The 60,948-nt window shown below is 35.4% G+C and overlaps 1 protein-coding gene and 3 pseudogenes across 1 annotated transcript; 3 read left to right on the top strand and 1 right to left on the bottom strand.

The window, feature by feature from the left end:
* The first annotated feature begins 832 nt into the window (after nucleotides 1-832).
* On the top strand, nucleotides 833-3,441 carry LOC142624207 (G-type lectin S-receptor-like serine/threonine-protein kinase SD2-5; annotated as a pseudogene).
* Nucleotides 3,442-7,729: 4,288 nt separating this feature from the next.
* Nucleotides 7,730-10,339, bottom strand: LOC142628035 (G-type lectin S-receptor-like serine/threonine-protein kinase SD2-5; annotated as a pseudogene).
* A 10,109-nt stretch (nucleotides 10,340-20,448) lies between these two features.
* LOC142633134 (G-type lectin S-receptor-like serine/threonine-protein kinase SD2-5) lies at nucleotides 20,449-30,820 on the top strand (annotated as a pseudogene).
* A 5,044-nt stretch (nucleotides 30,821-35,864) lies between these two features.
* On the top strand, nucleotides 35,865-39,426 carry LOC142639759 (G-type lectin S-receptor-like serine/threonine-protein kinase SD2-5). Its single transcript, XM_075813900.1, has 2 exons — nucleotides 35,865-38,502; nucleotides 39,029-39,426. Exon 1 carries the CDS (start codon nucleotides 36,014-36,016, stop codon nucleotides 38,459-38,461), a length of 2,448 nt encoding a protein of 815 aa, XP_075670015.1. The 5' UTR covers nucleotides 35,865-36,013; the 3' UTR covers nucleotides 38,462-38,502; nucleotides 39,029-39,426.
* The last annotated feature ends 21,522 nt before the right edge of the window (nucleotides 39,427-60,948 follow it).

Genomic DNA, 60,948 nt, shown 5'->3' with positions numbered 1-60,948 from the left:
ATCTCATCTCAGACTAAGACTATCACCACTCCAACACCAACATGATTACCTTTTTAATTCAAAAAATATTTTAAAAAAATCCTCAGTGCCTTGCGGATTCACAAGTCATTAAAAAATTTAAACTAAAACTAAATCAAACCTAAAGGCTAAAAGGAAATAAGAAACTCACTTACTCTCCCCAGCTATCGCCGTCTATCCCTGTTCAGCAACACTAACAACAACCATAATTGAACTTCACAAGCTTTATGCTATAAAACTTTATGTATTTGTATGTTTTTTTTATTGTTGTTGTTGTTTTTGTCAATATATAAAATTTGTTTAATTAAATTGTGTAATTTAGTTTGTTGAGGAACACCCTAAAAAAATTCCTAAAACAACCACAGATAAGGATTAGGTAATACGTGAAGTTTCACGTTTAAGACCCAATAGATACCGTATATATAGTATGGCACAGTACTCGTACACGAGACGACTATATCCCGCACAAGATACAGAAGCATATAGCTCGTCTAGGATTTAGAGTTTTGCCCAAGATAAGTCTTTTTATGAAGTAAGAAAAAAGAAAAAGAAAAAGTAATGAGAGTTTATTAAAAAAAAATACTATGCCAAAAATAGACTCGGCGTCTAAGAAATATGAACGTATCAAAATTCAAATTAAAAAAGTGAAAAGAAAAAAGAAAAAGGTAACAGCGAGGATCACGTTTCAACTTTCCTGTAGCAATTCAGAATTACATACAAAAATGTCTCTTTAGTTATGCTTTTCATTCATTCCGCCTTTCTTTGCCCTCTTTGCCTTTCTTTCTTCTAGCACTGTATACGTGTAACAGACAGTATGGGTATAAGCGGTATCTGGGCTTGCTATGGTTTTCTTCTTTACCTGCTTGCTCTTTTCTTTACACCTTTTCTCACCATAGGGACGGCCTTACCTTGCTGTTCTTTGAGTCTAAATTCTTCTACTTCATGGACATGGAACACCAGTTTTTCTGCTCCCAATAATACTGTGAAGTTCGATGATGGATCAATTGTGAGAAGCATAATTTTTAGTGAAAATGCAACATTATCCAAGTACAATATTGGATATGCTTGTGGTTGTGGCTTCTTCTATAATCTACCGTGCAACAATTTTCTCTTTGCCACTTTCTTTCTTTATTATGACTATGACGGAGACGACAGCGGGATTGTTGCCACATATTGGGGTCCACATGTAGTATGGTCTGCTAACCCAAATAATCCGGTCAGCGCTAATGCGAAGTTGCAGTTCACGTCCAAAGGAGGTTTGGTGTTACAAGATGCTAATGGAACTGAGGTGTGGTCCGCAAACATCAACAACAGCAAAAATGTGGCTAGCCGCCTAATCTTAACTGACACGTGCAACCTCATGCTCTTGGGTAAAAATAATTACAGAATTTGGCAGTCTTACGATCACCCAACCGACACGCTGGTTGTTGGGCAAACCTTGGAGGCAGGGAAGAACCTCACTAGTAGTAAAGGAGGCTTGTTTACGCTCTTTCTCACAAGTGAAGGGTTTTTTGCTTATATCAATTCTAATCCTCCTCAACTCTATTTTTCTTATAATATGTCAGATTATATCGATTTCAATATCACATATGTTAAATTTCAAAATGGAAGCTTAGTTTTGTATTCAAAAAAGAACCGAGGTGGAGTATTAGACTCATCATCTGCTCGTTTAGCATCAGTAGCTCAGTACACGAGATTTGATGCTGACGAACACTTGAGAATGTATGCTTTCTTTCCGAAACCCTTGGATGACATTCTTCTTGCAAGACGACTTTATAGCTGTGACTTCCTACAGCTTGCGGCAATTATGGGGTTTGTGAAAACAAAGGCGAGAGCTGTAACCAGTGTACTTGTCTTCCAGGCAACAATAAAAATGGAACAAACTATTTTAAAGCAGTCAATGAAACGGAGCCTGACCAAGGATGCACCCCGGTTACTAACTTGTCCTGTGAAGGTGAAGCTCTGGATCGTCATACTTTTTTGGAGGTGAAGAACATCGCATACTTCCGCTTTAGCGCACAAGATCCACATTATATAAAACCAGACAATCGAAGTATAAAATTAGAGAAATGTAAAGAGGAATGCCTAAAAAGAAATTGTTCGTGCAAAGCTGCCATTTATTATTATAATAATAAATTAAACTCATCAACCGGGGATTGCTATTTGGAATCCCAAATCTTTTCAATGATGACCCCCATTCCAGAAGAACTCCAATATGCTAGCTGGAGCTTTAAAATATTCATTAAGGTGCAAGATGTTAAGGAGAAAAGTGTTCAACGGCAAAAACGTGGGCTTAAAATAATTGTGGTATTCACATTTGGTTTGTTTCTTTTGATTGGAAGCTTTGTTTTCCTAATTTGGAAGAAGAGAAGTGTTGATGAAGGCGATGAGTATTATTTGGATCATATACCAAGAATGTCCACAAGATATTCTTACGATGATTTGCAATCCAATACAGCAAATTTCAATAAGGAGCTTGGTGCCGATGGATTTGGCACGATTTTTGAAGGGACTCTAATTGATGGCACTAAAATTGCAGTGAAGCATCTAGATGGTTTAAATCAAATCAAGAGATCATTTTTAGCTGAAGTTGAGACAATTGGCAGCATTCATCATTTTAACTTGGTGAGATTGATAGGATTTTGTGCTGAAAAATCTCATAGGATTCTTTTCTATGAGTACATGTCTAATAGGTCTTTAGACAAATGGATTTTTGACAAAAATCCTGAGATTTTTCTTGATTGACAACATAGAAAGAAGATCATCCTTGACATAGCAAGGGGTCTAACTTATTTACATGAGGATTGTAGGCAGAAGATTGTTCACTTGGACATAAAACCCCAACATATTCTTTTAGATGAGAATTTCAATGCAAAAGTCTCAGATTTTGGGTTGTCTAAACTAGTTGAGCGTGACCAGAGTCAAGTTGTAACAGTCATGAGAGGGACTCCTGGCTATATGGCTCCAGAATGGTTGAGCTCAGTAATTACAGAAAAATTAGATGTGTATAGCTTTGGAGTAGTGCTCTTAGAGATATTATGTGGAAGAAGAAATCTTGATCGATCTTAGCCAGAGGAAACAATGCATCTACTTCATCTATTCAAAATTTTTTTTTTTGAGGAGGATCAATTGTTGGATTTGGTTGATAAGTACAATGAAGATATGCAATTACATGGAATAGAAGTTGTGAATATAATGAGAGTTGCAGCATGGTGTTTGCAAATTGATTTCAAGAAAATGCTTTCTATGTCCACCGAGGTTAAGGTTTTGGAGGGTGTTGCGAATGTTGAATATGACCTAGGTTATTTCTTCTCGAATCCACTTTTACCAAGCACGAGTGCTGGAGTTGATAACCAACTACTGCATGTAGGTGATAGTGATACGACTCAACTATTGCCTTCAATTCTCTCAGGACCACAGTGACTTTTCACTGTACCATCTTCGTTGCTTGACTGTTGAGGTAATTTTCTTTGTTTTAATGAAATTTCTATTCCAATGACTATTATTAATTAGCAATTTGAAATTTGATGGGAGGTTTCAATTGGAGTCATTCATGTTGTAATTTATTGGTAATGCCAGTGTAGTTGATACCGTATCGGTACATATATCGGTATCGAAATGCCAATGTTTTGTACCGGTTTAAATATCGGTCGTACTGGCCATACCGGCCAATTTCGGGCAATACAGGACGTACCGGCCAGTACAAAAAAAAAGATTTTTTTTTTTATTTTTTTAGTTTTGTAATTTTTGAATTTTTGTAAGGATAAAATGGTAACTTATTTGCATTAACTTATTAGTATTATTTGTTTTCTTAGTATGCAATGAACAATTAAGCTTTATACTTTTTATATTATGTGTTTTTTTTTAATTGATGCTAAAGTCTAAAATCATGAATAATTTGTTCTGAATTGAGGTAATATTTTATGGTAAAATTTTATATTTATTATAATACACACACACACACACACACACATATATATATATATATATATATATTTATAAATATAAAAAATAACGGTAAACCTGAAACGGTACACTGGTATTGATCGGTACTGAAATATATTGTTCCACTGGTCAAACCGGTACAGCCTCCGGTACAAGATTGACTCACTTGGGCAATACCAAGACTTCTCTATTAGTAATACTAGCATTTAACCCGCACAATACACGAGATCATGTTATGTATTAATGAACTTTACATTCAACGCAAACTTAGTTCTCATATTTCCACTGCAGGCATTCAAACCTAAATAATGTAGTAAATTTAAACATATAGTATCCAGTTTTTTAACATTAGTCTCTTCAAATCACTTCATTTTTGTACTTCTCTTCTCTAAGAGGCCACTTGCAGGAATATATGAAATGAGCAACCACCATTTTTTTTTTTTTACTTTCATTGAGTTGAAAAGAGATTAAACGAAGGGAATTCTTTTGCTCCTATATTTTGCATATAACAATGTAATATCTACAAAACCATCCAATATTTCCTGTCAAAGAATATTTACGCTTTTATGAGCTACCACACCTAAGAGAAAACAGTGTAATCTTTAAAAAAAGAATGTGACTATAAGCAAATAAAAATTTACTTACTTTGAGCATCATGTCAAGCTTCTGTGGTGCAAGAAGATATACATAAAAATCTGAACTAGGCGTAATTGTCATCACCTAACAGACATCATAACTTAGTCAAAGATAGGGGAAAAACAACTTAAACTTCAATGAAGCATCAAAGCTGCATCTAAAATGTTTTACCTCAACAATTTTTCCATTCATCTGAATCTTGCAAAATTTGTTATATTTTCCATAAAGCCTTCTTCTCAGGATCAAGAGATTCTTACCTCAAATTTTTCCTGTATGCAATTGCTGTGGAAGAAGACAAACATACGTAAATGGATTGAAATATTAAAGCATAGTTACTCGCTCTCCATTAGGCTTTTAAATATCTTATTAAAGGATTACCATAGAGGATCATTATGGAATTTGAAATAGTAACTATATAATACATACACATTTGCTTACTCTAGTCATGTGTTCCCCCAATATAAGCTTCACAAAACTTTCCCTAATCATTTGAAGCTCCGCTACCCTTTTCTCATAGACTTAGCAAACTTGAACTACTACTTTGGGAAGAATAAGAATTAAAATTGCCCAAAAAAAAAAAAAATCTAAAAAGGTTTTAGATAATTAAATACTTGTTGATAAAATTTTTGAACTAAAACTCTACATTATAGAACTCGGGTTTGTTGATGTTCAAACCATCACACATGTTTTTGTTTGAAAAAGAAAAAAAAAAAGTGGTTCACTTGTCACCAAGTATATATATCAAACAGAGAGAGGAAATTCTGAAAATATGCAAGAGAATCAAATGTTGCATGCTAAGAGCTAGGAAAAAGATCTAAAATATACAATTTTAAGTTAGTAGACGGTCAATCGTACCACTTCCCTCATTCCAAATGCACCATATTAAACACAATGGGACTGTACGTAACCCATTGTGAATATAATGGGAGTTGCAGCATGGTGTTTGCAAAATAATTTCACAAAAAGACCTTCTATGTCCACCATAAATAAGGTTTTGGAGGGTGTTACGAATGTTGAATATGACCTAGGTTATTTCTTCTTGTAGCCACTTTTACCAAGCACGAGTGCTAGAATTGCTAACCAAGAACTGCATGTAGGTGATAGTGATACTGCTCAACTATTGCCTTTAATTCTCTCAGGACCACGATGAATTTTTACTATATTATCTTCATTGCTTGACTACTGAGGTAATTTTATTTGTTTTAATAAAATTTCTCTTCCAATGACTATTAGTAATTAGTAGTTTGAAATTTGATGGGATGTTTCAACTGGAGCCATTCATGTTGTCATTTATTGGCAATACCATGGCTTCTCTATTAGTTTTATATGTTTCTTTATTTAACATATACGTCGCTATCCTATAGAAGTGTTTATTCGGTAGGTGACACTCAATTCAAGTTTGAGTGGTTGACTATTTGTTGTTTTGTGTTTCTTCATAAGAATTCACACATAATATATGCATAAGTTGCAGTCTTGCGCATATTTTACAGTTCTAAACTCTTTTGGTTTAAACCTATCATATGAGAATGGTTGGAACTAAGTAATGGTCAAGTCTGTATATTGAAGTTCTTATTATTAAACTATTATATTTAAACGATTATAATTATCATTTTCCTATCCGTTTAAACTATACTTTTGAATAAGTGATAGTAATTTATAATGATGTTTTAACGGTGATCCTAAGTTTTATTGGGGATAAAAATCAGGAGGTTTTTGTCTCTAGTGATAGGCCAAAAATGGATTGACCCCTTTGGCAAATTAATTAATTGATTATCCAAGTTAATTGATTAAGTCAATTTAATATGCAATAGCGTGATAGCACAAACAAATCACCAAATAACTAAATGCAATAGAAAATAAATTTGACACGAGTGATTTGTATTATAGCGGCAATCTCTCCGTTCAATACACGAATCCCAGTATGTGACTAACACACCAACTTGAGGAAGATTGTTGGTTGCAAAGTTCTTCAGTTCATCAACAATGAAGATCAGGAAACTCCTTGGTCACAAAACCCTTGGCGTAAAGATGCAGTAGCCTCTACAAAGAAAATGATGAACTAGAACAAATTTTGTCTCCGGTCACAATATGCATTTATTCAACACCTTGCATCACCTCGTGACGGCTCTTAAAATAATATTTATGTATGTCTAGGGTTGTGAGAAAAGAAACTTTACACAAATACTCAAGGATATGCGTGTAATCAGATCTGCAAAACTTGATTTCGTAATTCTCGACATATACAACTTGTGTCGAGCATCTGTCGAGCTTCAGCAGTAATTCTCGATCGATAGAAAGTATTATGTTGAGACTTCTGTCAAGCTTTAATAAGCAACACATTTTTCACTTGTTTCTTGGAAAAATTTGCATGGCTTCAATACTAAACTTGAACAAATGTTTCTTGAAGTACCAAACCCATCCTAGATCTATCTAATTACAAGTAAAATGCATTTTGTCAAAGAATTAGCCAATTACATAAATATGTCCTTAACATCCAGAAGTAGTTGGCAGCCAAATATATATATATATATGTGTGTGTGTGTGTGTGTGTGTGTGTGTGTGTGTGTGTGTGTGTGTGTGTGTACGTGTGTGTGTGTATTATAATAAATATAAAAGTTTACCATAAAATATTACCTCAATTCAGAACAAATTTATTCATGATTTTAGACTTTAGCATCAATTAAAAAAAAACACACACACACAATATAAAAAGTATAAAGCTTAATTGTTCATTGCATACTAAGAAAACAAATAATACTAATAAGTTAATGCAAATAAGTTACCATTTTATCCTTACAAAAATTCAAAAATTACAAAATTAAAAAAAAAAAAAAAAGAAGCTTTTTTCTGTACCGGCCTGTACGTCCTGTATTGCCCGAAATTGGCCGGTATGGCCGGTACGACCGATATTTAAACCGGTACAAAACATTGGCATTTCGATACTGATATATGTACCGGTACGGTATCAACTACACTGGCATTGCCAATAAATTACAACATGAATGACTCCAATTGAAACCTCCCATCAAATTTCAAATTGCTAATTAATAATAGTCATTGGAATAGAAATTTCATTAAAACAAAGAAAATTACCTCAATAGTCAAGCAACGAAGATGGTACAGTGAAAAGTCACTGTGGTCCTGAGAGAATTGAAGGCAATAGTTGAGTAGTATCACTATCACCTACATGCAGTTGTTGGTTATCAACTCCAGCACTCGTGCTTGGTAAAAGTGGATTCGAGAAGAAATAACCTAGGTCATATTCAACATTCGCAACACCCTCCAAAACCTTAACCACGGTGGACATAGAAGGCATTTTCTTGAAATCAATTTGCAAACACCATGCTGCAACTCTCATTATATTCACAACTTCTATTCCATGTAATTGCATATCTTCATTGTACTTATCAACCAAATCCAACAATTGATCCTCCTCAAAAATTTTTTTTGAATAGATGAAGTAGATGCATTGTTTCCTCTGGCTGAGATTGATCAAGATTTCTTCTTCCACATAATATCTCTAAGAGCACTACTCCAAAACTATACACATCTACTTTTTCTGTAATTATTGAGCTCAACCATTCTGGAGCCATATAGCCAAGAGTCCCTCTCATGACTGTCACAACTTGACTCTAGTCACGGTCAACTAGTTTAGACAACCCAAAATTTGAGACTTTTGCATTGAAATTCTCATCTAAAAGAATGTTTTGGGGTTTTATATCCAAGTGAACAATCTTTTGCCTGCAATCCTCATGTAAATAAGTTAGACCCCTTGCTATGTCAAGAATGATCTTCTTTCTATGTTGCCAATCAAGCAAAATCTCAGGATTTTTGTCAAAAATCCATTTGTCTAAAGACCCATTAGACATGTACTCATAGACAAGAAGCCTATGAGATTTTTCAACACAAAATCCTATCAATCTCACCAAGTTAAAATGATGAATGCTGCCAATTGTCTCAACTTCAGCTAAAAATGATTTCTTGATTTGTTTTAAACCATCTAGACGCTTCACTGCAATTTTAGTGCCATCAATTAGAGTCCCTTCAAAAACCGTGCCAAATCCATCGGCACCAAGCTCCTTATTGAAATTTGCTGTATTGGATTGCAAATCATCGTAAGAACATCTTGTGGACATTCCTGGTATATGATCCAAATAATACTCATCGCCTTCATCAACACTTCTCTTCTTCCAAATTAGGAAAACAAAGCTTCCAATCAAAAGAAACAGACCAAATGTGAATACCACACTTATTTTTAGCCCATGTTTTTGCCGTTGAACACTTTGCTCCTTAACATCCTGCACCTTAATGAATATTTTAAAGCGCTAGCTAGAATATTGGAGTTCTTCTAGAATGGGGGTCATCATTGAAAAGATTTGGGATTCCAAATAGCAACCCCCAGTTAATGAATTTAATTTATTATTATAATAATAATAAATAGTAGCTTTGCATGAACAATTTCTCTTTAGGCATTCCTCTTTACATTTCTCTAATTTTATACTTCGATTGTCTGGTTTTATATAATGTGGATCTTGTGCGCTAAAGCGGAAGTATGCGATGTTCTTCACCTCCAAAAAAGTATGACGATCCAGAGCTTCACCTTCACAGGACAAGTTAGTAACCGGGGTGCATCCTTGGTCAGGCTCCGTTTCATTGACTGCTTTAAAATAGTTTGTTCCATTTTTATTGTTGCCTGGAAGACAAGTACACTGGTTACAGCTCTCGCCTTTGTTTTCACAAACCCCATAATTGCCGCAAGCTGTAGGAAGTCACAGCTATAAAGTCGTCTTGCGAGAAGAATGTCATCCAAGGGTTCCGGAAAGAAAGAATACACTCTCAAGTGTCTGTCAGTATCAAATCTCGTGTACTGCGCTACTGATGGTGAACGAACAGATGAGGAGTCTAATACTCCACCTTCGTGCTTTTTTGAATATAAAACTAAGCTTCCATTCTGAAATTTAACATATGTGATATTGAAATCGGCATAATCTGACATATTATAAGAAAAATAGAGTTGAGGAGGATTAGAATTGATATAAGCAAAAAACCCTTCACTTGTGAGAAAGAGCGTAAACAAGCCTCCTTTACTACTAGTGAGGTTCTTCCCTGCCTCCAAGGTTTGCCCAACAACCAGCGTGTCGGTTGGGTGATCGTAAGACTGCCAAATTCTGTAATTATTTTTACCCAAGAGCATGAGGTTGCACGTGTCGGTTAAGATTAGGCGGCTAGCCACATTTTTGCTGTTGTTGATGTTTGCGGACCACACCTCAGTTCCATTAGCATCTTGTAACACCAAACCTCCTTTGGACGTGAACTGCAACTTCGCATTAGCACTGACCGAATTATTTGGGTTAACAGACCATACTACATGTGGACCCCAATATGTGGCAACTGTCCCGCTGTCGTCTTCGTCATAGTCATAATAAAGAAAGAAAGTGGCAAAGAGAAAACTGTTGCACGGTGGATTATAGAAGAAGCCACAACCACAAGCATATCCAATATTGTACTTGGATAATGTTGCATTTTCACTGACAATTATGCTTCTCGCAATTGATCCATCATTGAACTTCACAGTATTATTGGGAGCAGAAAAACTGGTGTTCCATGTCCATGAAGTAGAAGAATTTAGACTCAAAGAACCGCGAGGTAAGGCCGTCCCTATGGTGAGAAAAGGTGTAAAGAAAAGAGCAAGCAGGTAAAGAAGAAAACCACAGCAAGCCCAACTGCTGCTTATACCCATACTGTCCGTTACACGTATATAGTGCTATAAGAAAGAAAGACAAAGAGGGCAAAGAAAGGCGGATAGAATGACAAGCATAACTAAAGAGACATTTTTGTATGTAATTCTGAATTGCTACAGGAAAGTTGAAACGTGATCCTCGCTGTTACCTTTTTCTTTTTTCTTTTCACTTTTTTAATTGAATTTTGATACGTTCTTATTTCTTAGACGCCGAGTCCATTTTTGGCCTAGTATTTTTTTTTATAATAAACTCTCATTACTTTTTTTTTTCCTTGCCTCATAGAAAGACTTATCTTGGGCAAAACTTTGAATCCTAGAGGAGCTATACGCTTCTGTATCTTGTGCGGGATATAGTCGTCTCGTGTATGAGTACTGTGCCATACTATATATACGGTATCTATTGGGTCTTAAATGTGAAACTTCACGCATTACCTAATCCTTATCTGTGGTTGTTTCAAGAATTTTTTTTAGGGTGTTCCTCAACAAACTAAATTACACAATTTAATTAAAAATTTTTTATATATTGACAAAAACAACAACAACAATAAAAAAAAAAAACACACACACACACACAAATACATAAAGTTTTACAACATAAAGCTTGTGAAGTTCAATTGTGGTTGTTGTTAGTGTTGCTGAACAGGGATAGATGGCGATAGCTGGGGAGAGTAAGTGAGTTTCTTATTTCCTTTTAGCCTTTAGGTTTGATTTAGTTTTAGTTTAAATTGCTTAATGACTTGTGAATCCGCAAGGCACTGAGGATTTTTTTAAATATTTTTTGAATTAAAAAGGTAATCATGTTGGTGTTGGAGTAGTGATAGTCTTAGTCTGAGATGAGATTGATCTTGTACTGAGTTTTTCTATTGACATTTGGTTTGGGCCTTGTTAGTCGTTTTATCATAATTTCTTTTCCAGATTTTCGTTCAATTTTTTTTTTTTTTGGTTTTTTCCATGGTTTTATAAACCTGTACGGCGAAAGAACCAAAAAAATGACTGGTTACTAGTTTTTTGGTCGGATCAGGATCCGATTGATGGTCGAACCGGTAATGTTATAAATAATATAATTAATAAAATTTTAAATTATATAAATAAAAATTCAAGGTGTTCTCAAAATTTTTTTTCAAGGTAGATAAATATAAAATTTTGAATTATTATGTATAATGTTTTTTTTTTCCAGGTAAGTCCACCCTGCCCATTAGGTGGTGTCACCCCTGTGCTCTCTCTCTCTCTCTCTCTCTGCTAGAAAGTGTAAAGGCGAAGAAAGTTATCGTTACTAGTTTTCCTTTTCGAATTTTCTAAGAAATTGACTGTTATCATGCACAACTTTATGAATTTTCTTGGAATGTTACCGTGATCATGCACAGAAAAATGAGGAGGCACCATGTGACTGCTGATTGTTGAGGCCTTTAGCTCCAAAAGAAAGAAAACCGTGTGGACCCGATGGTACTATTCCCTTTCAGCATCTTCGAAGCTAATGAAAATTTTCTTAGAGCGATCGTATTCTCAAATGCATGAAAGTCTATGACCCAGTCTTTTTGCCTTTTGAACTCCCTTCCCGGAAATTTCACAATACCAATATCATTCATTGTGTCAATTCTGTCAAAAAGGTAGGTTTGACAGTTCAGAACTTTTAAATGGAATCTGAATGAGTGTGCCATTTCTTCAGTGGGAACACGTTTTGTTGAAAGTTGAATGAGAGAGAGAGAGAGAGAGAGAGAGAGAGAGATATATATATATATATATATATATATATATATATAGAATGAGATATTTTAGAGGAAAAAGCTCTTCGATTGATTTGGGTATTAAGCTTAAGTTAGTTATAATTACAACTTCTCTGTTCTGTTTTGTTCTTATATACTCTGCATATTTGAGAAACAGAGCATGGTTGGAAAAAACAGAGCTTACAACGGCTATTACAAATGTGCGAGGCATATACTTAATATCAAAGGCCCCCAGAATCGTACTCTATTTAGCAATCCTCCCTGTGTAGTTAGTTCTTCGAAGTAGGGACTTAAGAGAAAGTTGAGTTAACACCACCACCGTGTGAGCTTGGAAATAATGGAGAAGTTTACATGTTGCATGCACTATTACTAATATGGCATTTTCCAATGGTAGGTACATGATTTCTGCTTCATGTAAGTATTTGCTCACATAATCGACTGGCCTTTGAATCCCATTATCAACCCGTATCAGTACCAAGCTAACAGCATGAGGAGCTACAGCAATGTAAGCAAACAGGACTTCATCTTTCTCAAGCTTGGATATGATGGGCGGCCAAGAGAGGTATTCCTTCAACTGCTGAAAGGTTAAGGCGCACTCCTCGGTCCACTCAAACCCTTTCCATTTATTCAGCAATTGGGAGAAAGGTCTGCACTATCTACTGACCGAGAGATAAATCGGTTCAAGACAGCAGTCATCCCCGTCAATCTCTAGACTTCCTTAGGATTCCGAGGAGGTTGCAAACTGTTAATTGCTCTAATCTGATCAGGATTAACCTCAATTTCGCAATGAGTGGCCATGTATCCCAAGAACTTTTCTGAACCAATACCGAAAGAGCATTTAGAAACATTAAGGCATAGCTTGTGTTTCCTCAATATATAGCCATGTTCTATTTTTCTTTTCACTTTTTTTATTTGAATTTTGATACGTTCTTATTTCTTAGACACCGAGTCTATTTTTGACCTAGTATTTTTTTTTAATAAACTCTCATTACTTTTTTTTTTTCTTTCTAAAGAGTTTTTTTTTTTTTTTTTTTCATAGAAAGACTTATCTTGTGCAAAACTTTGAATCCTAGAGGAGCTATACGCTTCTGTATCTTGTGCGGGATATAGTCGTCTTGTGTATGGGTACTATGCCATACTATATATACTGTATCTATTGGGTCTTAAACGTGAAACTTCACGCATTACCTAATCCTTATGCGCGGTTGCTTCAGGAATTTTTTCTAGGGTATTCCTCAACAAGCACAAATTACACAATTTAATAAAAAGAAAGTTTTATATATTGACAACAACAACAACAATAATAATAAAAAAACACGCAAATACATAAAGTTTTGCAACATAAAGCTTGTGTAGTTCAATTATGGTTGTTGTTAGTGATGCTAAACAAGGATGGACGACGATGGTTGGGGAGAGTAAGTGATTTCTTATTTCCTTTTAGCCTTTAGGTTTGATTTAGTTTTAGTTTAAATTGTTTAATTACTTGTGAATCCGTGAGGCACTGAGGCTGTGAGGATTTTTTTTTTGGTAATATTTGTTGAATTAAAAACGTAATTGTGTTGGTGTTGGAGTAGTGATAGTCTTATTCTAAGATGAGATTGATCTTGTACTGAGCTTTTCTATTGGCATTTGGTTTGGGCCTTGTTTGTGGTTTTATTATAATTTTTTTTTTCCATATTTTCGTTCAAGTTTTTTTTTTTTTTCCATGGTTTTATAAACCTGTACGGTGAAAGAACTGAAAAAGGGACTTGTTACTAGTTTTTTGGTCGGACCAAGATCCGACCGATGGTCAAACCGATGACGTCATAAATAATATAATTAATAAAATTTTAAATTATATAAATAAAAAAAAATAATTTTATTACTAATAATATGATAGAAAAATGTAAAAACATAATATTTAGTGACACTTCTCGTGTAAATTTAATCAAATTTCCATAGAATGGACAATCACATGTTTAATTATAATCATAAAAATAAAAAATTTTATTTTATATATATATATATATATATATATATAATGAATTAATTGATGTTATATAAAATTTAAGTAACTTTTTAAGTTTATTCACTTAATTAACTAAAACTGCTATTTTTTTTCTAATCAAAATTATCGAAAAAAGAAAGAAGAAAAGTAGTTGTACAATGAAAAAAGTTAAATTTACGTGACTTTGTCCAATTAGTTATATAATATATATTATAATGTTTTTGAAGAAAAGTAATCGTACAATGACAGTGTGTTAGGTAAGGCAAAAAGCACATGTAAAGCGGTAGTATAGGCTTACAAGAATATAAAAGCATATGATTCTTTTTTCTTGAAAGACCCTAATATGTTGTTAAGTTGCTCAAATTATGAACCAAAATTTAATTTTATATGCATAAAAAAAATTTAGAGTGTTCCCAAAATTTTATTTTCAAGGTAGATAAATATAAAATTTTGAATTATTATGTATAATTTTTTTTTTTTTAGGTAAGACCACCCTGCCCATAAGGTGGCGTCGCCCCTGTCCTTATGAGGGGGAGGGAGGTGTCAGATTGCATCATGAGCTAGTGAAACCTACTGCAGTATTGGAATGAATAATTGGACTCCACTAACATTTTGTCTTGTTTGCCATGATTAATGTTTGCTTATAATAAAATTGACTCTACCAATTTGATGAATTCTTACGGTTCTTAATTAGTTGACCCTCTAGCCTGAAATACTAATGTTAGTATGTTACACTGAGATGCTCAATCTCCATCATGCCATTTGCAATATCATATATGAAATTGAGAGAGAGAAGTAAGCTCATGGGGGTTTCTGGCATGCTAGGATAGTAAATACACAATATGGTATATTAAAACATTAAAATTTCCATTGACATTTTTGTAAGTAGAAATTAAAAATGTCTCTTATGATTTTATGTAATTAATTTATAATAAGAACATGCAATCATTGGACAAGTAACAATCTATAGTATATACTTCAGTACAACAACTTGACCACAACTTTGCAACCATCTATTACGAGAAATGATTCTAGCTTATTTTATATAATAAAACTTTACCCTAAAACTTTACCCTCCATCTCCCTAGACAAACTAGCATTACAATGGATAAAATCATGACTGATTACAAATCATGGCCAGAGCTATGTAGCTAAGAGAAAGTAAATAATGATTGATTTAGCAAGTTGACACAATAAAGTAAAAGTGACCCACCAAGGCGAACACTCAAAGGTAAATTTTCAGAGCCTTCAGAGCTAACTGCCAAGCCAACAAGACTTGCTTTCAAACTGTAGAATACCTCAGAACTTGGGACCTAGCATTGAAAAGTTGAAACAGTTTTAAGAACTCGAATTATTTAACAAATAAATGTATACATTTCTGTGGCATGGATAAAAAATAAATAAAAAAAAGTTAATAGCAATATTTTAGGAAATTCTAATGACATGAACTATTTTTCTTCAAATTTCGCCTTAATATATCCTAGATGCTCCTACACTGAATAAGAAGGTAATATTACAATCAAAGTGGTATGTGCTGAAAAATAAATTTTAAAAACAACACTACATCAATGCAATCTACATCTTGAACTAACCTCACAATGAAGATGCTTGATACTGGAACTTCATAAGAATGGTGCGAAGCTAGTGCATGCACAAGTTCTTTAATTGTGGTAATATTCAGGATACTAGGAAAGCACTGCCTGAAATATGCCATTATATGAAACTCCCGCAAAGAACATGCATCCTTTTGCACAAGCACCTTGCAAAACAAAGTGAAGATAAAATGTAAAGAAGAAGAGCCACAACTCTAACAAAAATCCATGTCTTCTAGCAATAAATATTCCACTCATCAGGACAACAGATTGTATAGTATCCTACCGCAATTGCTTTAAGGATTGACTACCCAAGAATTCTTTGTATAAAAGATCCAAAATAAACCCAGGACATTAGGACATTCAAACAGCCAAATAAACTGTAAATTCCTTTTAAAACATAGTAAGCTAATTCGGCAGTTAGCACTTTCACACTAACTAATGTTATCAGTAGAACACACTTTTTATTATGGATATGTTACATTGAAAGACTCTAGAAAAAAATTGCATCAACATAAAGACTTTTCACCTTATCCATGGTTAGTCAAATGGTAGAATGACTTTAAGCATAACCATAGCAAAACAAAACAACACATTTGCACAACAACAAAAATAACCAAGCCAAAATTTAAGAGTAACAATAGCAAAACCCAATCCAAAATCCAAACTTTAAGCATAACCACAGGAAAATAACACATTAGCTTTGTTTTAAAAAAATATGAAATTGAAATTATAAAACATAAAAATAAAAAATAAAAAAACAAACAAACAAACAAACAAACTTAGCTAGAGAAAGAGAGAAATACCTTGAAGAGTAAGGCGGGGGCTGGAGGACAGGCTTTGTTGGCAGCACATTGAAGAGGATTGGCGGTGGCAGAGTGAGGAGGATTGGCTAGTGAGAGAGAGAGAGTGAGAGAAGAACTTATAGAGGCGATAGAACACTGAGGCGGCAGGCAGTGGCTGGACACCAGTTAGCTCGGCAACTGGAGGCCAGTTAGCTTGGTGGTGGCACACTGAGGCTATAAGTAGTGGCACATTGAAGATGGATGTGTGAGCTAGCGCGCGCGAGAGAGAGAGAGAGAGAGAGAGAGATGGGTTTGGGAGAGTGATATGATTGAACAGCTTAGAGAGAGATCTGATTTGGGTTTAAAATTTTTACCGTAATTAAAAAAAAATTAAGGGCCTTATTGTAGCGCTTTCAAGCGCTGTAATAGGTAGCATCACTTTTTTTTTTTTTTTTTATTCAGGAATTACCTACTGTGGCGCTTTTTAAGCGGCATAATAGGTGAGGTCTATAGCCGTGTTTGTTAAAAACACAGCTTTAGGTTGGTTATGGCCACGTTTTTTAAATGCGGGTATAGGTCCTCTTTTTTTAAAAATAAAAAATTATTTAGTTGGACCTATAGCCACGCTTCTTGAACGCAAGAATAGGCCTTATCCAAAAAAACGCAACTAAAAACACTTAAAAACATGGCTATAGACTTAACCTATAGCCACGTTTTAAAAACGCAGCTATAGGTCAGTAGTTTAAGTTGTGTTTCTTAAAAACACGGCTATAGATTACCTGTAGCCACCTTTTTTTGAAAACGCAGCTAAAACAAAACGTGACTATAGCTCGCATTTTTAGTAGTATATACTAATTATTTGTAAGTCATTTTAAATAGATAAATAAAATGTTACTTAATGTAAATTAACTATCTTAATGAGTAAGATTACAAAACAAAAATAAGAGAAGATATTTTAGTGTCGTTCTTTAGTAACTTCATTATCATCTCCACATATTTTCATTGGTAAAAATAAATAATTTGAAATTTTAGTAAATTAATTAAGTCCAAATAATAATAATAATAATAATAGTTTCACCAAAATTATTTATATCACCCTGTTCTTGTTTAATATTTTATTTTTTATGTTGAATTTGATTATGATTTTTTACATGAGTTACATCTAGTTGATGTACTCAAAATTTTATATATATCATTCATCCTCACAAATCTTGCATAAGCTAGAGAAGGAATCTATTATTTTCCACCAAATTATTGTCACTATATAAGAAAAACGTAAAATTTTATAAATAGTGATATTACACTATTAAGAAAAAAAAATTTTAATTCCTTTCTCGCCCAACTTTTTTTTTTTTTTGAGAAAAAGATAGAAAATTATATTAAAAAATAAAGAATACATATACAAGAGGTCTGGCTATCCTGTAGATCAGACAAAGAAACAAGACACTTTTAAGCCATGCCAAAACAAAATAAAGCAAACCTAGACAAAGGAAAACTATGGGACTAAACAACAATCAACTACGACGTTGAGCTTCAGTCAAGCACTGGTACTCAGTCAATAGATTCAAGGCATTGTCTGAGATAAACTTTGGCTGAAGTTGCACTCTTTTAAAATAAAATTTATTTCTCAAATTCCAAATGGCCCAAGAGAGTGTCGCCCATACCTCCAGGTCTTCAATCTCCAGCTTTGACGTTAGCATTCGAAATAGTAAGAAAATATCCTGACCGGTATTGGAACACTTCTGAATTTTGCCACGAACCATTGCCCAAATGTTCCTAGCAAAGGGATATTCCCACAATATATGGCCGGCTGTCTCAGAATGGTGATCACACAGCTCACACCTCGCCTCAATATTCACTTTCCTTCACTAGAGATTTGTTCTTGTTGGTAAAATATTCGAGCATGCTTGCTAAACAAAATTCCTAACCTTCGGAGGTACATTGAGTAACCATATTTTCTTCCACATAGATCCGTCCAATCTTGCTAGAGTGGTCCCCAGTTGATGCTTGCTGTAGTAGAATAGCAACTTGATACGCTGACTTAACAGAGAAAGTTTTCTGCTTATTTTCCTGCCACATGAGAGAGTCATTAGAGCCAAAATTGTTCAAGGGAATAGCTAATATTTCCAGCCAAGTTGGTGGTTCAAAAAGTGTATAGATTTTTCCCAAATCCCACTGCCTTGTTCAAAAAGTGGATAATTATCGAAGCTCCAAGGGCTATTGTTTAGTACCCATTTCAGTTGGCTTTCCAAGGTAAACTTAAATTGGAACAAACCATCCCAAACGTCCACAACTCTCAAGTCTGTACCAAACTTCCACACAGACCGAAGAAGCTCTTTGGCGGCTCTCTGATTATATGGCCTTGTTGTAAGGAAACGCCTAAGGAAACTAAGGCCCTGTTTGGATGGTGAGTAAGTGATATCCCATCACTCATCACCCAAAACTCATCACTCAAAACTCATTACCCATAACTCATTTTTTATCACTTGAAAATCCCCAACTTATACACCAGCTCTGTTTGGCCCTTAAACCCGGTTGTGTTTTCATTCTAAAAACTCAAAATTGTCAACTTTTTGTGGGACCCACGGACTGACTTGGTACAGTGAGCACAAAATGGCTACCCGCCATTAATGGAACCCCTTATTCTCTCTCATATCCCACTGCATTTTCAACTCAAACATGAAGCACAATTCCCACAAAAATTGCAAAGCAACAACTCTTTACGCCACAAAGACCAAAAAAAAAAAAAAAGCTTACAACGGAAATTTTTTTTTTTTGCACAGATTATATTTTTGTCTTCCACACTCCAAATCTCAAATTGTTTTTCCTTACCCACAGCCTAGATTTGCTCTCTTCCCCACTCCAAATCTTTTTTTTTTTTTTTTTTTCTCTTGCCCATAGCCCATATTTTCTCTCTTTCCCACTCCAAATTTCAGATTTTTTTCCCCTCTTACCCACAACCCAAAAACAACATATACAAACTCTCTTAAACATACAAACATAAACCCATAGATACCCAACCCGGAAAATGGAATCAATGAACGGAGCTTCGTTGGAGCTGGGCGTGGAGTTGATCGGCGGAATTGGAGTGATGAAGTGATCAGCGGAACTGGAACTTCGGTTGTGCTTGTGCTGTGGGTTTGGGAGAAGGAAAGGGAAAGTGATGAAGTGCAAGTGTGTGGGTGGTTGGGAAAGTAATACCTATTGGAGCTTCAGCCTGCACTGATGGGACTACACATTGCTGTGGGACCTGTTTCTTGGGAAAATTTACGAAAATTGCCACTGAGTATTATAACTCATAACTTGAAAACATGTTGGGTGTGTTTCTGAATTAGCTCACTGATATCTCAAAAAAGTGAGATTTGTTAACTGAGTGAACTGCTTGAGTAATCATCCAAACAATGTCACTACCCGTGGGCCCTACCGATTTTGGGTTATGAGTTAACAAAAGGTGTAAATGCACTTTTAGTCCTTACATTTTTGCACTTTTTTTTCCATTTTGGTCCCTACATTTTATTTTTACCACTTTTAGTTTTTAAACCAATTAACGCGTGACATTTAAGCCCTTACCATCAACCAACTAACGGGAAAAGCTGAGGTGGCAGACGAAACAACCCATTAGCTGATGTGGCGATTAAAAATATTATTTGACATTTTTATATGCCACGTCAGCATTTTAATTTATTTTTTTATAAAAAACCATGTCAGACAATTTAAACCAAAAAAGAAAATAAATTAAAAAACAAAATTAAACTCAATCCCAAGACCTAGAAAAGTTAAACTCAATCTTAGGATTTCTCAAACCCAGAAAAATTAAACTCAAATCAACCACTCCACAAATCTCAATCCCAAGACCTACGGCGAGCTGCTACCCACTGCCCTATGAACCCAGGTCCACCCACAACACCATGACCCCACACTGATGTCCACTGTGACAACCCAAAATCTCAGATCGACCACCACCAAAACCCAAATCGCAACCTACACGTCATGCACCTCAAAACCCAGACCCAAATCAGTCATGCTCCTCCTTCACAAATCAAAACCCAAACCCATAGATTGGCTTCACCGGCAACAAATCGGAGATGTTGGAGGTGGGTATGGCTTCACCGGCGTGAGGGAGATTTTTGCCTTGGTGGATTGGGTTCATGCAGAGCTCAAAGTGGGCAGAGGTGAGAGAAGAGAAGAAAAGGGAGAAAACTCACTGAACTGGAGTCGGAGTGTGGGGTGGAGCTGTGTCGGAGCTTACTTGTCCCCTCAGCCTCCATGGCTGGAGCTTCAAGCTCTGTAGATCGAAACCCCACAATGAATCTTCGATCTCACCTTCCTATCTCTGAACCTAGCCTATTCTCTCTTTTTCTCTAATCTCGATCTTACTTGCCCTCTCAGCCTCCATGGCTGGAGCTTCAAGCTCTGTAGATCAAAACCCCACAGTGAATCTTTGATCTCACCTTCTCTTGATACAGGCCAAAGGGGACTTGTGGGATTGTTTTGGTGAATAGATTGAATGCTTTGCTACTGTGGTTTTTATTTGCGGAGGGAATGGTAAATTTGCATGAGTGGCTTTGAATTTTGTTGTGTTTGGTGTTTGTAGTGAAAATCTGGTGTTCACTTTAAAACTAAAAAAAGTAAAAAATTTGTTTGTTTTTTATTTGGATTTCAAATAAAGGAAAATATCGTTGTTGGGTTTGCTCTTTGATTCTGGATTTGATGTTGTTGCTGGGTTTAAACAAGTTCTTGTGTTCTTATGTTCTTAGATCTCAATTCATGAAATTTTTTGTTTTTAATTTTTTGTATTTAATTAAAATTAATTTAGATGCTGATGTGGCATTTTTTAATGCCAAAATAGATTTTTTAATTATTATTTTAATGTACCGTCAGCCACGTCAGCTTTTTCTGTTAGTTGGGTGATGGTAAGGACTTAAATGTCATGTGTTAATTGGTTTAGAGACTAAAAGTGGTAAAATGAAAATGTAGAGACCAAAATGAAAAAAAGCCAAAATATAGGGACTAAAAGTGTATTTATGCCTTAACAAAACTCAAATTTGTTAACTCAGTTCACCAAAATCCAAACAAGGCCTAAGCGAGCATTCTTCAAGAATTTTCTCCGTATGGGCAGCCCCCACTGTGATGACCTCACCTTCTTCCTCAGTCAATGTGATGCTCTGTAAATTTTCTATGAACTCCGAGTCCATAGGGTTAAGTGAAAAGAAAATAATTCGGAGCAAGACTACGAGTGTTGGATTGCATAAGAAAAGAAAGGAAATCGAAAGCAAAGAATTGACAAGAACACTAGAACTCACCTTGCATGAGAGGAAGCACTCACCCTAAATGAGAAGAAAAACTCACCCTAGGTGAGAAGAAAAATCGTTTTTTATTTATTTATTATTTTTATTTTATCCAAAGCAAACTTTCATTAAGCAGAAAGAGAAAATACATCAAGGGAAGTAGCATTCTCAACAAAGAGAGGTACATCCTCAAGCCAGTACATCGAATCGTTTAAGGATTTGGCATGTTGTGCTAGAAAATGAGCCGGAACATTGCCTTTTCTTTTAACATGGAATGTTTCAAAGCTCCTAAAGCCTGGTACCCTGCGTTGGATTCCAGAAATCACCCCGGAGATTGAGGAGGGAGGGAGAGATTCCCCTCGTACTGCTTTGACGACATTCTGGGAATCACTCTCTAAAATTACTTCCGCCATTCTTAGGTCTGATGCGAACAGGATGCCAGATTACCGCTAGAGCTTTTGTTTCTATGGCCCCAAGGGGGAAAGGGATCTTTTTGCTTTGGGCCGCCACAATGTATCCCTGCAAGCCTCTGATGATCACGCCAACTCCATCTTCCCCAGCATTTTTGAAGATAGCTCCGTCCACATTAATCTTGAGTTTATTCCTCGGCGGTGCTGACCACTTAAACTCCTTAGTGCTAGTTTCGTTCTGAGCTGGGAGGTTTGCTACAAAGACCTCATCCACAAGGTATAGGGCTCTCCTGACAATCTCTCTACCTGATTTTACAAGTTCCCCATTTCTAACTTCATTCCTGTTTAGCCAGATCCCCTAGCAGATGGTGATGAAGAGTTCTAGGTTTATAGGAGAGCTAGTCTCATTTTCAATGAACTTCCATAGAATATCAGTGAAGTCATCACAACCATTTCCCAGGCCTTCGAGATTTAAACTTACCCCATTCCATATTTCCTTTGCCTTGTTGCAATCCCAAAGGAGATGACCAGTTGTTTCTGTAGCTAGGCTGCAGGCCTCGCAGACCGGGTCAGATATAAGGTGTCTGTGGCAGAGGGTGGCCTTGGTAGGGAGGATTCTTTTACATATTCTGCAGGCAAAGCATTTGATTTTACTGGGGACATTCATGCTCCAAATTCTTTTCCAAAGTGGCTTTAAGCCTTTATTAGAGCTGCCACCATTGTGGGGGCCTAGCAATGATTCCATAGCCAGTTTGTAGGCGCTCTGAACTATAAACATCCCATTCTGCGTACCAACCCAAACTAGCTTGTCCTCAGGGAATCATGGCTTAAGGGTATGCTTAAAATGGCTTCTGCTTCATGTTGTAGGAAGACATGCTTTATCACCTCTGATTTCCACGTAGCCGATCTATTATTGATTAGGGAACTGACTAGTGCTTCCCTGGGGAGGTGGTTTGATGGGGAAATAATCCTGAAAGTGGATGGGGTAGGGATCCATTTGTCTTATTCCCAGATTCGGATTCTCCTACCATTTCCTACCTGCCATCACAAGCCGGGTTTGACTATCTCTTGGCTGGACATGATACTTCTCCATGCACAATAGGGCCTATGCCCCATTGTGATCTAGATAAAGTCACACTTTAGGAAGTACTTTGCCTTGAAGACCTTGTGGAAAAGAGAATCACAGTTTGTCTGGAGTCTCCAGCCCTGCTTTGCTAGGAGAGCTAGGTTCCCAGGTGGCGAAAACCCAAGCCCCCCTCACTTTTAGGGACGCAAAGCTTCTCCCAGCTTATCCAAGCCAACTTCATTTCCTCATGAGAAGTAAAATCGTTGAATTTATCTATTGTTATGGCAATATCTTAGTCAAATTCAAATGTGTCATATCATTTAAAAAGTACGCTTAAGTAAATATAATTTAAAAAGCACACGAAATCAAATGTTTAGACACAAAACCTGAAATTTCCTATCCCTTGCCTCATTTTTTGAGCAACCAAACAAAGACTATAGAAAATTAATACTATCCAGAAAAAGAAAAATATGAGAGAGAGGTTTTAGTCAAATATTTATCAAGCTCCCAACACAAATTCAATGAAAATTTTCCAGCTTTTTTTTCAAAGAAATTTTTTTTTTTAATGATTTCCTTATCCTATTTCCAGTCTAACTAAAGAGGAGGAAAAAAAAAAAAAAAACTTGATAAAGTGGTACCTTGTGCTTAACCTAGTTTATCTTGATTTTTATTTTTTATTTTAACTTCTGTAGTGGTTCGAATATTTTACCACTTGAGATAAATATGAGGGTGTTGGGGTGCATGGCTGGAAAATTAGTAAATAAATGAATAACATGATTTAAAAATCAAAGCTAAGAATAAAAGGGAAAAAAAAAGTAACAAATTCTTGAGGAAGCTTACTTATGTTATCAAGGTCAAGGGTGTGAAGGAAGCTTACTTATGTTATCAAGGTCACCTTACTTCATAGCTACTTAACCACAAAATTTTTTAATAAATATTTACACTCTTGTTATCTATATATACATCTCATATCTTAAAAATCTTTCATTTATAATAAATATATTTCCTTGGTGGAGCTTAATATATAAATATATTTAGTACCATTTAAACACATTTCATAATATATTTAGTTTTCTTTGCCTTATAAGAAAGATTAAATTCTTTATATATGTCATTAGATATTTATTTTTTAAAAGAAAAAAAGTATATAAAGTTATAAAGAATTTTGCCAACAAAAAAAATCTGTATAATTTTAGGATTTTATCTATATAATTTCATCTATACATTCGGCCTTATAAGATAAGATTACAATGTAATTTTAGGATTTTGTCACTTAACCTGTTCTCTTTGTGAAGCACTTTGGTTTACTAATATTTTAAGATTATATTTTCTTTTAATTCAAAGTATTGTTTTGTCTTTAGCTTTTTTCAATTCAAAAGTATTAGCTCTATTAAGAAGCTTGGCTATTCTTGGTTCTATTCAGATTATTGGCTCTATAGCTTTGTATTATAGATATCATTATTTTGGTTATTTGTTGTGCTTGCTTTTTAGATAAAATAGAAAAAGTTATTTAGTATGCACTAAATCTAGATTATGGGACTATATTATTATTTAAATTTTTTTTTAATCCATAACTCTTTTGATTGATATAAAGTATTAATACACAATGAATCACTGGATGCTATTAAAAGAGAATTGGATGTCAAATTATAGAATAGAAGGGATTGGTTCTGTCTTCTGATTCACTGGATTGACTATCTAATTCAATGATATATAAGTAATTGAAGAAGGTTAATGATTAGGTATTTTATAATATCAATTTGTTTGTTGATTTTTTGCTATGTGTTGTGGGATTAATGGCAGATAAAGCATAATTGGTGTAGTTTTGCTAAAGGACTTTAAGGTTGAACTAGAAGCATTTCATATATATATAAAATCTGCATGCATATTTTGGAGGTGGATTTTTGTGTCTTAGATCCTAACTTGATATTGCTAAGATATCTCCAATCAAAGGGGAAAGTATATGGTTCAAATGGAAGCACCAAAACCCTAGGGGAGAATCCAAAGAGAAATTTCCTCAACAAGTTGCAATGTACCACACACGATAATTAAGATGTGAGAAAGTTTCAAGTTATCTACTTAGATAAAGATTCAAATATGTGATTCTCTTTTGAAAATCATTTTATTTTTTCTAATTATTTGTTTTGTGTTTTTTTACAAGGTGAAAATGTACCAACAACTTATGTTCAAAATGAAATACCAGCTTTCTAATTATTTGTTCATGAGAGTAAATTACAAACACAGATGTTCTAACTTTGTATTAGTTTGAACTACATTACATGTTTTAGTGTTTCAGCTATATAATATTTCTTGCAATTTATGGATGCTATTATACCATGAAAAAGAAATTATGGACACCAAATCATTCTATAAGCTTGAACTCACATGTTCATAGCAAAACTACTCAAATAAGAGATAATTTATAAATCCGTGCATCGCACGGGTTAGCGACTAGTTTGGATATAAAACCTCAAATCATTCTTTTAGATGAGAATTTCAATGCAAAAGTCTCTGATTTTGGGTTGTCTAAACTAGTTGATTGTGAACAGAGCCAAGTTGTGACAACTATGAAAGGAATTCCTGGCCATATGGCTCCAGAATGGTTGAGTTCAATGATTACAAAAAAAGTAGATGTCATAGCTTCGGTATAGTGCTCTTAGAGATATTGTGTGGAAGGAAAAAAGTTTGATTACTCTCAACCAGAGAAAGCAATGCATCTACCTAATCTTTTCAAGAAAAAAAAATTGAAGATGACCAATTATTGGATCTTGTTGATAAGTACAATGAAGATATGCAATTGCATGGAGAAGAAGTGGTGAATATGATGAGGGTTGTAGTATGGTGTTTGCAAAATGATTTCACAAAGAGACCTTCTATGTCCATGGTGGTTAAGGTCTTCGAGGGTGTTCTAAATGTTGAATTAGACCTAGACTATTTCTTCTCAAATCCACATTTACTAAACACTAGAACTGGAATTGATAACCAGGAAGTGCATGTTGTTGTTGCTACTCCATTATTGCCTTCAATTCTATCAAGACCACGATGATCGTTCACTATACAATCCTTTGTTGCTTGACAAATGAGGTAATTTTCATACTTCTAATAATGTCTCACATAATGACTAATATTAGTGGTTCAAATTTTGACGGAAGCTTTCAACACATTATTTCATGTGGTCTATTGCCAATAACATGGCTTCTCTGGTAACATTTATTTGACATTATTGCAGCGATGTATAAGTGTTTAATTATTCTGTCATTGACACTAAAATTTAAGTTTGAGTTGTAGACTTTTTTTAAGAGAGGAAGAGTTGTAGACTTTGTTGTAATGTTGTGTTTTGATCCTATGTGTAATATATTATTATATATAGTAGTATTGTTTATGTAAGTTTGAACCGTAGTAGCAAAACTGAGATTTTGCTGTGGCTGTTTGCTGGATAGTGTCCCAGTCAGAGAGGTCCTTTGCCAAGAGAGGCATTAATTGTACCACTGCTTGTTCTGTTTGCAACTTAGGTAATGAATCCATTATTTACATTCTCAGAGGCTGTAGATTTGCTAAATCCTTTTGGAATAGAATGGGTATTCATGGAATTTGTGCTCAAAATCAAACAAACCTTGAAGGTTAAGTACAGTGAAGATTTGTGGATTCTCTAGATCTATTGGGACTTCTTCCAGAGTGGTTGCTGAGTTCTTGGCTGATCTAGCTTCTAAGTATGCTAAATCTGTTGTGGACTTAGCCAACTCCCAGTCATCTTCTGATAGAGTTGTATGCTATGTGTGTGTTTGGCAAAAATTATTTTTGCCAACTTATTTTACTATTCAGCTTATTTTTGCTATTACTCCTAGGCCCCACTGCACTTTTTTGTATTATTTATGGGTTTCACTGTACTATTTCAGCTAACTTTTACTTTTATCTACAGTATTTTCAGCAAAAAAATTTCAAATTCAGTAAAATAAACGGATCTCAAACAAACTCTAAATCTGTTGTGGACTTGGTCAACTCCAACTCTTCTTCTAATCCTCTCTTTTATCTGATTGCAGGTGTTTGCTGAACGGGCTTGAACAATACATTACAGTTTGGTATGTCTTACATGAAGCCATACAGTCTGGTATGTCTTACATGAAGCCAACCACTATGCTGTTGCGTTAGCTAATTTTGGATGTAACCAAGAAGAGGGCATAGACTTTTTAGTTTATTGTGTTGTTCCTTGTAAAATCGTTTTGTACCTTAATCAGGATGCCATTGATTCGTTTTTGAACCAAGTGATCTCAGTTAACATCTTTGTTGTTAGTCCTACCCAAAAAAAAAAAATGTTGTTCATAATTTTATATATGTATTTAATCTAGTTCAAACTTTCCTGGTTTAAATCACATGAGAATGGTTGCATATTGAAGTTCGTACACCTGAAGAAAGGATCAGATCATGAGGTTTCTAATCTACTTTTTGGAATTCCTCATATTCATTCTAGTATCCTGAAGCAGCTAACAAACTTTTTTCAGGCAACTTAATTTATGGCAAACATTAATGTTAATGGTGTATTGTAGTTACGTCCATTTCTAGGATGCTACTCTGTCTTAGAGCTTTGTTGAGCACAAGGACATTTGGCACGGTTCCCCCTCTTCATTTTGACTTGAATAATGCATAGATGTCCAATTGCAAAAATCCTTATTTGAAAATTCTTTTAATGCAATGTTGCTGAAAAATCTTATGTAGTTATGTAGTGGAATAACGATTTAATTGATTGATTTTCAATTACGTCTAAAGTCTTTACTTAAAAAAAAAAAAAAAAACTAAGTTCAAAGTTAACAATTTGATATATTAAATTGAGCAAATACAAAAATTATCACCAATATTGCGGCATTGCCACCACAACTATCGAATTATCAATTGATAAAAACAAGTATCACCAAAATCCAAGAGCAATAAAGGCAATAAATAACAATAAAAATCATACATATTCGTAACAAAATGGCAATTTTGTAGAACTTTTCAAAAATACTAGTTTTGCCGCAATTTTGGTTGAGCAAGTATATAGCGAGGATCGAGCAAAAACTCAAGCACAAGAAAGCTGTGTTAACTTCAAATAGTCATATTTTGGATTATATGCTTTCTTTGCATGTGTTTATAGTTTTATACCTCATTGACGTTGTAGTTTTGGGCTTTGTCATCATTCACATAATCAATTGTGGTGAATTTTCTTTTTCTCGACAACAAGGAGCTACATTCTCATTAATTATGAAATTAGTATATTTTATTAATTATCGTTACAATTCAATAATTGAGAGTCCTTATAAATGAGAACAAACAATACCACCAAAGCATCTTATTCTTAATTATTAGGATAATTTAATTGAACTAAAACTCTTTTACCTAGATTTAAAAAAATTAAAGATTCTAATCCAACTTATAAATTCTATTTATTTCCTAAATTTTTAGGACAGTTTAATTTTGGCAAAACTCTATTATCTTAGTTTCACAAAATTTAAAATCCTACTCCAATTAGAATTCTATGATAAAATTTTAAAATAAAATTTAATATGATCTTATCAATTGTTATAATTTTTAAATAAAAAATAAATAAATCATGATTTTCTAGATAATTTTAAAGATCTCATCGAAAATTTATTTTAATTAACAAATGCAACCTCATGCTATTGGATGAAAAGAATGCAACAATTTGGCAGTCTCTTGATCACCCAACTGACACGCTGGTTCTTGGGCAAAAGTGGGTGGCAGGGCAGCAACTCACTAGTAAAGGAGGAGTGTTTTCACTCTTCCTCACTAGTCAAGGGTTGTTTTCTTATTTCAATTCTAATCCTCCACAAGGCTACTTTTTTTATAATCCAGGTATTGACAACATCAGTTATGTTCAATTTCTTAATCGAAGCTTAGCTTTCTTCAATCAATCATTTAAGCTATTTAGCGAATTAGAAATGGTTTCAACATCATCAGCACAATACATGAGATTTGAGCCTGACGGACACTTGAGAGTGTATTATGAGGATCGGACACAAAATGATGTCCTTACACAATATGTTAATGATGGTGATTGTGGTTACCCTACGTTTTGTGGCAATTATAGTATTTGTTCAAACGGCCAGTGTATTTGTCCTCCACCCATTAATGGAACAAACTATTTTCGGCAAATTAATGAAATGCTGCCGAATCTTGGATGCTCCCTGGTTACTCCCTTGTCTTGTGAAGCTTCCAAAAATCACGTTCTTTTAGAGCTCCAGAACATCACATACTTTCCCTTTTCAAAACGCCCCCCATATATAAATCCAGATTACCAAGATATAACTTTAAAGACTTGTACACAGGCATGCTTAAAAAATTGTTCGTGCAAAGCTGCTATTTATGATTCGAGCTTCAATGTTAGGAATTGCTATTTGCTATCCCGAATTTTTTCATTGAAGTCCATGGATGAAGAAACAAAGACTTACTTTAATGTCAAAGTATACATCAAGGTGCAGAATATTCCTCCACGACAACTCCAGCTTGAAATTATACTGGGATCTAGCCTCGGATCTTTGCTTGTTCTGTTTCTTTTAATTGGCATCTTTGCTTTTCTTTTTTGGAAGAAGACGAATGCTGATGAAGTTGAGGAGCACTGTTTGGATCATGTATTAGGAATGCCTAAAAGATATTCTTATCATGATGTGCAGGCCATGACAAGAAATTTCATTAAGGAGCTTGGTGGGGGAGAATTTGGCACAGTTTTTGAAGGGACTCTAATTGACGGCACTAAGGTTGCAGTGAAGCGTCTTGATGGTTTGACTCAAATCAAAAAATCATTTTTAGCTGAGGTTGAGACAATTGGCTGCACTCACCATCTCAACTTGGTAAGACTAATTGGATTTTGTGCTGAAAAATTTCATAGGCTTCTTATTTATGAATACATGTCTAATGGGTCTTTTAGATAAATGGATATTTCACAAAAATCTTGAGATGTCACTTGATTGGCAACATAAAAAGAAGATCACTGTTGACGTAGCAAGGGGAATAACTTATTTACATGAGGAATGTAGGCAGAAGATCGTTCACATGGATATAAAACCCCATAACATCCTCTTGGATGAGAACTTTAGTGCAAAAGTCTCTGATTTTGGATTGTCTAAACTAGTTGATCATGACCAAAGCCAAGTTGTGACAACTATGATAGGGACTCCTAGTTATATGGCTCCAGAATGGTTAAGTTCAGTAATTACAGAAAAAGTAGATGTTTATAGCTTTGGAATAGTGCTATTGGAGATATTGTGTGGAAGGAGAAACTTTGATTGCTCTCAACCAGAGGAAGCAATGCATCTAGTTGATTTATTTAAGAAAAAGTTTGAGGAGGACAGATTGTTGGATTTGGTTGATAAGAACAATGAAGATATGCAATTGCATGGAGAAGAAGTTGTGAATATGATGCAGGCTGCAGCATGGTGTTTGCAAAATGATTTCACAAAGAGGCCTTCTATGTCCATGGTGGTTAAGGTCTTCGAAGGTGTTATGAATGTTGAATCAGACCTAGATTATTTCTTCTCAAATGCACCTTTACTAAACACAAGAGCTGGAGTTGATAACCAAGAAGTGCATATTGTTGCAGCTACTCCATTATTGCCTTCAATTCCATCAGGACCATGATGATTGTTCACTATACAATCTGTTGTTGCGTGAAAAATGAGGTAATTTCCATACTTCTATAAAATCTCATATCCAATGACTAATATTAGTTGTTTAAATTTCGATGGAAGGTTTCAATATGTTATTTCATGTGGTCATTTATTGACACTAGAATGGCCTCTCTGGTAACAATTATTAGACATTGTCGCAGTAATGTAAAGTGTTTATTCTGTCACACTGTCACTAACACTTAAAAATTTAAGTTTGAGCTGTAGACCTTTTTTTTTAAGAGAGGAAGAGTTGTAGACTTTGTTGTTTAGTTGTGTTATGATCATATGCATAACATATAGTAGTAATTTTTATCTAAGTTTAAACTGAAGTAGCAGAACTGAGATTTTTCTGTGGCTGTGTGTGCTGGATAGCATCCCAGTAAGAAAGGTCCTTGCCAAGAGAGGCATTAATTGTATTACTACTTGTTCTGTTTGCAACTTGTGTAGTGAACCCTTATTCGTATTCAAAAAGACTGTAGATTTGCTAAATCCTTTTGAAATAGGATGGGTATTCCCGAAATTTGAGCTGAAAATTTCACAGAGACCTAGAGTTGTATGCTAAATCGATCTGTTGTGGACTTGGTCAATTCCAATTCTTCTTCTAATAGATCTCTCTCCTCTCTTTATTGCAGGTGGTTGCTGATCAGCGAGCTTGAGCACTACAGACTGAAGCCTGTCTTCCTTGAAGCCAACCGCTGTGCTGATGTGTAACCAAGAAGAGGACATGGACTTTTTAGTTTATTCTGTTCCTTCTGAAATCGTTTTGTACCTTAAGCAAGATGCTATTGATTCGTTTTTGAACCGAGTGATCTCGGTTAACAGCTCTACTTCGTTCTACCCAAAAAAAAAAAAAAAAAATTGTTCATATATATATAATCTAGTTCAAACTTTCCTGGTTTAAATCACTTGAGAATGGTTGCATATTGAAGTTCGTATTACTTGGAAAAAGGATCAAGAGGTTTCTAATCTACTATATGGAATTCCTCATATAGATTCTAGTCTCCTGAAGCAGCTAACAAACCTTTTTTTAGGCAAGTTAATTTGTAGAATTGTAGCAAACAAATCTTGGTGTGTTGTTATTACATCCATTTCCTGGATGCTACTCGTTCTTATAGCATTCTTGAGCACAAGGACATTCGTTTAGTTGTTGTCTTTTTTGATATGTGTAATGCATAGATGTCCAATTACAAAAAATCCTTGTTTAAAAAGTCTATTCATGCAATGTTGCCGAAAAATCTTATTTATCATGTAGAAAAATAATGAAATAACTAATGTGTAATTCTATGTACGCAACAGTTTATGTAGATATACCATTTATTGTGTAATTCTACGTATACAATAGTTTTTACACTTACTGAATTCGCAACTTATTAATTTTCATATAAGTCTATCACAGACACTACTTTATGTAAAAATTTAGTACCACAATTTATCTCATAACTTTTTTACCATACTAGAAGGTTGCCCGCGCATTGCGCGGATAATGCTATAAGCTTTTATGTAAAATAGTTTTTGAAATTTTTTTTACATATATTATAGCATAAATGGTGAATAGTTTCATTGCTAAAATCACCTACAATTATAGTAGAAACTTCGGAGCATGTAGGCATATTTTGTTGCATACCATTAGTTGATTGTAAACCAATTAATTGCAAGCATACATTATGCATATCAAACTCCTTCAACCTATCCCTTGTCATACGAAATGACTAACTAAGGTGTTGATCTTATGAAGCATCTTCAATAATATTTTAACTATAGCAGTACTAAGGTTGCATAGTGATTCATGTCTAGGCAAAGCAACAAACACACTTTGATATTGTCAAGGCTCTTGCAGACAGCCATACATGATACTTGACCAACAAATAAATAAATAAAGCAAGTAGTTTCAATGATGGTTGAGGTAGACATGATTCAACATATTTAACAATTTTTTAACAAAGGTGTACCGGTATAATATATGTAACGATTTTTTAATACCCTTTTGAGTTTATATAGATTTTAGGCTAACCTTCAAATAATGGAGACACCACATAATTTTTTCTGCCCACTTAGTTCTTAATTTATACATTTGCAATTCTATTGTTTCTTTCTTTGTTCTTATTTTTAACAATTGAGTTTCTATCATTTAGTAGGACATAGAATATGTGTAGATTGTGGCGATTATTTTAAAACTTTGCTACCAAATAATACTTAACCCCTCAATAAGTAAAAGAAAATTATTCACCTAAAAATAATAACAACTTTCTTACCCGTAGCTAATTTAATTTGTTTCACTCATGCCAACTATATAGGTTGCTACATCATACAACCAAATAAAAATTATAAATTTTCTGTCAAGCATTTTATCAAACACTATGGATTCAAAATAAAATATGTAATTACTCTTGGGCTCTTTGCACTTCAAATCCCACAAAAGTTTTGCCTCCATTGGTGCTTTAAATGTGACCAATCCAAATAGATACATAAGTTTGTGCTCCGACTACATGTGGCATGGAGGAGCTTGATTTATTGATTAAGCTTCTTCCTCCTTGATCTTTCTACCTGCCCAACAAAACCAGATTATTTACTCAACCTGTCTTTGCCTTAGGGTATAAATAGTACCCAATTTTCTTAATCACATCCTCATGTAACATATTTAAATCACTCACCAAAAGACAAATCATAAATTACAAAAAGGGGGTGGCTCAGTAAAAATCTTAACCACTAAACAGTTCAAATGAAAAGAAACAAACCACCATCTAGTTTGATTGTCAAAAACCCATTACCAAACAACAACAAAGAATGAACAAATTGAGTATTAGTATTTTGTACCTCTTAGGACTTAGATACTAAAGAAGGGTTTGATAAATTAGGAGCCAATGGCTTTTTCTCCTTGGGTTTAGTGACTTTAGCCCTTGGCCAAAATAGGTAAAGTTGAAGCTTCAATCTCCCTGAGTCTGTTTTCCCTCAAACATTGCAAACTGCAAACTCAATATCCCAAATAAAATTTTGAAAAAAAAAATTGAAAGAAAGAAATAAAGAGAGAGAGAGAGTTGGCAATATTTATTTACAGACACTAAGAAAGGAGCTTTTGTCCATGAACTCATAGAGGAATTGTTGATCCATTATCAATATATAATTTTCAAAAGAAACAGGTACGTAGTGTGCATTTAATTGAAAGGGGAAGTGAAAGAGTTTCTTGTTTTTGCTTTTGCTAGAAGAAGTGAAGAGTTAAGAGATAGAGAAAGAACTAAAGAGTTAAGATAGAGAATGAGTGAAATTTAAAAAATTTAAAGATGGGTTTGATCTCATCAGAAATTACTTGGAAAGTATAATATTATTGTAAAGGTGTAATAGTGCAAAGCTTGGTCTCACTTTGCCAGGTGCTTATCCATAGTGTGCATTTAAATTTGAATGGGGAAGTGAATTTTTTTTTTTTGTCCGGAAGAAGTGAAGAGTCATTTTTTTTTTTTGGTAATGGAAAGAAGTGAAGAGTTAGGAGAGAGGAAGAAGTGAATTGATTTTTGATGAAGCAATAAGTGCTAAACACAAAAGCTGCATTGTTTTAATTTTTGAGGTTGGAAAAAATCGTTTCATAATAAAGAGAATTGCAAAAAACTCATATAGAGCGCCACATGGCAGAACTTCATGCACTCTCGCATGAGGTCTCTACTTTTATATATATATTGATTGATTTGATACCAGAAGCCTTTCCGCCTTCTTCCCTTCGGTGTGAAGCCTATATTAACAAATGATGAAATGACTACGTTAAAATGACTTGGTTGACCCTTGCCAAGCCATTTTGCATTAGGTGAGTGCGGTTTTGATACACAACTGTTACAAACTGATTAATATTTAAAACATTAAACAGACTTTGCTACACATCACTTTTCATAATTTCACTCTTGCTATCAAATTTCCTTACACATGCACTTGCTTCATTTTCTTTTCCTTAAACTTTCATGTTGTTGTGCAAATAGCACACCATGACTCAAAACAATAACAATAAATAAGCGAGAAATAAATAACAAGCACACACAATGAACACAAGGATTTAAGTGGATCAGCAAACTGCCTACCTTCACAGACGACAACAGATAAATTTCACTTTAAAAATAGAGAGATACAATAGTGCACAAAAACACTCTCAAGAAACCCAAATTCCAATTATACCCTAACACTCTCTCACAAGAAAACACAAAACTAAAAGCAGCTGCCTCTCTTTTCTATTTTCTTTGATGCTGCTGCATTGCTAGGTTATTAGGATTCTAATTGGGACAAATGATCTATATTGCCGCATGTAGAATTTGGTTTCATTGTTGACCAACTTGGGCTTGTGGCAATTTAAGCCGTACATGCGGGTCCATATCAACACATAAAATACTGTAGAAAGCTATATATATCAACTTTCTTCATATTAATCACCTAACTATAGTTGAAAATATTGAAAACCATGGCAAAAGAAAAGTCAAGAAAGAAAAAATCTTCATCTTGAACTCCTCTTTATCTAACTATCGTCCCTAACACGCAAAGTGGCTAACACATAACACGTGTACAATGGTCTAAACAAATCACCATCCCAACATAATCAAATTCGATCTACTAGAGTATATAGGAAAGACTGCTCCAATTTCCCTTAACCTTTTAATTTTATTAAGGCAAAAATAACTATTGCCAGTTGCTTAAAACCTTACATGATAAAAGCAAGTTTATTAACATGAATCAAGAATACAAAAATATTTGAGTGCTCAAATTAGTCAATATAATTAAGTATTTTCAATTATATTAATCTTAACTATTTATGTTTTCTAACTCAGCTTAAAAAAAAAAAAAAGTGATAATAGTTGATATCTTTGTTGTTCCTTACAATAATTTCTCCCTACAATTAGGCCAAACCACCACTGTGTTACTCAAAATGATTTCGAGTAGGCAAAATTGAAATTGAAGTTTGAACTTATTAATCACGGAGGTGCTCATGTACTTGTATATATGTCACGTGTATGGACGAGAGAGAACCCCCAAAATCGGTGCGGATAAGCTTTTGCTGCTTTTGGACAAGTTGATTTTATAGGTCAAGAAGTGAGCCAAGTTCAAAATGATGGTCATATTTCCATCCCCCTATTTCCTTGCCCAGTGCTACTTTGCCTTTATTTCTTCGATCACCGTATAAGTGTTACAGACAATGGCTAGTATAAGCTGGGTTTGCTGCGCTGTTCTTCTCTATTTTGCTCTTTTTATAGCACCTATTTCCATCTTAGTGCCAGCTGATGGTTATCTGACTGTAAACTCTTCTACTTCTTCATGGACCAACAGAGAGCCTGTTGGTGATTTATTGAAAGCCGATGCGGTAATTATATTTGCCAGTAGATCCTCCGTTGATCCAGACTATGGACATGCTTGTTTTTGTGGCTTCTTCTGTAATCAAACGTGCAACAGTTCTCGCTTCGCCACTTTCTTTCTTAATGATGATCCACGAGTACTATGGTCTGCCAACCCAAAGAATCCTATTAGCATTAATGCGACTTTGAAGCTCAATTCAGAAAGAGGTTTGGTGTTACAAGATGCTGACGGAACTATTGCTTGGTCCACAAACATCAGCACCAAATCTGTGGCTGCCCTAAAATTAACTGACAACTGCAACCTCATGCTATTGGATGAAAATAATGCTACAATTTGGCAGTCTTTTGATCACCCATCTTGGCCAACTGACACGTTGTTTTATGGGCAAAAGTTGGTGCCGGGACAGCAACTCACAAGTGAAGGAGGACTGTTTTCGCTCTCTCTTACCACTCAAGGGTTGTTTGCTTATATCAATTCCAATCCTCCCCTATGCTATTGGTATTATCAACAAGATTTTGGTTACATTATCAGTTATGTTCAATTTATTGAGAAAGGCTTGACTTTCTTTAGTGCTCGGCAAACCTCACTTTATGTATTATCCTTATTCATTCCTTCAACATCCTTATTGACGCAGTACACAAGATTGGATCCTGACGGACACATGAGAGTTTATGATCAGGATGGGCAAGAAGTAGGTGATCTTTTCAAAAATATTGATCTATGTGCTTTCCCTACGGTTTGCGGCAATTACGGTATTTGTACAAATAACCAGTGTAGTTGTCTTGGATCCATAAAGGGGACAAACTACTTTCAGCAAATCAAAGACAGGCAGCCTGACCGTGGATGCTCCCCCGTTGTTCCCTTGTCTTGTGAAGCTTCCAAAACTCACATTCTTTTAGAGCTCCAGAACATCACATACTTTCCCCTATTAGATATAACCATCCCAGGTATAAATCCTAACTACCAAAATATAAGTTTAAGTACTTGTACACAGGCATGCTTAGAAAATTGTTCGTGCAAAGCTGCTATATATTTTTCGAATGGGTATTGCTATTTACAATCTGAAATTTTTTCACTTAATTCCAATGAAAGTACCAACCATAAAGTATACATTAAGGTGCAACAGCAGACAAACCATGGAAAGAAGAAACATCCTCTTGGAATAATAGTGGGATCCATCCTTGGATCTTTGCTTGTTTTGTTCCTTATCATTGGAATCTTTGTTTTTCGAATCTGGAACAAGGAAAATGCTGATGAAGATGAGGAGTGTTATTTGGATCATGTACCAGGAATGCCCACGAGATATTCTTATGATGATTTGCGAGCCATAACAGATAATTTCAATAAGGAACTTGGCGGGGGAGGATTTGGCACTGTTTTTGAAGGGACTCTAGTTGATGGCACTAAGGTTGCAGTAAAGCGCCTTGATGGTTTAAGTCAAATCAAAAAATCATTTTTAGCTGAAGTTGAGACAATTGGCAGCATTCATCATATCAACTTGGTAAGACTGATTGGATTTTGTGCTGAAAAATTTCATAGGCTTCTTGTTTATGAATATATGTCTAATGGGTCTTTAGACAGATGGATATTTCACAAGAATTATGAGATGCTGCTTGATTGGCAACAAAGAAAGAAGATCATCATTGACATAGCAAGGGGACTAACTTATTTACATGAAGATTGTAGGCAAAAGATAATTCACTTGGATATAAAACCTCATAACATCCTCTTAGATGAGAACTTTAATGCAAAAGTCTCTGATTTTGGATTGTCTAAACTAGTTGATCGTGACCAGAGCCAAGTTGCTACAACCATGAGAGGGACCCCTGGCTATATGGCTCCAGAATGGTCAAGTTCAATAATTACAGAAAAAGTAGATGTGTATAGTTTTGGAGTAGTGCTCTTGGAGATATTGTGTGGAAGGAGAAACTTTGATCACTCTCAACCAGAAGAAGCAATGAATCTACTTGCTTTATTCAAAAAAAATATTGAGGAGGATCAATTGTTGGATATGGTTGATAAGTACAGTGAAGATATGCAATTACATGGAGTAGAAGTTGTGAATACAATGAAAACTGCAACATGGTGTTTGCAAAATGATTTCACAAAGAGACCATCTATGTCCATGGTGGTTAAGGTCTTGGAGGGTGTTGTTAAAGTTGAATCTGGCCTAGATTATTTCTTCTTGAATCCACCTTTACCAAACACAAGAGCTGGAGTTGATAACCAGGAAGTTCATGTTGTTTCTGCTACTCCATTGTTGCCTTTAGATTTATCAGGACCACGGTGACTGTTCACTATACCATCTCTTGTTTCTTCTTGACAATTGAGGTAATTTCCATACTTCTAATAAATTCTCACGCCCATTGACAAATATTGGTAGTTCAAATTTTGATGGAAGCTTTCAAAATGAGTCATGCCTATGGTCATTTATTGGAAATAGCATGGCTTCTTAATTTGTTAACTTCTATTTGAGGTTGTTCAGTGATGCAAATGAGTTTATTCTGTCATTGACACTGAAATTTAAATTTGAGTTGTAGGCCTTTTAAAGAGAGGAAGAGTTGCAGACCTTGTTCAGTTGTTGTATTGTTGTGTTTCGAATCATATGCGTGATATATAGTAGTATTGTTTATGTAAGTTTGAACTGAAGTAGCAGAACTTAGATTATACTGTAGTTGTGTGCGCTGGATAGTGTCCCAGTCACAGAGGTCCTTGCCGAGGAGGCATTAATTGTACCACTACTTGTTCTGTTTGCAACTTAGGTAATGAATCCATTATTTACATTCTCAGAGACTGTAGATTTGCTAACTCCTTTTGGTTCCCAGAATTTGTGCTCTAAATTAAACAAACCTTGTAGGTAGGTGGCAGAGACCAAGAGATTGGGACTTCTTCCAGCGTTGTTGCTGAGTGCTGGGCTGATCCTAGCTTCCAAGTTGAGGTTCAAGAGTCTTGAAATAGAGTAAAATGCTAAATCCGTTGTGGACTATAGTGAACTCCGATCCGATTCTTCTTCTAATAGATCTCTCTCCCCTCTTTTATATGATTTAGCAATACAGTCTGAAGCATGTCCTCTGTGAAGCCAATCACCACGCTGATGTGTTGGCTAATTTTGGATGTAACCAAGAAGAGAAGATAGACTTTTTAGTTAATTCAGTTGTTCCTTTTGAAATCGTTTTGTACCTTAATCAGGATGCTATTGATTTTTTTTTTTTTCCTTTTCTAATCTACTATATGGAATTCCTCAAATACATTCTAGTATCCTGAAGCAGCTAATGAACTTTTTTCAGGCAAGTTTATTTATGGCAATCAAATCTTTGGTTTATTGTAGTTACGTCCATTTCTTGGATGCTACTCGGTCTTAGAAGTAGAGGTTTCTCGAGCACAAGGACTGAAGGACATCTGATATGGTTTTTTATTTTTTATTTTTGACACGTATAATGCATAGATGTCCAATTGCAAAAATCGTTGATTCCCAACACACACACACAAAAAAAGCGTTGTTTTGAAAAGTTTTTTCATGCAATGTTGCTGAAAAGTCAGATTTAGTTATGTAGCGGAATAACGAATTAACTGATAGATTTTCTATTATGTCCAAAGTTTTTTTGTTTTTTTGTTTTTCCTTTCTAATTTTGACATGTATAATGCATAGATGTTCAATTGCAAAAATCCTTATTCATTGAAAAGTTTCAAAGTTAACAATTGGATATATTGAATTGAACAAACACAATAAGTATCACCAAAATCTCCACCGCTAACTATAGAATTATCAATAAATAAAAAATAAGTATCATCAAAATCTAAATTAAATATATAACAATAAAACTCATAAATTTGTAACAAAGTGGATTTTTGGAGAACTTTTCAAAAGTATTAGCTTTGCTGCAATTTTGGTTAAGCAAGCGTATAAGAATAACATGGATTGAGTAGCCGTTAGACACAACAGAGCAGTGCCAACTTTAAATAGTCATATTTTACTAATTTCAAATTCTAATTGGATTATTTAAAGCCCTAAAAGTTACTTTCTAATGAAACAAAATTCACTCAAAAATTAATTGTGTTGTAAACTTAAGTTAAGCTGGTGCTATTATTTTTCTCCCTTTAAGGACTAGATGGATACAATTTAAAGACTAAGATGATACTTGTAGGGAGGATTGGTCCAGTAGTATATATTGGGCCGGGGACCCTGTCCAAAGACGCCTAATCGTTCGAGGACGGGTAAATACTGTCATGGAGGTCGGCGTTAATGAATAAAGAAAGGGGTCTAGTTATGATGATTCGAGAAGGGGGTCCGAGGAGTGATGCCTCCTTGGCTGAGCAAAGCAGAGGTCAGAATGTACAGATTGTCATCCAGGAGCACCGTTCCAGGAGATTTTATTGATAAGGATATACATCACGAGAGCACAAGACAAAAGAAAGATATGAAATATCTTAAAGAAAGCTGATACCACCGCATTGAATGCTCTGTAGCTAACTCTCTGACCACATTAATGAGGAAATGATATCTGAACTGTAGTTTTCAGCCTTACAGCTACTCCCTAAGGTTTTAGGAAGGTGCTGATGGGATAAGGATAAAGACCAGCAATCTGATCTATATGTGAAGGGTGGAGATAAAATAAAGGAGATAGTATAAAAGAGGGAGAGGAACATGAAGAAGGGGAATTGGAGAAAAAAGAAAGAGAAAAACATTGTAGAGTCAAAAACAATACTTGTAATCAAGCCCAAAAAGGATCAGATATAAGAATTAACCATCTCAGATTGTGTCTGAGGACGATTTTCTTTAGATAACATTAATTCATCTTTATTCTATTGTCATTTTTTACTCACTATGATCATTGTCTAAGCTTACTAGAATCTAGTTTTCTAATCCACTCTCTACAAATTCATTGTATTGGGCTCTTTGGGCCTACTTCCTTTCTTACTTAAGGCTTAGGTACAAAAATTGTGTCCTTACAATACTGTTATTGTCAATCACATTATTTCTAATTAATTTTATAGTACATTTTATATTTTATATTTAGAATTTATTTTTCTTATTTTTTATATGCAAAATTACGAATTTTGTTGCAAAAAGTTGCCAATATAGTTTAGCTTTAATCTTTACGTGATATAGTCAATACTAAGCAGGATTTTATGAATTATGATTTTGATAAAAAAAATCTTATTGCAAAAGAAAACTTCAGAGGGAATTTGCAAGCTAGCGTAGTAGGGACAAAGAATATAATAAGTTAACGCATGTTTGTAAGGATTTTGGAAACTAGCATCACGAGTTTTAGAAACTCGAGAGGTGGGTAAAACTCGAGTCTCAGAGACTTGCTTTGGGCCCATTTTGTAATTGGTGAGGTGGATAGAAAATGCCACATAGATCTCGAGTTTTAAAGACTCAAGTTCTTTGAAACAAAAAATCGAGTCTTAGACACTCAATTTTCTTGGTGGAAACCATTTTTGACACATAGATCTTGAGTCTATAAGACTCGAAATTTAATTAAAAATTACCTAGATCTCGAGTCTTAGAGACTCGAGTTTTGCTGGACAAAATATAAATACGCACACTCATATATCAGGTCACTCACTCACACTCATATATTGCTCACCCACACTTAGCTGAGCTTTGCTCTCACTGCCTCACCCACTCAGCCTTACTTTTCTCTCACTGCCTCACCCACACTCAGCCTCACTTAAAACTCTCTCACCCACACTCAGCCTCACTGCCTCACTCACCACATTGTCTCTCTCACTGCTCCTCTCTCTCAACAAATTCATATATCAGGTATGGGTTTTTTGAGGACTTGGTCATTATAGTTGGGTATTATTTGTATTTGGGTGTGGGTTAAAGAGTTTGACTATTTATTTTGTAGATAGTTAACATAACTTAGTTAAGATACCAATATTGTGAATTATAGAACTTTGTTTTGTTAGTGTTAATTTTTTGAGTATTTATTTACATGGTTTTTGTTATCATGATAATCATTTGTAGGCTCTTATTTTTATCATGATCTTACAAGAGTTTTGACTTTATTTATCATTGTTTTGGGTACAAAATGGGCAGTGAATAAATTGTAATGAAATGACTATGTATCTAATTATTTGAATGGGTATATGGGTATGTAAATCATGCCCTTTGAATGGGTATATGGTTATGAAATGGGTATGTAATGAAATGAGTAACTTACTCATGCCCTTCGAATGAATTGTAATGAAATGAGTATGTAATTTATGCCCTTTGAATGTGTAATGAAATGGTTTTTTTTTTTGTATTGGGTATGAAATGGGTAGTCTTAGCATGACAGAAAAATGATTTGGCTATGAAATGTATAACAAATGTGTAATGAAATTCATGCCCTTTGAATGAATTGGAATTTGTACTTTGTGTAATTTGACAAGTTAAAATGTTTTTTAACTAACATAATAACTTAACTCGAACAAGTTCACAATGACTGTAATTGATATAATCCTATACCACGGTGGTCCGCTTAAGAACGCCAATGAGGACAAGGGATTTCCATTTGAAGGGTCGGGTATAAACATGGAGTTCACCCAAATTGATCGTAGGTTGAAGACCCTTGATGAATTGAAGAAGACAATTATGGAAGAATTGTGTGTGAATCCTACTGTGCACAACGTACAAATTACTTATCTATGCTACATGAAGTCTTCAAGAACAAGATTAATTACAAGTATATGGCGATAAAAGCAGACAAACATGTAAAGATGATGTTTGACTAGTCAGAGAGAATACCCGAAGTGACTACAATTGAGTTGTACATACAGTTGGTGCCGCGTGCAGAAGTTGGTATCGAGGAATTCCAACAAGCAACCACAAGTTTACAAGTTATAGTTCCGAATGTTCAATATGAGTATTCTACACATGTAGAGGATAATGTTCATGATGATGATGATGACGACGACGATGATGATAACGACTATGTTGATGAGATTATTGCCATTTAACGGTGAAGATTTTGTCGATAGAGATGAGTTTGAAGAGATGCTTGAATGAAGGGACTTTGGGGACCCTGAGAGGGACATTGATGACGATGAGACATTGGACGGTAGTGAACCTGATGCAAACAATGTTATTAGTGTCCAAAACATTATGAACACAATCCCTATCTATGCAACTCCTGCCTTGTCATTTTCTGCAAATACTTGGGAAAATATGGTTGATCCTTCACATATTGAGATACCATTTGTGTCTACTTGGAGACAGGGGATGAATTTGTGCAAAATGTTGACTTTTGCCAATAAAGTGGAGGTGCAGCGCGCATTAATAATTTTTGCCCTCAAGGAAAACAAACATTTTATGATCAGTAGGTCGAGGAAGAAAAAACTTTGTGCAAAATGCATGGATGAGTCATGCAAGTGGTATGTCTGCACAGTCATGAAGCTCGATCTCCACGGACTATGGATGGTCACCGTGTATATGGGTCCTGACACGTGCATACCGATTAGGGTACGAAATGATGGTAGAATGATGACTTGTAATTTTATTGCATCAGACATCCTTAAGAAGATAAGTGAGGATCACACTACCCCAATTAAGCATCTCATATCTATGATAGAGACGAAATATGAGGGTCATAAGCCTTCTTACTACAAGGTATGTGATGCGAAACAAAAGGCGATTGCGAAGATGTTTGGGAATTGGGAAGAGTCTTACCAAAGGTTGCAAAAGTTGCTAATGGCATATATCGATCAGGATCTGACTACTCAGGTGTTCTATCCTACTACAGACATATGTGAAGATGACACCGTATTGTTGCATTATGTGTTTTGGTCTTTCGGTTCATGCATTGATGGATTCAAATATTGCAAGCTGGTGATCAGTATTGATGGGACCCATCTATATGGTAAATATCAAGGAAAGTTGTTGGTTGCAATGGCAACCAACGCTAACAACAAGGTATTCCCTCTCGCCTTTGCTGTTGTGGATTGTGAGTCAGGGTCCAGTTGGAGGTGGTTTTTACAATGTCTCAAAGATATGATTGGCCACATGATACCTAACGAAGGCATTTGCATAATTTCTGACCGACATCTCGGTATCAAAAACGCTATTACAAACTGGCCTAGAGGGGATGATGGAAGAACACAGGTATTTTATAGATATTGCCTTCGACATGTTGCTAGCAACTTTAACACAGATTTCAAAACTCGACTCTAAAGTCAGTGGCGTTGAAAGCGGGATATACTACTCAGGTAGTTAAATTTGATACCATAATGGAGTCCATTAAGCAGATGAAAATTGAGGCCATTAGGAATAAGAAGAAGGTGACGATAGAGGATGGCAAGGAAAAGAATCAAGATTATCTTCTATACACATACCTAATGAGAAAGTCTGTGGATATGTGGACCGAGTCATATGATGGTGGGAGACGTTTTGGGGCAATGACAACCAACATATCGGAGTGCTTCAATGGTGTACTGAAAGGTGCACGGGGCCTTCCTATTGCAGCAATGGTTGAGTTTACTTGGTCTAAACTTGTTGAATATTTCCACGACCGGCACAAAGAGTATACTCATGAAATAGCGGAAGGTAAGAAATGGAGTACATATGCCTTCTCCACGTGGTCGGAAAATAGGTGTAAATCTGAGAAGCACTATCTCAAGGCATTTAGCAATCAACATATGATATATTAAGTAGTTACTTCACTCAACATGTGCAGCACAGGAGGGGGAAACCACAGTTATGAAGTTCGGTTACTGGAAAGAACATGCAGTTGTGGGAAATGACAAAACATTTCCATCCTGTGTTCACATGCAATTAGAGTATGTGATACACTACAGATTGATTCGATCACATATATTCACCCATGTTATAGTTTGGACTATGCCTTTCACACTTACTCACATGCATTTGTGGTTCCTAAGTCACAATCATTGTGGAGGGATCCCATGGGGCCAAAGTAAGGAATAAGGATCGAGAATCGGGATGGCAGAGGGAGGACGTAGATTTGATAGAGAGTCAACCCAAGCAGACATATGGACTATGTCATGCTTCCGGGCATAACCACAGAAAATGTCCGTAGTCCCATGGCACTTCCACAAGCGGTCATGTTCCAAACTAGGTAGGTGACAGATGGCAAAAAGTTCTGGTTTGTGTTGTTCATTCTATGTTTACCTAATGTTTACTGTCTTGTCTCCTAACGTGATTAGTTTACATTTTTCAGGCATGCTTTCATGGACAACGTTTTTGTTGTGCGGACCGCCAATCTTATGAAAAGTGACTACATTGTATCGGCACAATTAGTGTTTTGGTTTTTTTTTTAATGTACTTGTAATTCTATATCCAATGTACCTCTATGAAGATTATGATTTGAGTAGTATGGTTAGAACTGCAAATTAAGCGTGGTTGGACATGTTTAGAATGTTGATATATTGAGAATGCCTTTTGTTGTGATTTAAGTGCATTTGCATTGTAAAACTATGGTTATGCAAAGAGCATAACAATTTCTATAGTTTGGTGCCTATTGAGAACTCATTTTGATGTAATTTAAGTGCATTTACATTCTCAACTTCTCTACCTCTCAATGAGTGTTTGTGGATTATATTCTGAGCTTCTCTATATTTGTTTCTCAGCAGGTGTGTGCACACATTTTAGTTTTTGGTTTACTGCATGTTTAGGGAAAAAAAAATTCCTAGTGAAACTCGAGTTTCATAGACTCAAGTTCCACTAGTGTAAACACTCTAAAAATAGAGCATGCTTTCTGCCTGAAACAAAGCATGCTTTTGGGAAAAAAATTTCCTAGTAAAACTCGAGTTTTAAAGACTCGAGTTTCACTCAGCATTTTTCCTATGGAACTCGAGTTTCAAAAACTCGAGTTTTACTCAGAATTTTTCCTATGGAACTTAAGTTTCAAAGACTCGAGTTTCACTCAGCATTTTTCCTATAGAACTCGAGTTTCAAAGACTCGACTTCCTTTTTTTTTAATTTTGTAAATGTCGCTTTTTTTTTATTCACGTATGAAGGCTAAACTGTCTTGCATTGATATCTTTGCCATCTCCTTAGAGCGACCACGGCAATCAATTGGGCCCGGGTCCTGGAAAATCGATAAAAATTATAGCGGTTGTTAGAACTAGATATACAATTTTGAAAGAACTTGCTAAAAGTCAAAGAGAACGTAAAAATGAATGTGGTTGTTAGAACTAGATATTTCACCTCGCCATTTCAAATGTTAGTTGATCGATGATTTTTTTGTTGGGTCAGCATTGAATTATCTTTGGGACCAAGGCGTACGATCTTTGGCTCCTCACCAATCTGAGGGTCCATACTACAAAGAGTGCAACAATATTTCGCATTAATAGTGTGGGGGCAAATAACTTGTTGTCATTATGTAACACTAGTCATAGACTGAAAAATAAATAAAAAAAGAAACAAAACTTGGCTTTAGGGATCAGGACAAATGCAGACTGTACATATATTGTACATATACAGGAGTACCCACCAAATGCAGACTTCTAAGTTCTACCAAGAGGAAAAATAATAATAACAACAACAACAATAAATGCCAAAATAGAGGAAATTTAGGGATCAAGACAAGCCAAATTCATTACATACAAGGAAAAACAACGAGGACAATATATAAGTCATTGTAGGAAATTGGAGATACGTTGCTTCTATCGATTGACTTGTCTACACTATTATATTTGAAAATTAGAATCTTTCTCATAATCATCTATCAACAATGTTACTTTCAGCATCTAAAAATTACAAAAGCCCTATTAGTGACACACTGCAATATATTCAGACATATCTTTGAGGATTTCTATTACTCGCCTAAGCATAAATCTGTAATTTTTCCATGATAAAGAGTTAAATATCTAACAATCACCCAAATTTTAGTTAACCACATTCTTATATGCAAAGTGATCAAACCAGATAATCAAAAATCATAACAAAAAGAAAAAAAAAGAAAAAAAAAAAAGAGACAAGCCAAGTAGATGTGTCGATTGAAAGTCAATTGAGTGTAATCAGCGATCAAAATGTTTGAAAATCCAAGCTATAGCTTTTAATCTGTTAAATGTTATACATTTTCTTAGAAATAAAAATAATAAAGGGTATGAATTCAAATGTTCTTTTCACTCATTTTACTAGCCACCATTATTTAGCTTTTGGTGGAATTGTTTTAACTGGAAGGTCAGCAGACACTACAAGTGATCACCCTGATATATTCAAAAAGAAAAAGAAAAAAAAAAACGGAGCACCTAACATCGTATCTTCATAGACCCATGAAAGTAATGTCACTTTGAACCCAAGAAATTGTTGCAAACAAAGTCAAGTGTAAAAAAATCACAATTTTTTTTCTTTAAATTTTCCATAGAACAAAATAAGGTATCAAAACTCAAAAGCCCCAAATTTTTTTTTTTTTTAAATCGTAATTATAACCCAAGAACAAAAATAAGAGCACAAACAAAAATAAAAGCACAAATTTCTCTAATTTTGAGCCCAATGAAGAAATTTGCATCATTTCTAAGCATTTTATAAGTAAAGACATTTTACACTTTGGAAGAGTTCTGTAACATTTGCAACCACCCCATAACAAAGTTTTTACTAACATTAATCCTAGCGACTAAACACATATCAAGCATTATTACCCAGAAACCAACAAAAATAGAGACAAAAATAGAACATGCCAGCAACCCAAATCATACAACAAGTAACAAAACAAATTCTTCTAACTTAAATCTTACACTAACAAGAAAAACTAAAGCACTAACAACGGAAATTATCAAACACAAACACTTGGGCTAAACCCAGATGGAATAATTATTTAAATAGCTCAAATTTTTATAAGAAAAATATACCTTCAAACTTGAAAAAAATCTGAACTTTCGTTGGTAGGGACAAAAGGGATTTTGAAGGTATGGGTGAGGGGATCATCTGAAGCCGATTGTGAGGAAAGAGGAGAGTGTTTGAGGGTGAGGGTGATTTTTGTTGCACGCCGAGGGGTTGAGGGTGACTGGTTTGGGTGTTTAAGTGAGAGTGTTTGAACTTTAAGAAAGTGTTTGAGAGATTGAGAGAGCATTTGAGAGACTAAGAGTGTTTCAGAGTTTTTGAGAGAGTGTGAGTGTTTGAGTGAGGCGTTTGAAAGTGGCTGAGAGTGTATAGTATGTAGATTTCGAGTCTTATAAACTCGATTTCTACGTGGCTAAATTCCCTCCATATGAAAAATTTGTCCACGGAAGGGTTTTGACAAACACCACAAATCAAGTTAAAAGCTTGAGTTTTAACTGGATCTCGAGTTTTAAAAACTCGAGATGTTAGTTTCCAACATTCTTTTGAACAATGACAACTAACGAAAATGTTAGATATTTAAGGGTAAATGGAAAAAAAAATCGAAAACTTCATTTCACGACCTCCTCACTCTCTTCAAAGCCTCTCACAGACCAATCACCCTTCCCTTTCATTTTCTTAACCAAAACCCGATTCTGAATTCGGAGCTCCACCTCTGACACCCAAACCCAAACCCTCCCCAAATCCGCAATCCAACGCATTGCCCATAAGCTATGCTCCTTAGGCTTCACCGAAGATTCCCCAAACCCAAACCCGAGCCCAAATTACGGAAAAATCTTCATCCCCCCGCCCCACCCATTACCCAAACATGGGGTCAAACACACTCTTGGTACGAGCTGGTCCACTCTCGAGAACCCAGTTCCACCATAACCAAATACCACCAACTGAGGCGCAAGGTGACTATCCAGAAGAAGGAGAAGAAAGTGTCAACATTGGCAGAGCTGAGCTTGAACGAAGAAGAAGTTGAAGGTAGGGATGGCAGGGATTGTTAACGAGCGGTGAAGGCACTATGAATATGAAGAGGACTCATGAATTATTGGAGGTTAGCTTTGCTTTCCCAATTCTTTTGTTTTTAATTGTAAATTGATTGGATAGTTTATGTGTGTGTGTATATTTATATATTGAGAATTATGTGTAGTTATTAAAGTTTGTGTTGTTATAATGCTTGAATTACAATCGAATTCTTGAAGTAATGTGTTAGTGGAAATTGGAGATTGTAAGTGCCTAAGTGGAAAGGAAATGAAAGTAGGATAGAGCTGTATAAGTACTTTAAAGCTCTCTATTTGTTTCGATAGAAAGCTTTTTATAAAGAAAGTTTACAGTATTTTTGATTGTTTGATAGTATAAAAAAATGAGTTAAAGGAAAATGAACTATTATAATTAGAGGTTAGAACTTGGTGTGATGCTAAGTGTCAATAACTGATTATTATTATTATTATTATTATTATTATTATTATTTAAAAAAATTTAATTCATGTGTGTCAAAAACTCTTTGCCATGGATACATTTTTTATTAAATAAAATAATTTAGTCTAAATCAAATATAATGCCCACGACCAGGTCCACCACCGTTACCATTGACTTTGCCTTGCTCCCTCATATGCCCTGTGTAAGTCAAATAAAATAGCATAAAATTAGGAATTAGTAGACGCGCATATTTTGATCGGTGGAACATGGGTTAAACAAATAACATTGGACAAATGATATTGATTGTCGTTGTAGTAGCTGTAGTCAAGCTAAGTAGTCAAATAGGATCATTAACATTTTTATTTTTTGCCTGAAAGAATTTTTTAGCTATGCTAGTTGATGATGCACATAACTAAATGCTCTAAGCTTCAATGGGCTAGTGATTGCTTGAAAGGCTTGAAAAAGAAAAAGACAAGATCAAAGGAGATTGGGGTGAACCGACCAAGAACCCTCCAATGCTTAAGTTAGTTTTTTCCTCTAGGACTCAAAAATTCCAACTTTTTAGGAGTCATGAAAAACTTACCTTTATTTGATGTCGATGAGTCCTTATATAGTGAATTTTTGGAGCAGTTACTTGTATAGTAACTTCTAAAATATTTGTGGAAGTTTAAAGATTCAGACTTAACTTCAACAACCGCTATAGAAATTAGAATATTCAACCTTATCTTCTACAACTGCCATTGGAAGTTAAGTTCTTAATAGCAATGAACAAGGATTTGGTAGCAAGTGGTTTGAGTTACAGGCTCTTATGGATAAGTCTGTTTCTGGAAATATCACAAGTGTTGGGGGTCGTCAAGGCATTTTTCCTTAGACGACCCTCATGTCTATGGATGACCTTCTTAACGTCCACAGATGAGCGTATCATTTTGGGCTGAACTTTGGCTCTAGATGACTCTTATGGACGAACTGAAGATGGTCCAATTTTTAGTTCCCCATCAGTTGCCCCCTTGTCCAAGGGTCATCCAAAGTACTGTTTGAAGTTATTGTTGATTTTCGAGGTGTGTCATCATCCCAGTGGTTAAATGTTGTGACACGTGTCATCACTACCTCGATTGAATTTGAACGTTCTAGATCCTGCCACGTGTCATAATTTTGTGGGCTAGCTTATCGCGTCAATTCAATTTCTCAAGGAAAAGGCCATATGGCTTCATCTGGTTGGTTGCACTGTTCCAGATTCCAAATTTTGTTGCCTATAAATAGTATAATTTCTCTCCTACCCTTCACATTTCTTAAATTTTCTTTCTTGACATTTGTCGTCCAGTGCCTTTGTCTAGGAGTCCTCCCGCATCCTTAGTCCTTCGTCTAGATCCAGGTATTCTCTTCTTCCTCATCCTTAGGATTTCCTTCTCTAGTTTCTTTAAAATGTCTATGCCTAGCAATAGTGTTGATAAGGAGATAGATGAGTATCATGACAACACTAGTGATAGTGGTAGTAGTGAGGATAGTAGTAGTAGCAATAGTAGTAGTGGGGGGAATACCATAGACGAGCAATACACGTTTGGTGTTCCCGGGGTTCCTCGAGGTTCTTCAGGAACATCTTAGGATGAGGGCAACTTTAAGGTCACAAGCTGGTACCTCGACGAGTTTTCCCCCATCCACTGATTTGGACGAGGTAGAGACTATTTATAATTGTGCTGTAGGCGTCCATTCTAAGATAGACGAGAAAAGACTGGCTTCCCTTAGGAGTTGGTATCAAATTCCAGATGATCTTAACCCTAGGTTAGCCGTCCAAGGGGAATGGTGTTGTGACCCTCGTCTTGGAATAGGTGTTTATGAAGCTTACCTTCTAGGGGGTCTTAGGTTGCCTCTTAATACCTTTGCTAGGGAGTTATTAACTAGGTTTGGTTTAGAAGTGTGTCAGTTTAATCCCAATGCATGGAGGCTAGTTGTCTCTATACAAGTTTTATGGAGGGAAATATTTGAAGGAGATCGCCCTCTTACTGTGGACGAGTTCCTCTATTGTTACAGGCCCTCATAAATTAGTCAATCCCTTGGTTTTTACCAATTCACAGCCAAGGGTAAAGATTCTAGATTGATAAAGTCCTTCTTGACGTCTGATAGGAACTAGAAGGCGGAGTTTTTCTTCGTCTCTGGTTTCTGAGCTGGACACCCTGTTAAGGTTGGCAGGGATATATTTTCCCCCTATACTAGAGAGATAAGGAACCTTTGTCCAGAAAGTATGTTTTTTCCTTATTCCATATTTTTCCTTTCTTTATAATCATCTAATCCTCCCTTTCTTTTTACAGCTGTCAGATGACCGTCCCTAAACAGGGTCCATCTTGAACGCGTCCAAAGAGCTCGTCTATACGCTAACAGGAGTTTCCACTCGTTGGTCACCCTTGATTGTCTAGCGACTTGGGGACTTGGTACTAAACCTTCTGCTGAAGCTATAGCCTACAAGCTTACTGTTCGTAGATGTAGGTTTCTCTTCCTCTCTTTTTTTTCTTTTTTCTTTTTTTAAGAAATTGTTTGAGTATCATCTTTTAGTCAATTCTAATATTTTTCTTTTCAAGGATGAAAACTATGAAAGAAAACAAAGGAAAAGGGGTGGTAGTAAATGAGGATGCCTTACCAGAGACGGAGTCTCGACCTCGTCTTGTTGTGGGAGATAAAAGAAAGAACCTATCCAAGACGATTGACTTGGAGAATCTTCCAAGTCATCGAAGGGAAAAGAAGGCGAAACACAAGTCATCCAAACCTAGGGTTGTCAAGCCAAGCCACGTCGTCCTACCTCCCAACAGCCGTACATCCAAATTCATGATGTGGACTCGTCTGAGCCTATTGGAGTTACCCCGTCCACAACCACTGCTCCTGCCTCGTTTCAGCCTCCTTCAAGAGTTCCTATGAACCTTGTTGAAAATGAGGACTTGGCTTGGGAAAGGTTCTAGAAGGCTATGATTGATGAGGATGTGGTTGTGTGCTATGACATGTCTTTGAAAGAGTTTGAACATTTTGTTGTTTATGATCTTTTCAAGGTATGCAATTTCACTTTTACCTCGTCTTATCATTGTACATTTTTTTTTAACATAACTTTCACCCACTTGCGTAGGCAATGTCAAAGTTTATTGTAGTGTCCAGGCAGGCCACAAAGATGGAGAAGGAGAGAATCAAGCTTGAGAGGAGGATCTAGAAGGTTAAGGACAACTGTAGGGATTGGGCTGAGGTGGTAGGCAAGGCCAAAGACAAAGTCAAAGAACTAAAAAATCTCGTCGAGGAGCTGAAGGTTGACATTGTTGAGAAGGATACTCATCTTGACCATTTTCAGAAAAGGAATGACGAGTTGAGCACCCTTCTCAAGAATGCAAAAAAGGACGGTGTTGAGGAGTTCAAAGCTTCCAATCAATTTACTAACCTTCTAGACACGAACTACGTTGTTGGCTTCGAAGATTTTCGCATGGACATTGTTGAACACTTCCTTGAAGTGGACTTTAGCTCCATCAAACTCTAGCTTGGTGCTTCCAGCTCTCTCTTCCAAATGAGTTTTGAAGATGTTAATATTGAGGACGATGCTAACACCCAGCCTGCCCAGGACAAGCCTAAAACTAGAGATAATCCCCCATAGTAAATGTTTGAAATTTTACCATCTTGTTTCCTTTTCTTTTTTTTCTTTTTTTTTTAAGCATGAGGTCTGTTGTTTTGGACCATTTAAATCAATCCAAGTACCTTTTACTCGTCCACAATCATTAGGATGAGCTTTAATACATTCAGTCTTTATAAGTGTTTTTGGACGATGGTCATCTACCAATTTTTAAACTTTTATGAATGGATATTTACTATTCAACATGTTATTGTGTGGATGAATTTTTTTATCTACATCGCCCATATTATACTGGTTTTAAGTGTTGCCCGTCCACTCATGAAGGTATTTAGCTCGTCCATGTTAAAATAATTTCATCATGTTCAATATTCTTTTAATTTTTACAAGTATAATTCATCTTATGAACGACATTGTCTTTACCAACTTTATTTGTCCAGAGATATGACTTAGTTGGTTCGATTTTTCATCCATAGGCTGGACGATTTATACTCGTCTTTAGGCAAGACGTTTCCAGCTTTTACTCGTCCAAATATTGGATTTGTTTTGACTGGCTATATTTATCCATGGATTTTGAACATTCTTTTGTGCACGCATTTTCTTGTCCATTGGTTGTGTTGTGAAATTTTAAAATACTCGCAAGTGTACGAACCGTACTGAAGTATAGTTTGACAAGAACGAGGTCGAACCCACAGAGACTTGAATGAACGTAGGAAAATTAATCAAATCTTAACCAAATTAATCCTAATCTAGTTTAATAAAAATTGGTTGTTTTGAAATTAAATAAACTAAGCAAATAGTTAAACTAAGCAAAAGATATAAAGCAATAAAAAGATGTAAACAATCAAGGGAAATGAATTAAGGTTTTGGAATCCGCCTTGTAAGTCATATCAGCATATATTTATGATCATTAATTTTTCCTAACTACTACATGATAATCTAGAAATCAATCTTACTATCATGGAAAATATTCTCATTAAAATCTTTATTTTAAAAATCAAAAGCATGTTCTTCTTTGCTTCTTAAGTATAAAATCAAATCATCAATTGTATCTATAGCCAAACAAATCACAAGATATATCCAATTCTAAAAATCAAATCATAAATTGTATCCATTGGCAGATAAATCACAAGCGATATCCAATTTTATAATCAAGAATTAATAAACTAAGCATTCAATTAATTAAGACAAATCCTAAATCATGAGAAAAACATGATTGAACTCATATCTAGAATCTCATCTTAGTCAATTGATATGAAACAAGAACAATTTAAATCATTAAACAACAACTATTGTGGGAAAAATCAAATCACATAAATATTACTAATAATCCTTAACAAGGTTTCATCCTCAACCCTAATTATAAATTTAGCTACTCATAGTAATTAAAATAAAACACAAGAATAAAATACTAAACATTAAACTAGACAAATAAAATAAAACTAACTGTCATGGAAGAAAACCAAAGAAGTAGCCGCACTCTCTATGTTCAGCCCCCAGCCCTAGCACTGGCCTCCCTTGAATTTTGCCCTAAAGAGCCTTTAAATAGGTCAAGGAATCCTATTACAAGTTGAATTCCCGTTTGGGGAAAATTCTAGATTTTTAGGCTTCAATTAACCGACAATTTTGGCCCATTTAACGTCAGAATTCGGACTTTTGGTAAACAACAAAGTTGTAGCCCTTTAGGTTAAATTTCCAGACCAACTTGAATCATCTCCATTGGACATCTGAGCCGAAAGTTATGCCAAAAATACTAACTGATGTGCAGGTTGGAATCCTAATCCGAATTGAACTTGGATTTGATGCAAATTTCCTTTGATTCCCTGCTCCAATTGGACTTAAATTTAATTGGGTTGGTCTTCTTTAACTTCATCATGGCCCTTGTAAAAGTAAAGTCCATTAGCTTTCTTCTTTGCACAAATCCACTTATTTAATTCCATTCTCCTATAAAAGATAAATTCACGTAATAAGATTCAATTAAGCACAAAATTGATTATTCATCATTATTCCAAAACCAAATATAAAATGCATGAATTTCCTCAAAATAAGTATTATAATGCTTTCTAACAATGATATAAATATGCAAAATTAAGCTATTATCAATGCACATCAGGTTGGACAAATTTGCTTTAGGTTTTATACCGTCCATTGTTCAAACAAACATACCTTAAGCTTATTTCTCTAGTTTATCCTTATTTTAAGGAAAACATATAGACATTACATCCCTGCGTCCAGAGATTTTATTCGTCTTGAGCTTATAGCCTTCTTGTGAATTAGTTTTAATGAGAACTTCAAAAACATGAGAATTGGAAATTCACACAACCTTATACATTGTAAACACTACTTATAAAATCATCGTCCACAAGTTTTGGCACATGCTTAGAAGCTGGTGCCTTTAGGGAATTAAAGATACAAACAAACAACCAAGTCCATGACTTCGTCCATAGTTTATAGACAGCGCATAGTTAGGAACATACACTTTTGGGAATTAAAACACAACATATAATACTAATAACAAAAACTAGTAATGAAAAGTAACACATAACTTCTACTCGTCTAGGATAGACACAACGTCTAGGATGATCTCGTCCAGAGTGATGCTCGTCCAAGCTATTATCCTACTGGTAATATCTTCTTAAATGCTCAACATTCCAAGGGTGCTCCAACTTTCTCCCACCCAGGGGGTATTTTGGTCATTTTTAGGTTTCGGAGGTATTTTGGTCATTTTCAGGTTTTAGGGTTATTTTTAGGTTTAGAGGGTATTTTGGTCATTTTATAGGTTTCGGAGGTATTTTGGTCATTTTCAAGTTTCAGGGTTATTTTGGTTATTTTTTTTAGGTTTTAGGGTTATTTTGGTTAATTTTTAGGCTTTGGGGTTATTTTGGTCATTTTTTAAGTTTCGAGAGTATTTTGGTCATTTTTTAGATTTAGGTGGTATTTTGGTTAATTTTAGATTTTATGGGTATTTTCGGCCTTTTTTTTTATGTTTAAGGGGTATTTTGGTAATTTTTAGGTTTTAGGGGTATTTTGGTGATTTTTTTTTAGTTTTGAGGATATTTTAGTCATTTTTTAGGTTTTGAGGGTATTTTAATCATTTTTTTAAAGGCTTAGGGGGTATTTTTGTAATTTTTAGGTTTTAGGAGTATTTTGATCAGTTTTTAGGTTTTGAGGGTATTTTGGTCAATTTTCAAGTTTCGGCGATATTTTGGTCATTTTTTAGATTTCAGGGGAATTTTGGTCAATTTTTAGGTTTTAAGGATATTTTGGTCATTTTTTAGGTTTAAGGGCTATTTTGGTTATTTTTAGGTTTTAGGGGGTATTTTGGTCTTTTTTTTTAGTTTTGGGGGTATTTTAGTTATTTTTAGGTTTTGAGGGTATTTTGGTCAATTTTTAGGTTTTGAGGATATTTCGGTCATTTTTTAAGTTTCGAGGGTATTTTGGTTATTTTTAGTGGTTTTTTTTATTATATATATATATATGTAGCATATTTGGTCTTTTTTAGGTTTATGAGGTATTTTGATAAATTTAAAGAATTTTATGAGTACTTTGGTCTTTTTCAAGTTTTAGTTGCATTTTGGTAATTTTGATTATTGGGTAATTGGGTGGGTTAAGATTTATCCATAATAATTGGTTTGGGTTAGAAATTGCTGTTCATATATATATAGATAGGTTCAAGTTAGACCTAATGCCGGCTCAACCTTTAAGCCATATAGGCAACCGCCTAAGGCCCCCAATGAAAAAAGGCCCCTAAATTTTTACCAATAGAGATATTCTTGTACCAATAGAAGTATTAATTAAGTCTTAAATATTCACCAATAAATAAAAAATAGTAGCTTTTTATCAAAGAAAAACCAGTTAAAGAGAAATATTTTCATTGGAGGGGTCAATCATTTAATCTCTCACACATAAATGTTAAAAGAACTCATTAATCTTACACAAGTAAATAAATTTATACCCAAATTCTATTAAAAAAATATCAAATATATAACTTTATTAAACTTTTCAATCATATTTTTTTAGTATTTAGTTACTTCATTCAATAAATAGTGTTTATTTTAGTTGTATAGTCATTGAGTAATGTGATGAGTTTGTTTTAATTTGTAATTTTTTTTCTAAAAAAATAGATTTTAAATGAATAAAAAAACCAAAATTTAAATAAATATTCTACTAATATTCAAAGTATAAGAATAGATCTCGCTTAAAATTGTTGCCTTAGGCCCCACACCAATACTTTGAGCCGACCCTAGTTAAACCTGATGTAACTCCATAAGAATTACATCATTTTTAAGCCATAGATTTCTAAAAGATCTAACGGTTGAAAAACATCATTAAATGTTAAGACTTTACGCCTTATTGTCTAATTACTACTAGCAGTTTTTTCTCTCCTTATTTATTGTTTTCCACTTGATTAAAAGGTAAAACCATTTTTAATAACCTACAAACCTTACATATATACTAAAAGCACCCCACTATAGCCAAACCTCCCATCTCCACAAAGAAGCTATTAAACAGTTGTAGATGCTCATTTTTTTGGGAGCCCAACAGGAGAAAGAAGCCCAACAACGTGGGCAGAAGAAAGTGGGATAGAAAAGCCATTAAGCCCAAGCGGCAGGAATAATGGATCATGGGTCCATAAAGCAAACAAATGGACCTTGAAAAAGTAAATGGGCCTAAAAGGGTTCGAATAAAGAGAAGTAGCAAACCCATGGGTTGTATGGATGTAGAAGGAGAGAATGGGTCACAGCTGCCACAACAGGCCTAAAATAATGTAAGTAAAGAAAGTAAGGGGCAATGGAGAACCCAAAAACCCCGAGGATGAAGTATAAAGTATTTGGGCCAAGAAAGCCTAAGGAGTTAGTAAAAAGCCCATGGGAGGCCTCTTTACTTAGCCGCATCCATAAATCAGATCCCCATCAAGAAAACCTTGGTGGATACAGGTACCTCGGTAAACCTTGTTCCATTAAGCACCCTGCAAGTAGCAGGAATTTCAGAAAGAAAGATCCAAGGGTGCCCAATGGAAGTAATTGGATTTGAAGGAAGTGGCGAATATACCACAAGCCACATTCAACTATGGTTAAACGTAGGCCCTATAGCCTTTTTAGCCCGGTTCCATGTGGTAAAGATGGAGGTCTCATACCATGTGCTTTTGGGAAGGCCATGGTTGCATAAATACTGGTTGGTACCGTCCACCTACCACCAATGCTTGAAAGGAAGGTTGAATGGCAGGATAATATATATAGCGGCAAACCTGTCGCCGTTTGAACAAGCAGAGGCCCATCTAGTAGAAACCATGTTTTATGATCAATGGGCACCATTTGGGGAAAGCTCAGCGTCAAAACCAAGAGGCACCTTTATCCCTAGATGGGAAGACATTCGCAGTGACCCGGAACCTAATCTGAGAGAATTACTATCTCAGAAGAAGAAAAAGAGAAAAGAAGCACCTACTGCAGAGCTGGATGATACACCACAATGCGTCAGGGCCCGAGGACCTAATGACAGGATTGTGTATAAACTATGAAGGTGCGTAGGGCCCATAAGTGAAACACAAGCGGGCCTTAGACAAGAGTGGCAGCACAAAAGCCTGGTGTGTTACGTAGCTCAAGAAGGCTTAGAAGAAGAAAGTAATGAAGAGAAAGATGAGGTTACAGCAGATAAGAATGTACAGATTATAGCAAAAGAGGAGTTAGAGGAAGTCAACTTGGGGTCCGACTCAAAAGAACCAAGGCCCATCTCAATCAATTCAAAGTTGTCAGAATTAATACGGCTATTGAAGGAGTACAAAGATGTCTTTGAGTAGGATTATAGTGAAATGCCAAGATTGGATCCTGGGCTAGTAGTGCATACGCTGAATGTGGATCCAAAGGCCAAGCCAGTTGCCCAGCCTGCCAGAATATTTCACACCGAAATAAAAAGGCAGATAGTCAAAGAGGTACAGAAACTGTTAGCCGTAGGATTCATCAAACCAATCCAATATCCACGCTGGTTGTCCAATATAGTGCCAGTAAAGAAGAAGAACAGGTAGATAAGATGTTGTGTAAACTTCAGGAATCTCAATAAGGTCTACCTAAAAGACGAATTCCCACTGCCAAACATGGACTTATTGATAGATTCTGTGCCAAGAAGCGCCATGTTTTCCTTCATGGACGGATTCAGTGGGTACAACTAGATCAGAATGGCGCCAAAGGACATAGAGAAGATCGCTTTCAGAACACCTATAGGCAACTTTTACTATACAGTAATGCCATTTGGGTTAAGGAATGCAGGTGCAACTTATCAACGAACAATGACGACTATATTCCATAACATGATGCATCGAGAATTAGAAGACTATGTGGATGACATAGTGGTAAAATCAAAAAAATGAGAAGAACATGTCCAAGTGTTGAGGTAGGTATTTGAAAGATGTAGAACTTTCAAGCTAAGAATGAACCCTCTTAAGTGCGCATTCGGAGTGTCTTTAGGGAAATTCTTGAGTTTCCTGGTTCACAGCAGAGGAATAGATGTAGACCCGGCCAAAGCTATAGTCGTAGCAACTATAAAGCCTTCAGGCACAATAAAGGAATTGAAAAGCTTTTTGGAGAAAGTTTCATATATCTGAAGATTCATCCCCGGATTGGCATCCATTACCTCTCCTTTCGGCAAACTGCTAAAAAATGGGCAAAACTTTGAATGGGGAGAGGCACAGCAGACGGCCTTTAAAAGGCTACAGCAGATTATGATGAACCTCCCTACTGTGGAAGCTCCAATCCACAGGAAGCCACGGTTGTTGTACTTAGCCAACAACCAGTATGTTGTAGGGACTTTGATCACCTAAGAGGATGGAGATGGTATGGAACAACCAGTTTATTACATCAGCCGAGCTTTAAAAGACACAGAAACCCATTACCCAAAGGCAAAGAGGGCATGCTTGGCTATTATGTATGCTTCGCAAAGGTTACATCATTATTTCTTAGCCTACGAGGTATGGCTGATGACTAAGTCTTACGCCATCAAAGCCTTATTACAATAGCCAATTCTTTCTGGCAGAATATCCTAGTGGTTGCTACAATTGTCACAGTATGATCTGAAGGCAAGAACACCCAAGGGGGTAAAGTGTCAGGCTATAGTAGATCTATTGGCACAATTCTCAGGAGAAGAAGAATTCCCGCTAGATGATGAAGTCCCAGGAGAAGTAGCCGTGGCAGAAGAGGTCGGAGAATGGTGGGTAATGAAATTTGATGGGTCTTCTACCACCCAATCAGGGGGAGTGGGAGTAGTTCTATATCATGAAGAAGACGAGGCTATGGCATTATCATTCAAATTAGAATTTTCATGTTCAAACAACACGGCAAAAGCCTATCTATTTGGGTTAGCCAAGGCCCTTGAAATGGGGGTCAAACACTTAAGAGTAATAGGAGATTCGAACCTAGTGGTCTGCCAGACCAAAGGAAGCTTCTCTTTAAAGGAACCTAGTCTAGCCTCGTACAGGGCAATGGCCCAGAAGATGGAGGAAAAGTTTTTGACCTTTGAAATAGAGCACACTCCGAGGAGCAAAAACCGGTTCGCAGATGCCCTGGCCACATTAGGCTCACAAATAATCTTCCAAGGGGAAAGCACCAGGACAGAAGTCAGCAAAAGGAAAGAATCTATTATCGAAGTATTGAAAAAAAAGGTTCCAGGAAAAACAATGTGAAGAGGATTGACAGAATCTCATAAGGGAGATCTTGATGAAGGAAGGAGAGCCTGCGGAATTAAAGGTACTAAAAGATTATGCCCTGGTAAGAGGAGAGCTATACCGTAAGATGCCAGGTGGGGTCTTGTTTAGATGTGTGAGGTAAGAGGAGGCTCAGAGAAAGTTGAAGGAAGTGCACGACAAGACGTACGGATACTGCGGAGAGATCAACCTTTACCGTAGACTCCAAAGGGTAGTCTTTTATTGGCCAAGTATGGGAAGAGACGCGGACCAAGTACAAGTCTGATATGAGACCTGCCAGCTTGCGACAGACAG

The sequence above is a fragment of the Castanea sativa genome, chromosome 1 (genome assembly GCF_040712315.1).
Source record: "Castanea sativa cultivar Marrone di Chiusa Pesio chromosome 1, ASM4071231v1".
Lineage (NCBI taxonomy): Eukaryota > Viridiplantae > Streptophyta > Magnoliopsida > Fagales > Fagaceae > Castanea > Castanea sativa.
Note: the sequence above shows the minus strand (reverse complement) of the source record. Positions and strands in the feature narration are given on the sequence as shown.

What these genes read in the sequence shown, in the direction of transcription:
- LOC142639759 (XM_075813900.1), top strand. Translation starts at nt 36,014, where the DNA reads ATGGCTAGTATAAGCTGGGTTTGCTGCGCTGTTCTTCTCTATTTTGCT.